Raw genomic sequence first — 69074 nt, forward strand, 5'->3', positions numbered from 1 at the left:
TGAAGAAGAGAGGAGGTCTGAAGAAGAGAGGAGGAGGGCTGAAGAAGAGAGGTGGAGGTCTGAAGAAGAGAGGAGGAGGAGGGCTGAAGAAGAGAGGAGGAGGTCTGAAGAAGAGAGGAGGAGGGCTGAAGAAGAGAGGTGGAGGTCTGAAGAAGAGAGGAGTAGGAGGTCTGAAGAAGAGAGGAGGAGGTCTGAAGAAGAGAGGAGGAGGGCTGAAGAAAGGTGGAGGAGGTCTGAAGAAGAGAGGAGGAGGGCTGAAGAAAGGTGGAGGAGGTCTGAAGAAGAGAGGTGGAGGGCTGAAGAAGAGAGGTGGAGGAGGGCTGAAGAAGAGAGGAGGAGGAGGGCTGAAGAAGAGAGGAGGAGGAGGGCTGAAGAAGAGAGGAGGAGGAGGGCTGAAGAAGAGAGGAGGAGGGCTGAAGAAGACAGGAGGAGGAGGGCTGAAGAAGAGAGGAGGGCTGAAGAAGAGAGGAGGAGGAGGTCTGAAGAAGAGAGGAGGAGGAGGTCTGAAGAAGAGAGGTGGAGGAGGTCTGAAGAAGAGAGGAGGAGGGCTGAAGAAGACAGGAGGAGGAGGGCTGAAGAAGAGAGGAGGGCTGAAGAAGAGAGGAGGAGGAGGTCTGAAGAAGAGAGGAGGAGGAGGTCTGAAGAAGAGAGGAGGAGGGCTGAAGAAAGGTGGAGGAGGTCTGAAGAAGAGAGGAGGAGGTCTGAAGAAGAGAGGAGGAGGGCTGAAGAAAGGTGGAGGAGGTCTGAAGAAGAGAGGTGGAGGGCTGAAGAAGAGAGGTGGAGGAGGTCTGAAGAAGAGAGGAGGAGGAGGGCTGAAGAAGAGAGGAGGAGGAGGGCTGAAGAAGAGAGGAGGAGGAGGGCTGAAGAAGGGAGGTGGAGGAGGTCTGAAGAAGAGAGGAGGAGGGCTGAAGAAGACAGGAGGAGGAGGGCTGAAGAAGAGAGGAGGGCTGAAGAAGAGAGGAGGAGGAGGTCTGAAGAAGAGAGGAGGAGGAGGTCTGAAGAAGAGAGGAGGAGGAGGGCTGAAGAAGAGAGGTGGAGGGCTGAAGAAGAGAGGTGGAGGTCTGAAGAAGAGAGGAGGAGGGCTGAAGAAGAGAGGAGGAGGTCTGAAGAAGAGAGGAGGAGGAGGGCTGAAGAAGAGAGGAGGAGGGCTGAAGAAGAGAGGAGGAGGAGGGCTGAAGAAGAGAGGAGGAGGGCTGAAGAAGAGAGGAGGAGGTCTGAAGAAGAGAGGAGGAGGAGGGCTGAAGAAGAGAGGAGGAGGGCTGAAGAAGAGAGGAGGAGGAGGGCTGAAGAAGAGAGGAGGAGGAGGGCTGAAGAAGAGAGGAGGAGGGCTGAAGAAGAGAGGAGGAGGAGGTCTGAAGAAGATAGGAGGAGGTCTGAAGAAGAGAGGAGGAGGGCTGAAGAAGAGAGGTGGAGGTCTGAAGAAGAGAGGAGTAGGAGGTCTGAAGAAGAGAGGAGGAGGTCTGAAAAAGAGAGGAGGAGGGCTGAAGAAGAGAGGAGGAGGGCTGAAGAAGAGAGGTGGAGGAGGGCTGAAGAAGAGAGGAGGAGGGCTGAAGAAGAGAGGAGGAGGAGGGCTGAAGAAGAGAGGAGGAGGAGGGCTGAAGAAGAGAGGTGGAGGGCTGAAGAAGAGAGGAGGTGGAGGGCTGAAGAAGAGAGGTGGAGGTCTGAAGAAGAGAGGAGGAGGAGGGCTGAAGAAGAGAGGAGGAGGGCTGAAGAAGAGAGGTGGAGGTCTGAAGAAGAGAGGAGGAGGAGGTCTGAAGAAGAGAGGAGGAGGTCTGAAAAAGAGAGGAGGAGGGCTGAAGAAGAGAGGAGGAGGGCTGAAGAAGAGAGGTGGAGGAGGGCTGAAGAAGAGAGGAGGAGGGCTGAAGAAGAGAGGAGGAGGAGGGCTGAAGAAGAGAGGAGGAGGAGTGCTGAAGAAGAGAGGTGGAGGGCTGAAGAAGAGAGGAGGTGGAGGGCTGAAGAAGAGAGGTGGAGGTCTGAAGAAGAGAGGAGGAGGAGGGCTGAAGAAGAGAGGAGGAGGGCTGAAGAAGAGAGGTGGAGGTCTGAAGAAGAGAGGAGGAGGAGGTCTGAAGAAGAGAGGAGGAGGAGGTCTGAAGAAGAGAGGAGGAGGAGGGCTGAAGAAGAGAGGTGGAGGGCTGAAGAAGAGAGGAGGAGGTCTGAAGAAGAGAGGAGGAGGGCTGAAGAAGAGAGGAGGAGGTCTGAAGAAGAGAGGAGGAGGAGGGCTGAAGAAGAGAGGAGGAGGGCTGAAGAAGAGAGGAGGAGGAGGGCTGAAGAAGAGAGGAGGAGGGCTGAAGAAGAGAGGAGGAGGTCTGAAGAAGAGAGGAGGAGGAGGGCTGAAGAAGAGAGGAGGAGGGCTGAAGAAGAGAGGAGGAGGAGGGCTGAAGAAGAGAGGAGGAGGAGGGCTGAAGAAGAGAGGAGGAGGGCTGAAGAAGAGAGGAGGAGGAGGTCTGAAGAAGATAGGAGGAGGTCTGAAGAAGAGAGGAGGAGGGCTGAAGAAGAGAGGTGGAGGTCTGAAGAAGAGAGGAGTAGGAGGTCTGAAGAAGAGAGGAGGAGGTCTGAAAAAGAGAGGAGGAGGGCTGAAGAAGAGAGGAGGAGGAGGGCTGAAGAAGAGAGGAGGAGGAGGTCTGAAGAAGAGAGGAGGAGGAGGGCTGAAGAAGAGAGGAGGAGGAGGGCTGAAGAAGAGAGGTGGAGGAGGGCTGAAGAAGAGAGGAGGAGGGCTGAAGAAGAAAGGAGGGCTGAAGAAGAGAGGTGGAGGAGGGCTGAAGAAGAGAGGTGGAGGAGGTCTGAAGAAGAGAGGAGGAGGGCTGAAGAAGAGAGGAGGAGGAGGGCTGAAGAAGAGAGGTGGAGGAGGTCTGAAGAAGAGAGGAGGAGGGCTGAAGAAGACAGGAGGAGGAGGGCTGAAGAAGAGAGGAGGGCTGAAGAAGAGAGGAGGAGGACGGCTGAAGAAGAAAGGAGGGCTGAAGAAGAGAGGTGGAGGAGGGCTGAAGAAGAGAGGAGGAGGGCTGAAGAAGAGAGGAGGAGGGCTGAAGAAGAAAGGAGGGCTGAAGAAAGGTGGAGGAGGTCTGAAGAAGAGAGGTGGAGGAGGGCTGAAGAAGAGAGGAGGAGGGCTGAAGAAGAGAGGTGGAGGAGGGCTGAAGAAGAGAGGAGGAGGAGGGCTGAAGAAGAGAGGAGGAGGGCTGAAGAAGAGAGGTGGAGGTCTGAAGAAGAGAGGAGGAGGGCTGAAGAAGAGAGGAGGAGGGCTGAAGAAGAGAGGAGGAGGTCTGAAGAAGAGAGGAGGAGGAGGTCTGAAGAAGAGAGGAGGAGGAGGGCTGAAGAAGAGAGGAGGAGGGCTGAAGAAGAGAGGTGGAGGTCTGAAGAAGAGAGGAGGAGGGCTGAAGAAGAGAGGAGGAGGGCTGAAGAAGAGAGGAGGAGGTCTGAAGAAGAGAGGAGGAGGAGGGCTGAAGAAGAGAGGAGGAGGGCTGAAGAAGAGAGGAGGAGGAGGTCTGACGAAGAGAGGAGGAGGAGGGCTGAAGAAGAGAGGAGGAGGGCTGAAGAAGAGAGGTGGAGGTCTGAAGAAGAGAGGAGGAGGGCTGAAGAAGAGAGGAGGAGGTCTGAAGAAGAGAGGAGGAGGAGGGCTGAGAAGAGAGGAGGAGGAGGGCTGAAGAAGAGAGGAGGAGGAGGGCTGAAGAAGAGAGGAGGAGGAGGGCTGAAGAAGAGAGGAGGAGGAGGGCTGAAGAAGAGAGGAGGAGGAGGGCTGAAGAAGAGAGGTGGAAGAGGGCTGAAGAAGAGAGGAGGTCTGAAGAAGAGAGGAGGAGGGCTGAAGAAGAGAGGTGGAGGTCTGAAGAAGAGAGGAGGAGGAGGGCTGAAGAAGAGAGGAGGAGGTCTGAAGAAGAGAGGAGGAGGGCTGAAGAAGAGAGGTGGAGGTCTGAAGAAGAGAGGAGTAGGAGGTCTGAAGAAGAGAGGAGGAGGTCTGAAGAAGAGAGGAGGAGGGCTGAAGAAAGGTGGAGGAGGTCTGAAGAAGAGAGGAGGAGGGCTGAAGAAAGGTGGAGGAGGTCTGAAGAAGAGAGGTGGAGGGCTGAAGAAGAGAGGTGGAGGAGGGCTGAAGAAGAGAGGAGGAGGAGGGCTGAAGAAGAGAGGAGGAGGAGGGCTGAAGAAGAGAGGAGGAGGAGGGCTGAAGAAGAGAGGAGGAGGGCTGAAGAAGACAGGAGGAGGAGGGCTGAAGAAGAGAGGAGGGCTGAAGAAGAGAGGAGGAGGAGGTCTGAAGAAGAGAGGAGGAGGAGGTCTGAAGAAGAGAGGTGGAGGAGGTCTGAAGAAGAGAGGAGGAGGGCTGAAGAAGACAGGAGGAGGAGGGCTGAAGAAGAGAGGAGGGCTGAAGAAGAGAGGAGGAGGAGGTCTGAAGAAGAGAGGAGGAGGAGGTCTGAAGAAGAGAGGAGGAGGGCTGAAGAAAGGTGGAGGAGGTCTGAAGAAGAGAGGAGGAGGTCTGAAGAAGAGAGGAGGAGGGCTGAAGAAAGGTGGAGGAGGTCTGAAGAAGAGAGGTGGAGGGCTGAAGAAGAGAGGTGGAGGAGGTCTGAAGAAGAGAGGAGGAGGAGGGCTGAAGAAGAGAGGAGGAGGAGGGCTGAAGAAGAGAGGAGGAGGAGGGCTGAAGAAGGGAGGTGGAGGAGGTCTGAAGAAGAGAGGAGGAGGGCTGAAGAAGACAGGAGGAGGAGGGCTGAAGAAGAGAGGAGGGCTGAAGAAGAGAGGAGGAGGAGGTCTGAAGAAGAGAGGAGGAGGAGGTCTGAAGAAGAGAGGAGGAGGAGGGCTGAAGAAGAGAGGTGGAGGGCTGAAGAAGAGAGGTGGAGGTCTGAAGAAGAGAGGAGGAGGGCTGAAGAAGAGAGGAGGAGGTCTGAAGAAGAGAGGAGGAGGAGGGCTGAAGAAGAGAGGAGGAGGGCTGAAGAAGAGAGGAGGAGGAGGGCTGAAGAAGAGAGGAGGAGGGCTGAAGAAGAGAGGAGGAGGTCTGAAGAAGAGAGGAGGAGGAGGGCTGAAGAAGAGAGGAGGAGGGCTGAAGAAGAGAGGAGGAGGAGGGCTGAAGAAGAGAGGAGGAGGAGGGCTGAAGAAGAGAGGAGGAGGGCTGAAGAAGAGAGGAGGAGGAGGTCTGAAGAAGATAGGAGGAGGTCTGAAGAAGAGAGGAGGAGGGCTGAAGAAGAGAGGTGGAGGTCTGAAGAAGAGAGGAGTAGGAGGTCTGAAGAAGAGAGGAGGAGGTCTGAAAAAGAGAGGAGGAGGGCTGAAGAAGAGAGGAGGAGGGCTGAAGAAGAGAGGTGGAGGAGGGCTGAAGAAGAGAGGAGGAGGGCTGAAGAAGAGAGGAGGAGGAGGGCTGAAGAAGAGAGGAGGAGGAGGGCTGAAGAAGAGAGGTGGAGGGCTGAAGAAGAGAGGAGGTGGAGGGCTGAAGAAGAGAGGTGGAGGTCTGAAGAAGAGAGGAGGAGGAGGGCTGAAGAAGAGAGGAGGAGGGCTGAAGAAGAGAGGTGGAGGTCTGAAGAAGAGAGGAGGAGGAGGTCTGAAGAAGAGAGGAGGAGGTCTGAAAAAGAGAGGAGGAGGGCTGAAGAAGAGAGGAGGAGGGCTGAAGAAGAGAGGTGGAGGAGGGCTGAAGAAGAGAGGAGGAGGGCTGAAGAAGAGAGGAGGAGGAGGGCTGAAGAAGAGAGGAGGAGGAGTGCTGAAGAAGAGAGGTGGAGGGCTGAAGAAGAGAGGAGGTGGAGGGCTGAAGAAGAGAGGTGGAGGTCTGAAGAAGAGAGGAGGAGGAGGGCTGAAGAAGAGAGGAGGAGGGCTGAAGAAGAGAGGTGGAGGTCTGAAGAAGAGAGGAGGAGGAGGTCTGAAGAAGAGAGGAGGAGGAGGTCTGAAGAAGAGAGGAGGAGGAGGGCTGAAGAAGAGAGGTGGAGGGCTGAAGAAGAGAGGAGGAGGTCTGAAGAAGAGAGGAGGAGGAGGGCTGAAGAAGAGAGGAGGAGGGCTGAAGAAGAGAGGAGGAGGTCTGAAGAAGAGAGGAGGAGGAGGGCTGAAGAAGAGAGGAGGAGGGCTGAAGAAGAGAGGAGGAGGAGGGCTGAAGAAGAGAGGAGGAGGGCTGAAGAAGAGAGGAGGAGGGCTGAAGAAGAGAGGAGGAAGAGGGCTGAAGAAGAGAGGAGGTCTGAAGAAGAGAGGAGGAGGTCTGAAGAAGAGAGGAGGAGGGCTGAAGAAGAGAGGAGGAGGGCTGAAGAAAGGTGGAGGAGGTCTGAAGAAGAGAGGAGGAGGGCTGAAGAAAGGTGGAGGAGGTCTGAAGAAGAGAGGAGGAGGGCTGAAGAAGAGAGGAGGAGGAGGGCTGAAGAAGAGAGGAGGAGGAGGTCTGAAGAAGAGAGGTGGAGGGCTGAAGAAAGGTGGAGGAGGTCTGAAGAAGAGAGGTGGAGGGCTGAAGAAGAGAGGTGGAGGAGGGCTGAAGAAGAGAGGAGGAGGGCTGAAGAAGAGAGGAGGAGGAGGGCTGAAGAAGAGAGGAGGAGGAGGTCTGAAGAAGAGAGGAGGAGGTCTGAAAAAGAGAGGAGGAGGGCTGAAGAAGAGAGGAGGAGGGCTGAAGAAGAGAGGTGGAGGAGGGCTGAAGAAGAGAGGAGGAGGGCTGAAGAAGAGAGGAGGAGGAGGGCTGAAGAAGAGAGGAGGAGGAGTGCTGAAGAAGAGAGGTGGAGGGCTGAAGAAGAGAGGAGGTGGAGGGCTGAAGAAGAGAGGTGGAGGTCTGAAGAAGAGAGGAGGAGGAGGGCTGAAGAAGAGAGGAGGAGGGCTGAAGAAGAGAGGTGGAGGTCTGAAGAAGAGAGGAGGAGGAGGTCTGAAGAAGAGAGGAGGAGGAGGTCTGAAGAAGAGAGGAGGAGGAGGGCTGAAGAAGAGAGGTGGAGGGCTGAAGAAGAGAGGAGGAGGTCTGAAGAAGAGAGGAGGAGGAGGGCTGAAGAAGAGAGGAGGAGGGCTGAAGAAGAGAGGAGGAGGTCTGAAGAAGAGAGGAGGAGGAGGGCTGAAGAAGAGAGGAGGAGGGCTGAAGAAGAGAGGAGGAGGAGGGCTGAAGAAGAGAGGAGGAGGGCTGAAGAAGAGAGGAGGAGGAGGGCTGAAGAAGAGAGGTGGAGGGCTGAAGAAGAGAGGAGGTGGAGGGCTGAAGAAGAGAGGTGGAGGTCTGAAGAAGAGAGGAGGAGGAGGGCTGAAGAAGAGAGGAGGAGGGCTGAAGAAGAGAGGTGGAGGTCTGAAGAAGAGAGGAGGAGGAGGTCTGAAGAAGAGAGGAGGAGGTCTGAAAAAGAGAGGAGGAGGGCTGAAGAAGAGAGGAGGAGGGCTGAAGAAGAGAGGTGGAGGAGGGCTGAAGAAGAGAGGAGGAGGGCTGAAGAAGAGAGGAGGAGGAGGGCTGAAGAAGAGAGGAGGAGGAGTGCTGAAGAAGAGAGGTGGAGGGCTGAAGAAGAGAGGAGGTGGAGGGCTGAAGAAGAGAGGTGGAGGTCTGAAGAAGAGAGGAGGAGGAGGGCTGAAGAAGAGAGGAGGAGGGCTGAAGAAGAGAGGTGGAGGTCTGAAGAAGAGAGGAGGAGGAGGTCTGAAGAAGAGAGGAGGAGGAGGTCTGAAGAAGAGAGGAGGAGGAGGGCTGAAGAAGAGAGGTGGAGGGCTGAAGAAGAGAGGAGGAGGTCTGAAGAAGAGAGGAGGAGGAGGGCTGAAGAAGAGAGGAGGAGGGCTGAAGAAGAGAGGAGGAGGTCTGAAGAAGAGAGGAGGAGGAGGGCTGAAGAAGAGAGGAGGAGGGCTGAAGAAGAGAGGAGGAGGAGGGCTGAAGAAGAGAGGAGGAGGGCTGAAGAAGAGAGGAGGAGGGCTGAAGAAGAGAGGAGGAAGAGGGCTGAAGAAGAGAGGAGGTCTGAAGAAGAGAGGAGGAGGTCTGAAGAAGAGAGGAGGAGGGCTGAAGAAGAGAGGAGGAGGAGGGCTGAAGAAGAGAGGTGGAAGAGGGCTGAAGAAGAGAGGAGGTCTGAAGAAGAGAGGAGGAGGGCTGAAGAAGAGAGGTGGAGGTCTGAAGAAGAGAGGAGGAGGAGGGCTGAAGAAGAGAGGAGGAGGTCTGAAGAAGAGAGGAGGAGGGCTGAAGAAGAGAGGTGGAGGTCTGAAGAAGAGAGGAGTAGGAGGTCTGAAGAAGAGAGGAGGAGGTCTGAAGAAGAGAGGAGGAGGGCTGAAGAAAGGTGGAGGAGGTCTGAAGAAGAGAGGAGGAGGGCTGAAGAAAGGTGGAGGAGGTCTGAAGAAGAGAGGTGGAGGGCTGAAGAAGAGAGGTGGAGGAGGGCTGAAGAAGAGAGGAGGAGGAGGGCTGAAGAAGAGAGGAGGAGGAGGGCTGAAGAAGAGAGGAGGAGGAGGGCTGAAGAAGAGAGGAGGAGGGCTGAAGAAGACAGGAGGAGGAGGGCTGAAGAAGAGAGGAGGGCTGAAGAAGAGAGGAGGAGGAGGTCTGAAGAAGAGAGGAGGAGGAGGTCTGAAGAAGAGAGGTGGAGGAGGTCTGAAGAAGAGAGGAGGAGGGCTGAAGAAGACAGGAGGAGGAGGGCTGAAGAAGAGAGGAGGGCTGAAGAAGAGAGGAGGAGGAGGGCTGAAGAAGAGAGGAGGAGGTCTGAAGAAGAGAGGAGGAGGAGGTCTGAAGAAGAGAGGAGGAGGAGGGCTGAAGAAGAGAGGAGGAGGGCTGAAGAAGAGAGGTGGAGGTCTGAAGAAGAGAGGAGGAGGGCTGAAGAAGAGAGGAGGAGGGCTGAAGAAGAGAGGAGGAGGTCTGAAGAAGAGAGGAGGAGGAGGGCTGAAGAAGAGAGGAGGAGGGCTGAAGAAGAGAGGAGGAGGAGGTCTGACGAAGAGAGGAGGAGGAGGGCTGAAGAAGAGAGGAGGAGGGCTGAAGAAGAGAGGTGGAGGTCTGAAGAAGAGAGGAGGAGGGCTGAAGAAGAGAGGAGGAGGTCTGAAGAAGAGAGGAGGAGGAGGGCTGAGAAGAGAGGAGGAGGAGGGCTGAAGAAGAGAGGAGGAGGAGGGCTGAAGAAGAGAGGAGGAGGAGGGCTGAAGAAGAGAGGAGGAGGAGGGCTGAAGAAGAGAGGAGGAGGAGGGCTGAAGAAGAGAGGTGGAAGAGGGCTGAAGAAGAGAGGAGGTCTGAAGAAGAGAGGAGGAGGGCTGAAGAAGAGAGGTGGAGGTCTGAAGAAGAGAGGAGGAGGAGGGCTGAAGAAGAGAGGAGGAGGTCTGAAGAAGAGAGGAGGAGGGCTGAAGAAGAGAGGTGGAGGTCTGAAGAAGAGAGGAGTAGGAGGTCTGAAGAAGAGAGGAGGAGGTCTGAAGAAGAGAGGAGGAGGGCTGAAGAAAGGTGGAGGAGGTCTGAAGAAGAGAGGAGGAGGGCTGAAGAAAGGTGGAGGAGGTCTGAAGAAGAGAGGTGGAGGGCTGAAGAAGAGAGGTGGAGGAGGGCTGAAGAAGAGAGGAGGAGGAGGGCTGAAGAAGAGAGGAGGAGGAGGGCTGAAGAAGAGAGGAGGAGGAGGGCTGAAGAAGAGAGGAGGAGGGCTGAAGAAGACAGGAGGAGGAGGGCTGAAGAAGAGAGGAGGGCTGAAGAAGAGAGGAGGAGGAGGTCTGAAGAAGAGAGGAGGAGGAGGTCTGAAGAAGAGAGGTGGAGGAGGTCTGAAGAAGAGAGGAGGAGGGCTGAAGAAGACAGGAGGAGGAGGGCTGAAGAAGAGAGGAGGGCTGAAGAAGAGAGGAGGAGGAGGTCTGAAGAAGAGAGGAGGAGGAGGTCTGAAGAAGAGAGGAGGAGGGCTGAAGAAAGGTGGAGGAGGTCTGAAGAAGAGAGGAGGAGGTCTGAAGAAGAGAGGAGGAGGGCTGAAGAAAGGTGGAGGAGGTCTGAAGAAGAGAGGTGGAGGGCTGAAGAAGAGAGGTGGAGGAGGTCTGAAGAAGAGAGGAGGAGGAGGGCTGAAGAAGAGAGGAGGAGGAGGGCTGAAGAAGAGAGGAGGAGGAGGGCTGAAGAAGGGAGGTGGAGGAGGTCTGAAGAAGAGAGGAGGAGGGCTGAAGAAGACAGGAGGAGGAGGGCTGAAGAAGAGAGGAGGGCTGAAGAAGAGAGGAGGAGGAGGTCTGAAGAAGAGAGGAGGAGGAGGTCTGAAGAAGAGAGGAGGAGGAGGGCTGAAGAAGAGAGGTGGAGGGCTGAAGAAGAGAGGTGGAGGTCTGAAGAAGAGAGGAGGAGGGCTGAAGAAGAGAGGAGGAGGTCTGAAGAAGAGAGGAGGAGGAGGGCTGAAGAAGAGAGGAGGAGGGCTGAAGAAGAGAGGAGGAGGAGGGCTGAAGAAGAGAGGAGGAGGGCTGAAGAAGAGAGGAGGAGGTCTGAAGAAGAGAGGAGGAGGAGGGCTGAAGAAGAGAGGAGGAGGGCTGAAGAAGAGAGGAGGAGGAGGGCTGAAGAAGAGAGGAGGAGGAGGGCTGAAGAAGAGAGGAGGAGGGCTGAAGAAGAGAGGAGGAGGAGGTCTGAAGAAGATAGGAGGAGGTCTGAAGAAGAGAGGAGGAGGGCTGAAGAAGAGAGGTGGAGGTCTGAAGAAGAGAGGAGTAGGAGGTCTGAAGAAGAGAGGAGGAGGTCTGAAAAAGAGAGGAGGAGGGCTGAAGAAGAGAGGAGGAGGGCTGAAGAAGAGAGGTGGAGGAGGGCTGAAGAAGAGAGGAGGAGGGCTGAAGAAGAGAGGAGGAGGAGGGCTGAAGAAGAGAGGAGGAGGAGGGCTGAAGAAGAGAGGAGGAGGGCTGAAGAAGAGAGGAGGAGGAGGTCTGAAGAAGAGAGGAGGAGGTCTGAAGAAGAGAGGAGGAGGGCTGAAGAAGAGAGGTGGAGGGCTGAAGAAGAGAGGAGGAGGAGGGCTGAAGAAGAGAGGAGGAGGAGGGCTGAAGAAGAGAGGTGGAGGAGGTCTGAAGAAGAGAGGAGGAGGGCTGAAGAAGACAGGAGGAGGAGGGCTGAAGAAGAGAGGAGGAGGAGGGCTGAAGAAGAGAGGTGGAGGAGGTCTGAAGAAGAGAGGAGGAGGGCTGAAGAAGAGAGGAGGAGGAGGGCTGAAGAAGAGAGGAGGAGGAGGGCTGAAGAAGAGAGGAGGAGGGCTGAAGAAGAGAGGAGGAGGAGGGCTGAAGAAGAGAGGAGGAGGAGGTCTGAAAAAGAGAGGAGGAGGAGGGCTGAAGAAGAGAGGAGGAGGGCTGAAGAAGAGAGGAGGAGGAGGGCTGAAGAAGAGAGGAGGAGGGCTGAAGAAGAGAGGAGGAGGAGGGCTGAAGAAGAGAGGTGGAGGTCTGAAGAAGAGAGGAGGAGGGCTGAAGAAGAGAGGAGGAGGAGGTCTGAAGAAGAGAGGAGGAGGAGGGCTGAAGAAGAGAGGTGGAGGTCTGAAGAAGAGAGGAGGAGGAGGGCTGAAGAAGAGAGGTGGAGGTCTGAAGAAGAGAGGAGGAGGGCTGAAGAAGAGAGGAGGAGGGCTGAAGAAGAGAGGAGGAGGGCTGAAGAAGAGAGGTGGAGGTCTGAAGAAGAGAGGAGGAGGGCTGAAGAAGAGAGGAGGAGGAGGTCTGAAGAAGAGAGGTGGAGGGCTGAAGAAGAGAGGTGGAGGTCTGAAGAAGAGAGGAGGAGGGCTGAAGAAGAGAGGAGGAGGAGGTCTGAAGAAGAGAGGAGGTCTGAAGAAGAGAGGAGGAGGACGGCTGAAGAAGAGAGGAGGAGGTCTGAAGAAGAGAGGAGGAGGGCTGAAGAAGAGAGGTGGAGGTCTGAAGAAGAGAGGAGGAGGAGGAGGGCTGAAGAAGAGAGGAGGAGGTCTGAAGAAGAGAGGAGGAGGAGGACGGCTGAAGAAGAGAGGAGGAGGAGGTCTGAAGAAGAGAGGAGGAGGAGGGCTGAAGAAGAGAGGTGGAGGGCTGAAGAAGAGAGGAGGAGGGCTGAAGAAGAGAGGAGGAGGGCTGAAGAAGAGAGGAGGAGGAGGGCTGAAGAAGAGAGGAGGAGGAGGGCTGAAGAAGAGAGGAGGAGGGCTGAAGAAGAGAGGAGGAGGAGGTCTGAAGAAGAGAGGAGGAGGAGGTCTGAAGAAGAGAGGAGGAGGAGGGCTGAAGAAGAGAGGAGGTCTGAAGAAGAGAGGAGGAGGACGGCTGAAGAAGAAAGGAGGGCTGAAGAAGAGAGGTGGAGGGCTGAAGAAGAGAGGTGGAGGTCTGAAGAAGAGAGGAGGAGGAGGGCTGAAGAAGAGAGGAGGAGGAGGACTGAAGAAGAGAGGAGGAGGGCTGAAGAAGAGAGGAGGAGGAGGGCTGAAGAAGAGAGGAGGAGGAGGACTGAAGAAGAGAGGAGGAGGGCTGAAGAAGAGAGGAGGAGGAGTTCTGAAGAAGAGAGGAGGAGGTCTGAAGAAGAGAGGAGGTCTGAAGAAGAGAGGAGGAGGACGGCTGAAGAAGAGAGGAGGGCTGAAGAAGAGAGGAGGAGGAGGGCTGAAGAAGAGAGGAGGAGGTCTGAAGAAGAGAGGAGGAGGGCTGAAGAAGAGAGGAGGAGGAGGTCTGAAGAAGAGAGGAGGAGGAGGGCGGAAGAAGAGAGGTGGAGGTCTGAAGAAGAGAGGAGGAGGAGGGCTGAAGAAGAGAGGAGGGCTGAAGAAGAGAGGAGGAGGACGGCTGAAGAAGAAAGGAGGGCTGAAGAAGAGAGGTGGAGGGCTGAAGAAGAGAGGAGGAGGAGGTCTGAAGAAGAAAGGAGGGCTCAAGAAGAGAGGAGGAGGAGGGCTGAAGAAGAGAGGTGGAGGTCTGAAGAAGAGAGGAGGAGGAGGTCTGAAGAAGAGAGGAGGTCTGAAGAAGAGAGGTGGAGGACGGCTGAAGAAGAGAGGAGGGCTGAAGAAGAGAGGTGGAGGTCTGAAGAAGAGAGGAGGAGGTCTGAAGAAGAGAGGAGGAGGGCTGAAGAAGAGAGGTGGAGGTCTGAAGAAGAGAGGAGTAGGAGGTCTGAAGAAGAGAGGAGGAGGAGGTCTGAAGAAGAGAGGAGGAGGAGGGCTGAAGAAGAGAGGAGGAGGGCTGAAGAAGAGAGGAGGAGGAGGGCTGAAGAAGAGAGGAGGAGGAGGGCTGAAGAAGAGAGGAGGAGGGCTGAAGAAGAGAGGAGGAGGAGGGCTGAAGAAGAGAGGAGGAGGAGGTCTGAAGAAGAGAGGAGGAGGGCTGAAGAAGAGAGGAGGAGGGCTGAAGAAGACAGGAGGAGGAGGGCTGAAGAAGAGAGGAGGTCTGAAGAAGAGAGGAGGAGGGCTGAAGAAGAGAGGTGGAGGTCTGAAGAAGAGAGGAGGAGGTCTGAAGAAGAGAGGAGGAGGGCTGAAGAAGAGAGGAGGAGGAGGGCTGAAGAAGAGAGGAGGAGGAGGGCTGAAGAAGAGAGGTGGAGGTCTGAAGAAGAGAGGAGGAGGGCTGAAGAAGAGAGGAGGAGGAGGGCTGAAGAAGAGAGGAGGAGGGCTGAAGAAGAGAGGAGGAGGAGGGCTGAAGAAGAGAGGTGGAGGAGGTCTGAAGAAGAGAGGAGGAGGGCTGAAGAAGAGAGGAGGAGGAGGGCTGAAGAAGAGAGGAGGAGGGCTGAAGAAGAGAGGAGGAGGAGGGCTGAAGAAGAGAGGAGGAGGGCTGAAGAAGAGAGGAGGAGGAGGTCTGAAGAAGAGAGGAGGAGGGCTGAAGAAGAGAGGAGGGGGGCTGAAGAAGAGAGGAGGAGGTCTGAAGAAGAGAGGAGGGCTGAAGAAGAGAGGTGGAGGAGGTCTGAAGAAGAGAGGAGGAGGTCTGAAGAAGAGAGGAGGAGGTCTGAAGAAGAGAGGAGGAGGGCTGAAGAAGAGAGGAGGAGGGCTGAAGAAGAGAGGAGGAGGGCTGAAGAAGAGAGGAGGAGGAGGGCTTAAGAAGAGAGGAGGAGGGCTGAAGAAGAGAGGAGGAGGAGGTCTGAAGAAGAGAGGAGGAGGGCTGAAGAAGAGAGGAGGAGGGCTGAAGAAGAGAGGAGGAGGAGGGCTGAAGAAGAGAGGAGGAGGAGGGCTGAAGAAGAGAGGAGGAGGAGGTCTGAAGAAGAGAGGAGGAGGAGGGCTGAAGAAGAGAGGAGGAGGGCTGAAGAAGAGAGGTGGAGGTCTGAAGAAGAGAGGAGGAGGAGGGCTGAAGAAGAGAGGAGGAGGAGGTCTGAAGAAGAGAGGAGGAGGGCTGAAGAAGAGAGGAGGAGGAGGGCTGAAGAAGAGAGGAGGAGGAGGGCTGAAGAAGAGAGGAGGAGGAGGGCTGAAGAAGAGAAGAGGAGGGCTGAAGAAGAGAGGAGGAGGGCTGAAGAAGAGAGGAGGAGGAGGTCTGAAGAAGAGAGGAGGAGGAGGGCTGAAGAAGAGAGGAGGAGGAGGTCTGAAGAAGAGAGGAGGAGGGCTGAAGAAGAGAGGAGAGGAGGAGGGCTGAAGAAGAGAGGAGGAGGGCTGAAGAAGAGAGGAGGAGGAGGGCTGAAGAAGAGAGGAGGAGGAGGTCTGAAGAAGAGAGGAGGAGGGCTGAAGAAGAGAGGAGGAGGAGGGCTGAAGAAGAGAGGAGGAGGAGGGCTGAAGAATCGAGGAGGAGGTCTGAAGAAGAGAGGAGGAGGGCTGAAGAAGAGAGGAGGAGGAGGGCTGAAGAAGAGAGGAGGAGGGCTGAAGAAGAGAGGTGGAGGTCTGAAGAAGAGAGGAGGAGGGCTGAAGAAGAGAGGAGGAGGAGGGCTGAAGAAGAGAGGAGGAGGAGGGCTGAAGAATCGAGGAGGAGGAGGGCTGAAGAAGAGAGGAGGAGGAGGTCTGAAGAAGAGAGGAGGAGGAGGGCTGAAGAAGAGAGGAGGAGGGCTGAAGAAGAGAGGAGGAGGAGGGCTGAAGAAGAGAGGAGGAGGAGGTCTGAAAAAGAGAGGAGGAGGGCTGAAGAAGAGAGGAGGAGGAGGGCTGAAGAAGAGAGGAGGAGGGCTGAAGAAGAGAGGAGGAGGGCTGAAGAAGAGAGGAGGAGGGCTGAAGAAGAGAGGAGGAGGGCTGAAGAAGAGAGGAGGAGGTCTGAAGAAGAGAGGAGGAGGAGGGCTGAAGAAGAGAGGAGGAGGAGGGCTGAAGAATCGAGAAGGAGGAGGGCTGAAGAAGAGAGGAGAGGAGGGCTGAAGAAGAGAGGAGGAGGGCTGAAGAAGAGAGGTGGAGGTCTGAAGAAGAGAGGAGGAGGAGGGCTGAAGAAGAGAGGAGGAGGAGGGCTGAAGAAGAGAGGAGGAGGTCTGAAGAAGAGAGGAGGAGGAGGGCTGAAGAAGAGAGGAGGAGGGCTGAAGAAGAGAGGAGGAGGAGGTCTGAAGAAGAGAGGAGGAGGAGGGCTGAAGAAGAGAGGAGGAGGAGGTCTGAAGAAGAGAGGAGGAGGGCTGAAGAAGAGAGGAGGAGGAGGGCTGAAGAAGAGAGGAGGAGGGCTGAAGAAGAGAGGAGGAGGAGGGCTGAAGAAGAGAGGAGGAGGAGGTCTGAAGAAGAGAGGAGGAGGGCTGAAGAAGAGAGGAGGAGGGCTGAAGAAGACAGGAGGAGGAGGGCTGAAGAAGAGAGGAGGTCTGAAGAAGAGAGGAGGAGGACGGCTGAAGAAGAAAGGAGGGCTGAAGAAGAGAGGTGGAGGGCTGAAGAAGAGAGGTGGAGGTCTGAAGAAGAGAGGAGGAGGAGGGCTGAAGAAGAGAGGAGGAGGAGTTCTGAAGAAGAGAGGACGTCTGAAGAAGAGAGGAGGAGGACTGCTGAAGAAGAGAGGAGGGCTGAAGAAGAGAGGTGGAGGTCTGAAGAAGAGAGGAGGAGGTCTGAAGAAGAGAGGAGGAGGGCTGAAGAAGAGAGGTGGAGGTCTGAAGAAGAGAGGAGGAGGGCTGAAGAAGAGAGGAGGAGGAGGTCTGAAGAAGAGAGGAGGAGGAGGGCTGAAGAAGAGAGGTGGAGGTCTGAAGAAGAGAGATGGAGGTCTGAAGAAGAGAGGAGGAGGAGGGCTGAAGAAGAGAGGTGGAGGAGATCTGAAGAAGAGAGGAGGAGGAGGGCTGAAGAAGAGAGGAGGAGGACGGCTGAAGAAGAGAGGTGGAGGAGATCTGAAGAAGAGAGGAGGAGGAGGGCTGAAGAAGAGAGGAGGAGGAGGGCTGAAGAAGAGAGGAGGAGGAGGGCTGAAGAAGAGAGGAGGAGGAGGGCTGAAGAAGAGAGGAGGAGGAGGGCTGAAGAAGAGAGGAGGAGGAGGTCTGAAAAAGAGAGGAGGAGGGCTGAAGAAGAGAGGAGGAGGAGGGCTGAAGAAGAGAGGAGGAGGGCTGAAGAAGAGAGGAGGAGGGCTGAAGAAGAGAGGAGGAGGGCTGAAGAAGAGAGGAGGAGGGCTGAAGAAGAGAGGAGGAGGACGGCTGAAGAAGAGAGGTGGAGGAGGGCTGAAGAAGAGAGGAGGAGGAGGGCTGAAGAAGAGAGGAGGAGGTCTGAAGAAGAGAGGAGGAGGAGGGCTGAAGAAGAGAGGAGGAGGAGGTCTGAAGAAGAGAGGAGGAGGGCTGAAGAAGAGAGGAGGAGGAGGGCTGAAGAATCGAGAAGGAGGAGGGCTGAAGAAGAGAGGAGAGGAGGGCTGAAGAAGAGAGGAGGAGGGCTGAAGAAGAGAGGTGGAGGTCTGAAGAAGAGAGGAGGAGGAGGGCTGAAGAAGAGAGGAGGAGGAGGTCTGAAGAAGAGAGGAGGAGGAGGGCTGAAGAAGAGAGGAGGAGGAGGTCTGAAGAAGAGAGGAGGAGGGCTGAAGAAGAGAGGAGGAGGAGGGCTGAAGAAGAGAGGAGGAGGAGGGCTGAAGAATCGAGGAGGAGGTCTGAAGAAGAGAGGAGGAGGGCTGAAGAAGAGAGGAGGAGGGCTGAAGAAGAGAGGAGGAGGAGGGCTGAAGAAGAGAGGAGGAGGGCTGAAGAAGAGAGGTGGAGGAGGGCTGAAGAAGAGAGGAGGAGGGCTGAAGAAGAGAGGAGGAGGAGGGCTGAAGAATCGAGGAGGAGGAGGGCTGAAGAAGAGAGGAGGAGGGCTGAAGAAGAGAGGAGGAGGGCTGAAGAAGAGAGGAGGAGGAGGGCTGAAGAAGAGAGGAGGAGGTCTGGCTGTGTATGTAAACACGAGCTGGTGTAAGCCTGAACACTGCACAGTGAAGCAGCAGCTGTGTAACAAAGACATTGTACTATTGGCATGAGGCCATATTATCTGCCGCGGGAGTTCTCACATGTGATTGTGATCTTATCTATGTGGCCCCGTCTGCCAATGCTGAATATGCTTGTATGCTTGCAGCACCCACAGGTCACAGACACAGCACCCACAGGTCACAGACACAGCACCCACAGGTCACAGACACGGCACCCACAGGTCACAGACACGGCACCCACAGGTCACAGACACGGCACCCACAGGTCACAGACACAGCACCCACAGGTCACAGACACAGCACCCACAGGTCACAGACACAGCACCCACAGGTCACAGACACGGCACCCACAGGTCACAGACACGGCACCCACAGGTCACAGACACAGCACCCACAGGTCACAGACACGGCACCCACAGGTCACAGACACAGCACCCACAGGTCACAGACACGGCACCCACAGGTCACAGACACAGCACCCACAGGTCACAGACACGGCACCCACAGGTCACAGACACGGCACCCACAGGTCACAGACACAGCACCCACAGGTCACAGACACAGCACCCACAGGTCATCGACACAGCACCCACAGGTGCTCTTCCTCGTCTCTGGTGACTTTAACCTCGCTTCTCCCTCTTCTGTCCTGACACACCAGTATGTCTCCTGTCCCACCAGAGACAATAGAACATTGGACTTGTTTTTTGCCAACACCAGGAGGCTCCTCCCCCTCCCTCCCCTGGGACCACACCCTTGTACACCTGAGGCCTGTGGTGCCCCGTGTGGTGAGGAGGTGCTCTGCTGAGAGCGAGGAGGGTCTGAGGGACTGTTTCAGCACCATCACAGAGCATCAGGACATCAGCACCATCACAGAGCGGACATCAACACCATCACAGAGCATCAGGACATCAGCACCATCACAGAGCATCAGGACATCAGCACCATCACAGAGCATCAGGACATCAGCACCATCACAGAGCATCAGGACATCAACACCATCACAGAGCATCAGGACATCAGCACCATCACAGAGCATCAGGACATCAGCACCATCACAGAGCATCAGGACATCAGCACCATCACAGAGCATCAGGACATCAACACCATCACAGAGCATCAGGACATCAGCACCATCACAGAGCATCAGGACATCAGCACCATCTGTTGTGAAAACACTGTTCCCTCCGGACGGTGTTTTCCAAACAACAAGCCGTGGATGAACCGTGACCTGAAGGCTCTGCTGAAGGAGAAGAAGAGCCTTCAGATCAGAACAAGGAGGAGCTGAGGACTGTGAGGAGGAGGAGGAGGAGGAAGATCAGGAGGAGGAGGCTACAAGAGGAGGAGCAGCTGCAGCAGGAGAACATTAAGGGAGTGGGAGGAGCCTGAAAACCATCTCAGGCTTCAAAGTCGCCCCTGCCCAGACAGAGGGGGATCTACAGTGGGTGAATGAACTAAATTCTTACTTCCTGAGATTTGATCAATCACAAACTGGAGACGGCTGGTGTGGAGTACGACCTGAAGAGTGGGGGACCTGCAGTGTGGGTGCCCTGCAGTGTGGGGGCCCTGCAGTGTGGGTGCCCTGCAGTGTGGGGGCCCTGCAGTGTGGGGGCCCTGCAGTGTGGGGGCCCTGCAGTGTGAGGGACCTGCAGTGTGAGGGACCTGCAGTGTGGGGGACCTGCAGTGTGGGTGCCCTGCAGTGTGGGGGACCTGCAGTGTGGGTGCCTTGCAGTGTGAGGGACCTGCAGTGTGGGGGACCTGCAGTGTGGGTGCCCTGCAGTGTGGGGGACCTGCAGTGTGGGTGCCCTGCAGTGTGGGGGCCCTGCAGTGTGGGGGCCCTGCAGTGTGGGTGCCCTGCAGTGTGGGGGACCTGCAGTGTGGGGGCCCTGCAGTGTGGGGGCCCTGCAGTGTGAGGGACCTGCAGTGTGAGGGACCTGCAGTGTGGGGGACCTGCAGAGTGGGGGACCTGCAGTGTGGGGGACCTGCAGTGTGGGGGACCTGCAGTGTGGGGGACCAGCAGTGCGGAGGCCCCAGGGCACTGTCCTCGCGCCCTGTCTCTCCACCCTCTACACTGCAGACCTCAGACATGGACACTGTGTCCTGCAGAAGTTCTCTGACCACTCTGCCATCATGGGACTCATCACAGACGATGATGTGGAGGACAGAGGACAGAGGACTGGAGCAGGACTTTGTGGAACCTCCTCCTCATCAACGCAGAAGACCAAGGAGAGGCCACGCCCCCCTCACCAGTGAACATCTAGGGAGGGGACAGGCCACGCCCCCCTCACCAGTGAACATCCAGGGAGGGGACAGGCCACGCCCCCCTCACCAGTGAACATTCAGGGAGGGGACAGGCCACGCCCCCCTCACCAGTGAACATCCAGGGACGGGACAGGCCACGCCCACCTCACCAGTGAACATCCAGGGACGGGACAGGCCACGCCCCCCTCACCAGTGAAGATCCAGGGACGGGACAGGCCACGCCCCCCCTCACCAGTGAACATCCAGGGACGGGACAGGCCACGCCCCCCTCACCAGTGAACATCCAGGGACGGGACAAGCCACGCCCCCCTCACCAGTGAACATCCAGGGACGGGACGGGCCACGCCCCCCCTCACCAGTGAACATCCAGGGACGGGACATTGAGAGAGTGACTCATACAAGGACCTGGTGTTTCATCTGAACCACAAACTGGACTCATAACAGACTGAACAGGAAGAGCCAGAGTGAGCTCCACCTCCTGAGGAGACTCAGGTCTTTTGGAGTGACAGGGCCGCTCCTGACAGGGCCGCTCCTGACAGGGCCGCTCCTGACAGGGCCGTTCCTGACAGGGCCGCTCCTGAAGACCTTCTCCGACTCTGTGGTGCATCAGCTCCTGTAGGTGTGGTCATCACAGAGGGAGAGGAAGAAGCTGGACAAACCCATGTGCAATACTGTCATAACAATGTGCAATACTGTCATACCATGTGCAATACTGTCATACCATGTGCAATACTGTCATACCATGTGCAATACTGTCATACCCATGTGCAACACTGACATACCCATGGGCAATATTGTCATACTCATGTGCAATACTGTCATACCCATGTGTAATACTGTCATACCCATGTGCAATACTGACATACCCTTGTGCAATACTGTCATACCCATGTGCAATACTGTTATACCATGTGCAATACTGTCATACCCATGTACAATACTGTCATACCATGTGCAATACTGTCATACCCATGTGCAATACTGACATACCCATGTGCAATACTGTCATAACAATGTGCAATACTGTCATACCATGTGCAATACTGTCATACCATGTGCAATACTGTCATACTCATGTGCAATACTGTCATGCCCATGTGCAACACTGACATACCCATGGGCAATACTGTCATACTCATGTGCAATACTGACATACCCATGTGCAATACTGTCATAACAATGTGCAATACTGTCATACCATGTGCAATACTGTCATACCATGTGCAATACTGTCATACTCATGTGCAATACTGTCATACCCATGTGCAACACTGACATACCCATGGGCAATACTGTCATACTCATGTGCAATACTGTCATACCCATGTGTAATACTGTCATACCCATGTGCAATACTGACATACCCATGTGCAATACTCTCATACCCATGAGCAATACTGTTATACCCATGTGCAATACTGTCATACCCATGTACAATACTGTCATACCATGTGCAATACTGTCATACCCATGTGCAATACTGACATACCCATGTGCAATACTGTCATACCCATGTGCAATACTGTCATACCATGTGCAATACTGTCATACTCATGTGCAATACTGTCAAACTCATGTGCAATACTGTCATACCCATGTGCAATACTGACATACCCATGTGCAATACTGTCATACCCATGTGCAATACTGTCATACCATGTGCAATACTGTCATACCATGTGCAATACTGTCATACCCATGTGCAATACTGACATACCCATGTGCAATACTGTCATACCCATGTGCAATACTGTCATACTCATGTGCAATACTGTCATACCATGTGCAATACTGACATACACATATGCAATACTGACATACCCATGTGCAATACCGTCATACCATGTGCAATACTGTCATACTCATGTGCAATACTGTCATACCCATGTGCAACACTGGCATACCCATGTGCAATACTGTCATACTCATGTGCAATACTGTCATACCCATGTGCAATACTGTCATAACAATGTGCAATAGGCAAGGCAAGGCAAGTTTATTTGTAGAGCACATTTCATACACAAGGCAATTCAAAGTGCTTCACACAGCAGGAAAAATGCATTCAAATCACAAAGAAATTACAGAAATACAATAAAATTAACTAAATTAAAAATTATCAATCCAACTGATTTTCTAAACTAATAAAATCACAAACAAAAGAGAAGAGTGCAAAGAAAAAATCCTTTCAGTTATATGCGCAGCTAAACAAAACAGTTTTTAGCTTAGATTTGAACATTGTCAGAGTAGAAGCCTGTCTCACATCTTCAGGAAGACTGTTCCAGATTTTAGCTGCATAAAACTGAAACGCAGATTCCCCATGTTTTGTCCTGACTCTGGCACCAGCAGGAGGCCGGTCCCTGAGGTCCTCAGAGTCCGAGATGGTTCATATGGCACTAACATATCCAAGATGTACTTTGGTGCTAGGCCATGGAGAGACTTGTACACAAGCAGAGCTGCTTTAAAGTCTATTCTCTGAGCCACAGGGGGCAGTGCAGAGACCTGAGAACAGGACTAATGTGATCATACTTCCTGGTTCTAGTCAGGACCCGAGCAGCAGCGTTCTGGATGTACTGCAGCTGTTTTACAGCTCGTTTGGAGAGGCCAGTGAGCAGGCCGTTACAGTAGTCTAATCTACTGGAGACAAACGCATGGATAAGTCTCTCTAAATCTGGTTTTGACACTATATTTTTGATTTTGGCAATGTTTTTTAGATGGTAAAAAGCTGCTGATGTTATTGATTTGACGTGGCTGTTAAAGTTCAAGTCTGAGTCCATTATTACCCCCAGATTTCTAATTTGGTTTGTAGGTTTTAGAGCGAGACTCTGGAGGTGACCGCTAACACTTTCTCTTTGTTTCTGTGGGCCAAAAACGATTATTTCAGTCTTGTCTGAGTTCAGCTGGAGAAAGTTGTTTTGCATCCACAAACTGATCTGTTGGATGCAGTGACAGAGTGAATCTACTGGTCCATAGTCACCTGCCGATAGTGAAACATAGATCTGAGTGTCGTCTGCATAATTGTGATAGGACACATTTTCACTGCGTATCAACTGACCCAACGGCAGCATGTAGAGGTTGAACAGAAGGGGACCCAGGACTGACCCTTGGGGCACTCCACAGGTCAGGGTCATGTGGTCTGAGACACAGCTACCAATTTCAACAAAGTACTTCCTGTCTTCCAGATAGGACCTTAACCAGTTTAGGGCAGTGCCAGTGATTCCCACCCAGTCCTCTAGTCTCTGTAAGAGGATCCCATGATCGACAGTGTCAAAAGCAGCATCAGATCTAACAGAATTAAGACTGAGGCTTTGCCCGTGTCAGTGTTCAGGCGGATGTCATTTGTCACCTTGACAAGAGCAGTCTCAGTGCTGTGATGAGGTCTAAAACCTGACTGAAAAACATCAAATGAGTTGTTTATTAAGAGGAAATCTGTGAGCTGTTGGTAAACAACCTTTTCAAGGACTTTGCCCCAAAATGGTAGATTAGAGATGGGCCGGTAATGACTCAGTACTGCGGCATCAAGACTGCTCTTCTTTAGGAGAGGCTTTATGACCGCAGTTTTCAAAGACATTGGGAATGTTCCAGATTGAAGCGGCATGTTAACTATGTGAGTGAATGGTGCTAACAAACTGTTCAGCACAGACTTTAGAAATTTGGTGGGTAACACATCAAGGCAGCATGTAGATGAACTCAGACTGGTGATGATCTCATGGACAGTTTTGTCAGTTACTGGTGCAAAGTGAGTTAGCTCTAAGTGTCTTGGTGGTTTTAGGGTAATTTTTTGCATTGTGGGATTTATAGCATTTTTAATGCCCTGAACTTTGTCATTAAAGAATAATGCAAACTCATTACACTTGGATGTGGAAATGAGTTCTAACGGCAGCTGAGCCGGAGGGTTTGTTAATCTGTTTACTGTGGCAAACAGGACACGCGAGTTGTTACTGCAGCTTCCAATTATTTCAGAAAAATATCTTTCCCTAGTTCTACATAAGATTAGGTTGTACATGTTCAGCTTTTCTTTGTAAATCTTTTTTTGAACCTGGAGCTTTGACTTGCGCCATTTCCGTTGGGCCCTGCGGCACTCCCTTTTCTGTGCCCTGACCGAATCATCATTTCTCCACGGCGCCTTCTGCTTATTTTTAACCATTTTAGCCTTTATAGGGGCGATGGTGTCCAGAACATTCAAAACACTAGATGTAACAGAGTTCAACAAATCATTCACATTAGAACATGAGACATTTTCAAAGTTTATCATTTCCATAAACAGTGCACCTGTGCCATCATTTATGTGTCTCCTCTGAACAACTGCAGGACCAACCGGAGGTTTGGGAGAAACAGACAGGTCAAAGAAGACACAGAAATGATCAGACAGTGCAACATCGATCACATTAACATTTGAAATATTTACCCCCTTTGTAATTATGAGATCTAGAGTGTGTCCTTTGCTGTGGGTGGGGCCTCTCACATGCTGAGTAAGACTGAAGGTTTCAAGGACAGCATCAAGCTCTTTAGCGTTTCTGTCACAAATATTATCAACATGCACATTGAAATCACCTGTAATGACCAAACCATCAAAGTCATACCCATGTGCAACACTGACATACCCATGTGCAATACTGTCTTACAATGTGCAATACTGTCATACCATGTGCAATACTGTCATACTCATATGCAATACTGTCATACCCATGTGCAACACTGACATACCCATGTGCAATACTGTCATACTCATGTGCAATACTGTCATACCCATGTGCAACACTGGCATACCCATGTTGAATACTGTCATACTCATGTGCAATACTGTCATACCATGTGCAATACTTTCATACTCATGTGCAATACTGTCATACCATGTGCAATACTGTCATACCCATGTGCAATACTGTCATACCCATGTGCAATACTCTCATACCCATGTGCAATACTCTCATACCCATGTGCAATACTGTTATACCATGTGCAATACTGTCATACCCATTTGCAATACTGTCATGCGCATGTGCAATACTGTCATACCATGTGCAATACTGTCATACCATGTGCAATACTGTCATACTCATGTGCAATACTGTCATACCCATGTGCAACACTGAAATACCCATGTGCGATACTGTCATACCCATGTGCAATACTGTCATACCTATGTTTAACCCTGACATACCCATGTGCAATACTGTCATACCCATGTGCAATACTGTCATACCCATGTGTAATACTGTCATACTCATGTGCAATACTGTCATACCATGTGCAATACTGACATACACATATACAATACTGACATACCCATGTGCAATACCGTCATACCATGTGCAATACTGTCATACTCATGTGCAATACTGTCATACCCATGTGCAACACTGTCATACTCATGTGCAATACTGTCATACCATGTGCAATACTGTCATACTCATGTGCAATACTGTCATACCCATGTGCAATACTGTCATACCTATGTTTAACCCTGACATACCCATGTGCAATACTGTCATACCCATGTGCAATACTGTCATACCCATGTGCAATACTGTCATCCTCATGTGCAATACTGTCATACCATGTGCAATACTGACATACACATATGCAATACTGACATACCCATGTGCAATACCGTCATACCATGTGCAATACTGTCATACTCATGTGCAATACTGTCATACCATATGCAATACTGACATACCCATGTGCAATACTGACAAACCCATGTGCAATACTGTCATACCCATGTGCAATACTGTCATACTCATATGCAATTCTGTTATACCCATGTGCAATACTGACATACCCATGTGCAATACTGTCATACCCATGTGCAATACTGTCATACTCATGTGCAATACTGTCATACTCATGTGCAATACTGTCATACCATGTGCAATACTGACATACTCATTATGCAATACTGTCATACCCATGTGCAATACTGACATACCCATGTGCAATACTGTCATACCCATGTGCAATACTGTCATACCCATGTGCAATACTGTCATACCCATGTGCAATACTTTCATACCCATGTGCAATACTGACATACTCATGTGCAATACTGACATACCCATGTGCAATACTGTCATACCCATGTGCAATACTGTCATACCCATGTGCAATACTGTCATACCCATGTGCAATACTGTCATACTCATGTGCAATACTGTCATACCCACGTGCAATACTGTCATACCCATGTGCAATACTGTCATATTCACGTGCAATACTGTCATACCCATGTGCATTACTGTCATGCCCATGTGCAATACTGTCATACACATGTGCAATACTGTCATACCCATGTGCAATACTGTGATAAAATGTGAATATATGATTATATTTCTGTGATGTATTTTATCTGCATAATAGTGATATTTTATCTGCATCATTAGTCTAAGAGAAAAACGGGTGTGTGACAAACTGCATTAGTGAAGGGGTCGTAAAGATGGGCCAAAGAATGTTGCCCCAGGGGGGGAGTTGCACCCCCCCTTGCAGGCTTTATCTCTACGGAAAAATACCAAGTGCCTTGATGTGAAGCTGACCAATGAGAAATGTGACCCGCCTATTCCAGAATATCTAATAAAACCAACCAGCATGGGAAAAAACGGTGTGAGACACAGGAGGGTCACCAGGCTGCTTACAACAGCCTGCGTGATCAGTCCCGGCGTTTTCTCCCAAGCTTGCCATACAAATGTCTGATATTTCTGTGTCGTTTCATATTCTAAGTTGAATTGTGTTATCGATGTGTTACGGAATAGCATCGGTGTATGTCTGATTCCATGACAAATACTGTCATACCATGTGCAATACTGTCATACCATGTGCAATACTGTCATACCATGTGCAATACTGTCATACCCATGTGCATAAAACTGATGTAAATAGAATGTTTATTTGACCGTTATTATTTTATTTTGTTTTTCACTGTTCCAGTGATTTATATCATTATTTTTTCCTCAGTAAGAAATGAGAGGTTCTGTCTATAGGAGGTTTTGTTTATAAGAGTTATTCTATTAAGAGTGTTTCTTAAACTTCCTATAAGTGATCTGTCCTTTTCCTCTGTATCTACTGCGTTGCAACAATGAAATTTCCCCATGTGTGGACAATAAAGGATTATCTTATCTTAGAACATGAGACATTTTCAAAGTTTATCATTTCCATAAACTGTGCACATGTGCCATCATTTATGTGTCTCCTCTGAGCAGCTGCAGGACCAGCCTCTGAACAGCTGCAGGACCAGCCTCTGAACAGCTGCAGGACCAGCCTCTGAACAGCTGCAGGACCAGCCGGTGATTTGGCTAAAACAGACAAGTCGGAAGACACAGAAATGATCAGAGCAACATCGACATTTGAAATATTTACCCCTTTTGTAATGATGAGATCTAGAGTGTGCCCTCTGCTGTGGGTGTGGCCTCTCTGCTGTGGGAGGGCCTCTCTGCTGTGGGTTTGGCCTCTCTGCTGTGGGAGGGCCTCTCTGCTGTGGGTGGGACCACTCTGCTGTGGGTGTGGCCTCTCTGCTGTGGGTGTGGCCACTCTGCTTTGGGTGTGGCCTCTCTGCTGTGGGTGGGGCCACTCTGCTGTGGGTGTGGCCTCTCTGCTGTGGGTGTGGCCTCTCTGCTGTGGGTGGGGCCACTCTGCTGTGGGTGGGGCCTCTCTGCTGTGGGTGTGGCCTCTCTGCTGTGGGTGGGGCCTCTCTGCTGTGGATGGGGCCTCTCTGCTGTGGGTGGGGCCTCTCTGCTGTGGATGGGGCCTCTCTGCTGTGGATGGGGCCTCTCTGCTGTGGGTGGGGCCTCTCTGCTGTGGGTGTGGCCTCTCTGCTGTGGGTGGGGCCACTCTGCTGTGGGTGTGGCCACTCTGCTGTGGGTGTGGCCTCTCTGCTGTGGGTGGGGCCACTCTGCTGTGGGTGTGGCCACTCTGCTGTGGGTGGGACCACTCTGCTGTGGGTGGGGCCTCTCTGCTGTGGGTGGGGCCACTCACATGCTGAGTAAGACTGAAGGTTTCAAGGACAACATCAGGCTCTTTCTGTCACAAATATGATCCACATGAACATTGAAATCACCTGTAATGACCAAACCATCAGAGTCTGTGCGACTGAAACGTCTCAGTCAAATCATCACTAAAACGTCAGCGGCGGCTGGTGAATTTTTGTTTAGGTGGGGCAATTTAAAATGTTGAATTTGGTCGATGTGATTTCCTGCTTTCTGCTGCATTTTAGACAAACTTCACGACCTCTTCATCCTCCAGGGGGCGATAACGCGCAGTAAAGCGGGAGATTAACCCCAGAGCGGGAGGGTTCAATTTCTCTCAGAATTAAGAGAAATTAACAAGTAAAGACGAACGAAAATACCAGAAGTCGTGCAGCAGGACTTGAGGACGCAAATCCGTCCCACTTTTCACTCAACGGTTTGTTTCTGTACTTCACAGACCGTGGGACCGGTCTGAGACGCCACGATCTTTCATGTCATTCACTCTCATGGTGCGGATGTCATTGTTCATTGTGGATTATGTTCACTCTCGTGGTGCGGATGTCATTGTTCATTGTAGGTTATGTTCACTCTCGTGGTGCGGATGTCATTGTTCATTGTGGGTTATGTTCACTCTCGTGGTGCGGATGTCATTGTTCATTGCCTGCAGCAGCTGCATGACGACGCCTGCAGCAGCTGCATGACGACGCCTGCAGCAGCTGAATGAAGACGCCTGCAGCAGCTGCATGACGACGCCTGCAGCAGCTGCATGACGACGCCTGCAGCAGCTGCATGACGACGCCTGCAGCAGCTGCATGAAGACGCCTGCAGCAGCTGCATGACGACGCCTGCAGCAGCTGCATGACGACGCCTGCAGCAGCTGCATGACGACGCCTGCAGCAGCTGAATGAAGACGCCTGCAGCAGCTGAATGAAGACGCCTGCAGCAGCTGAATGAAGACGCCTGCAGCAGCTGAATGAAGACGCCTGCAGCAGCTGAATGAAGACGCCTGCAGCCGCTGAATGAAGACGCCTGCAGCAGCTGAATGAAGACGCCTGCAGCAGCTGAATGAAGACGCCTGCAGCAGCTGCATGAAGACGCCTGCAGCAGCTGAATGAAGACGCCTGCAGCAGCTGCATGAAGACGCCTGCAGCAGCTGCATGACGACGCCTGCAGCAGCTGCATGACGACGCCTGCAGCAGCTGAATGAAGACGCCTGCAGCAGCTGCATGACGACGCCTGCAGCAGCTGCATGACGACGCCTGCAGCAGCTGCATGAAGACGCCTGCAGCAGCTGAATGAAGACGCCTGCAGCAGCTGCATGACGACGCCTGCAGCAGCTGCATGACGACGCCTGCAGCAGCTGAATGAAGACGCCTGCAGCAGCTGAATGAAGACGCCTGCAGCAGCTGAATGAAGACGCCTGCAGCAGCTGAATGAAGACGCCTGCAGCAGCTGAATGAAGACGCCTGCAGCCGCTGAATGAAGACGCCTGCAGCAGCTGAATGAAGACGCCTGCAGCAGCTGAATGAAGACGCCTGCAGCAGCTGCATGAAGACGCCTGCAGCAGCTGAATGAAGACGCCTGCAGCAGCTGCATGAAGACGCCTGCAGCAGCTGCATGAAGACGCCTGCAGCAGCTGCATGAAGACGCCTGCAGCAGCTGAATGAAGACGCCTGCAGCAGCTGCATGAAGACGCCTGCAGCCGCTGCATGAAGACGCCTGCAGCCGCTGCATGAAGACGCCTGCAGCAGCTGAATGAAGACGCCTGCAGCAGCTGAATGAAGACGCCTGCAGCAGCTGAATGAAGACGCCTGCAGCAGCTGAATGAAGACGCCTGCAGCAGCTGAATGAAGACGCCTGCAGCAGCTGAATGAAGACGCCTGCAGCCGCTGAATGAAGACGCCTGCAGCAGCTGAATGAAGACGCCTGCAGCAGCTGAATGAAGACGCCTGCAGCAGCTGAATGAAGACGCCTGCAGCAGCTGAATGAAGACGCCTGCAGCCGCTGAATGAAGACGCCTGCAGCAGCTGAATGAAGACGCCTGCAGCAGCTGAATGAAGACGCCTGCAGCAGCTGAATGAAGACGCCTGCAGCAGCTGAATGAAGACGCCTGCAGCAGCTGAATGAAGACGCCTGCAGCAGCTGAATGAAGACGCCTGCAGCAGCTGAATGAAGACGCCTGCAGCAGCTGAATGAAGACGCCTGCAGCAGCTGAATGAAGACGCCTGCAGCAGCTGAAAGAAGACGCCTGCAGCAGCTGAATGAAGACGCCTGCAGCAGCTGAATGAAGACGCCTGCAGCCGCTGCATGACGACGCCTGCAGCCGCTGAATGAAGACGCCTGCAGCAGCTGAATGAAGACGCCTGCAGCAGCTGAATGAAGACGCCTGCAGCAGCTGAATGAAGACGCCTGCAGCCGCTGCATGACGACGCCTGCAGCCGCTGAATGAAGACGCCTGCAGCAGCTGAATGAAGACGCCTGCAGCAGCTGAATGAAGACGCCTGCAGCAGCTGAATGAAGACGCCTGCTGCAGCTGAATGAAGACGCCTGCAGCAGCTGAATGAAGACGCCTGCAGCAGCTGAATGAAGACGCCTGCAGCAGCTGAATGAAGACGCCTGCAGCAGCTGAATGAAGACGCCTGCAGCAGCTGAATGAAGACGCCTGCAGCAGCTGAATGAAGACGCCTGCAGCAGCTGAATGAAGACGCCTGCAGCAGCTGAATGAAGACGCCTGCAGCAGCTGAATGAAGACGCCTGCAGCAGCTGAATGAAGACGCCTGCAGCAGCTGAATGAAGACGCCTGCAGCAGCTGAATCTAGACGCCTGCAGCAGCTGAATCAAGACGCCTGCAGCAGCTGAATCAAGACGCCTGCAGCAGCTGAGTGAAGACGCCTGCAGCAGCTGAATGAAGACGCCTGCAGCAGCTGAATGAAGACGCCTGCAGCAGCTGCATGAAGACGCCTGCAGCAGCTGAATGAAGACGCCTGCAGCAGCTGAATGAAGACGCCTGCAGCAGCTGAATGAAGACGCCTGCAGCAGCTGAATGAAGACGCCTGCAGCAGCTGAATGAAGACGCCTGCAGCAGCTGAATGAAGACGCCTGCAGCAGCTGAATGAAGACGCCTGCAGCAGCTGAATGAAGACGCCTGCAGCAGCTGAATGAAGACGCCTGCAGCAGCTGAATCTAGACGCCTGCAGCAGCTGAATCAAGACGCCTGCAGCAGCTGAATCAAGACGCCTGCAGCAGCTGAGTGAAGACGCCTGCAGCAGCTGAATGAAGACGCCTGCAGCAGCTGAATGAAGACGCCTGCAGCAGCTGCATGAAGACGCCTGCAGCAGCTGAATGAAGAATGAAGACGCCTGCAGCAGCTGAATGAAGAATGAAGACGCCTGCAGCAGCTGAATGAAGACGCCTGCAGCAGCTGAATGAAGACGCCTGCAGCAGCTGAATGAAGACGCCTGCAGCAGCTGAATGAAGACGCCTGCAGCAGCTGAATGAAGACGCCTGCAGCAGCTGCATGAAGACGCCTGCAGCCGCTGAATGACGACGCCTGCAGCAGCTGAATGAAGACGGCTGCAGCAGCTGAATGAAGACGGCTGCAGCAGCTGAGTGAAGACGCCTGCAGCAGCTGAGTGAAGACGCCTGCAGCAGCTGAGTGAAGACGCCTGCAGCAGCTGAGTGAAGACGCCTGCAGCAGCTGAGTGAAGACGCCTGCAGCAGCTGAATGAAGACGCCTGCAGCAGCTGAATGAAGACGCCTGCAGCAGCTGAATGAAGACGCCTGCAGCAGCTGAATGAAGACGCCTGCATCAGCTGAATGAAGACGCCTGCATCAGCTGAATGAAGACGCCTGCAGCAGCTGAGTGAAGACGCCTGCAGCAGCTGAATGAAGACGCCTGCAGCAGCTGAATGAAGACGCCTGCAGCAGCTGAATGAAGACGCCTGCAGCAGCTGAATGAAGACTCCTGCAGCAGCTGAATGAAGACGCCTGCAGCAGCTGAATGAAGACGCCTGCAGCAGCTGAATGAAGACGCCTGCAGCAGCTGAATGAAGACGCCTGCAGCAGCTGAGTGAAGACATCTGCAGCAGCTGAATGAAGACGCCTGCAGCAGCTGAATGAAGACGCCTGCAGCAGCTGAATGAAGACGCCTGCAGCAGCTGAATGAAGACGCCTGCAGCAGCTGAATGAAGACGCCTGCAGCAGCTGCATGAAGACGCCTGCAGCAGCTGAATGAAGAATGAAGACGCCTGCAGCAGCTGAATGAAGACGCCTGCAGCAGCTGAATGAAGACGCCTGCAGCAGCTGCATGAAGACGCCTGCAGCAGCTGAATGAAGACGCCTGCAGCAGCTGAATGAAGACGCCTGCATCAGCTGAATGAAGACGCCTGCAGCAGCTGAATGAAGACGCCTGCAGCAGCTGCATGAAGACGCCTGCAGCAGCTGCATGAAGACGCCTGCAGCAGCTGCATGAAGACGCCTGCAGCAGCTGCATGAAGACGCCTGCAGCAGCTGCATGAAGACGCCTGCAGCAGCTGAATGAAGATGCCTGCAGCAGCTGAATGAAGATGCCTGCAGCAGCTGCAGTGGTGCATCTTGGTACTTTGGGGCGCTAATCTTCAGCGCCCCAAATTCCTCGACGATGATTGGCGGATGTGTTTTCTCTTTTCCCATTGGCTTGAACACAGCCCAATGAGGCTGAACAGGGACCCCGGCACGAGCCCATTGGCTCCTGCAGCAATGATGAAACACACGTTTTAAACGTGGAACTTGAAAATGTAAATATAATTCTGGAGAGTTCTAAACCATAAAACAAAATCATCAATAGCATCGAATTAACACAGGTTATTTTTTCAAAATGAGAGATTTTTTAAAAATAAAATAAAAACAGGTCAGGGGGGCGCCCCCAGACTCACATGATGAAAACACCTCAAAAGAACAACCTGCGGGTCATTATTTCATCTGTAAAGACAGCACAGACTCCGCCCCCTTTTTGTTTTCTCGTGTTTCAGATTCAAACGTTTCTAAACCATTCTAAAGTTGGTGGAGCAGATTCTGTCAGAACTATATTTCCTCTGTTTTTGTCAAGTCACGTTTCAGTTAAAAACATCAAATCAAGAAATAAAATGATTAAGAGTGATTTGTTCGATAAGGATGTGACATTCAGCACATAAGTGTCAGTGGAACTGGACCTTATCTTTTCACAGAATATGAATCACATTTCTCAGATTGAGCCTGACTCACATTTTGTTTTCCCATCTGTGTGATGTGACACAGAAACAACACTAGAGGGGGGAGGCGAGATACCAGGTGAAGGGCGAGGGGAGATACCAGGTGAAGGGCGAGGGGAGATACCAGGTGAAGGGCGAGGGGAGATGGGAGATACCAGGTGAAGGGCGAGGGGGGATGGGTCTCGCTTTATTGGGCGTGAGTGGAGCGTCTTCAGGCCTGATTTGATTGGCTGGGAAGGCCCCTGGGTGAGGGTGGAGATGAGGAGAGTGAGGAAGTGGGAGTAGATGTTGCAGGGGGGACGCAGGGCTGCTCTGAGGGCAGGGGCGATGACAGGGGCGATGACAGGGATGCTGTCGGGTCCAAGGCTGTTGATGAGGACCCTATGGGGAATCATTTTAAGCCTTTCACAGTGTTATTTGTGTGTACTGCGTGTACTGCGTGTAGTGCTCAGGTTGATGTGTTTTGCTTGTTCTGCTTCATCTTTGGGACAAACGAGTCAGAAATAAAAGATGATTTCCCAGAATATGAAAGTTCAAAAGTTTATTGTGACTTTTGTACAAACGTTTCATTCTCTTCTAAACTTTGGTGTTTCTGCACAAAAGTAACTTCTGACCTCAAATGGAAGAGAAAGTGTAGCTGAGGCCTCCATGTTTGTTTTACCCTCTGGTGCTCATTTACCAGAAAGTGTTTACAACGCATCGAAGGCACGGATCAGTTGAAGTAGAAAAATGGAACATAAATGAGCATAAGTTGTCATAGCAACACTGAACTGAAAAGGGTCCAAACCACGCCCCCCATGCCTCAGACTCCGCCCCTTGCCCTCAAGTCCAGCGGCTCTTCGTTCACATACATGATGGCTTCTGCTGCCTTCTGCGACTCCAGTGCGTCTGCCCCGCCCCCCGCTCTCACTGCCCCGCCCCCCGCTCCCTCTGCCCCGCCCCCCACGTGCCCCACCCTGGACACGTGCCTGTGCATCCCGCCCTCGCTCAGGAAGACTTTGCTGCAGAAGGGGCAGCGGTGATCCCCGGCTCCGTGCACCACCCTCATGTGCTCGTTCAGAGTCTGCTGTGTTTTGAAGGTTTTGGTGCAGCTGGAGCAGGAGAACAGCCGCTCTTTGCAGTGGACTCTGCTGTGGTGACGCAGGCGGAACTTCTTGGAGAACCTGGCGCCGCAGACGTGGCAGGCGTACGGCTTCACTCCCGAGTGCATCAGCAGGTGCTGATCCAGAGACGATTTCACACGGAAGGATTTGTTACAGACTGAGCAGCTGAAAGGTTTCTCGCCCGTATGCAGCATCATGTGGACGGATAAATTAATTTTACACGAGAATTTCAAATTACACTGAGAACAGCTGAAAGGTCTGTCTGAGTGGACACGCATGTGAACTTCCAGGTTCTGCTTCTGGAAGAAGGACTTCCCACACTCCGTGCACAGATACGTCGCTCCCAAGTATTTGACAAACATGTCGCGTCGTTCAGAGCTTTGACCCGACGCTTCTTTGTCCTTTTTGTGATTCTCCAAATGTTCCTCTGCCTGTTCCATGGACTCGAACAGCTGCAGGCACACTGAGCACCTGTAAGGTCTGTCCTGTGCGTGTATCTTTGAGTGGCATTGGAGCTTTGACTTCGTGGCAAACTTTCGTCCACATTCGTCGCACTCGAAGGTTTTGCCCGTGTGCCGCGCCTCCACGTGCGCCGTCAAGGACCCGCTCTTCCAGAACCTCTTAGAGCAGAATGAACAGCTGAAAGGTTTGACTGTGGTGTGAATCTTCATGTGCGTGCCGAGCAGGGTCTTGGTGCGGTATCGTTTCTGACACACGGAGCATTGGTGCGGGCGCTCGCCCGTGTGAAGCATCATGTGCTCGTCCAGCCTCAGCTGTGTCGCCAAAGGCTTCTCACAGACGCTGCAGAGGAAGCGCTTGAGTTTACGCACCTTCGGAACGGCATCTGGAAAGAGCAGATCAAACCATTTATTTAATCCTAATTCAGACATTCAGTGACAGTGTGAATGGACCAGCTGAACTCTGAGGTGGAACTCTGAGGTGGAACTCTGAGGTGGAACTCTGAGGTGGAACTCTGAGGTGGAACTCTGAGGTGGAACTCTGAGGTGGAACTCTGAGGTGGAACTCTGAGGTGGAACTCTGAGGTTGGGGTTCATGACAGACTTCTTGACAGGCTTGAACAATTATCGGTTTGAAATAGTTGGTGACTTTAATGTACATTAAAGCTTAAACCAGGTCAAACATCTGTGTTGTTAAAAGTGATGTTAAATATCCATCCATTAGACTTCTTTAACTCCTGCTCACAGCAGGTCCTAAAAGCTCCATAAAAAGCTTTAACTGGTTCAAAATGCAGCAGCAAGATTACAACAGGAACTAAAAGAAGAGAGCACATTACGCTGGTGCTGGAGTCTCTTCACATTTAAACTCCTCCTCCTGATTTACAAAGCCATAAATGACATGGCCCCTCCCACCTCAAAGATGCTCTAGAACCATCTCATCCAATCAGATGAGAAGAACTGGTCGAAAAGGAGGGTCTAAGGACACGGGACCATGGGACATGCGTCTAAGGACACAGGACCATGGGACATGCGTCTAAGGACACGGGACCATGGGACATGCGTCTAAGGACACAGGACCATGGGACATGCGTCTAAGGACACAGGACCATGGGACATGCGTCTAAGGACACAGGACCATGGGACATTTGTCTAAGGACACGGGACCATGGGACATTTGTCTGATGGTTGAGGACTCTTGTAGAACTCACCTCTTTTGTCCTCGGTGAGTTTGTCCTTCTCTGGTTTTCGTTTGTCCCGGTGTCGGAGCCGGTGCGTCTCCAGTGACGTCTCTTTTCTGAACGCCATCCCGCAGACGTTGCACTCAAACCTCTGCTCCGTGTGCACCTTCATGTGCTCCGTCAGCGACTTCTTCACCCTGTAACTCCTGTCACAGACTGAACAGCTGAAAGGTTTCTCCCCAGTGTGGATCCTCATGTGAGTCTCCAAGTCGCACTTCCCCAACAGCTTTTTGTCACAGACTTTGCAGCGAAATCGGGCGTCCACGTGTTTTTTTACGTGGGTCAAAAAGCTGTCGATGGTCAGATACATGCTGGCACACACCGGGCAGTGGATGGCCTTGACCTTTCTCTCTGTCCCTTTGTTCGTCTCAGAGTTGGCGTCAGTCGATGCAGTTTTCTCTTGAGAATCGTTGGTGTCCTGACCCGGTTTGGGTCCAGATCCGGGAGTCTGACCCGGTTTGGGTCCAGATCCGGGAGTCTGACCCGGTTTTCCCGTCGGTGGCGCTTCCGTTTCGTCTTCGCTCGATGATTCGCTCGATGATTCGCTGGAGTCAAAAGCATATTCCGGATCTTGAGAGTAACTGTGGTCCAAATGAACAGCTGCAAGGCATACAAGAAAAAGCACGTTCTTACATATTTGAGCAAAATCTCAGAGGGTTTGAACAGATGAAGTGAACATTTTAAAGTCGCTGCACCTGATTTTTGTCATTATCAAGTCAAATGAGTTTTGCTACAGTTCTTAAGTCAAAATGAGACCCCTGTGCGCTGTCTGCTTCCAATTATAAAAAAGGCTTTTGATTAGGGCCGTTTAAATGAAAGCGTTAACAGCCCTACTGGGCGGAGCTCCGAGCGACTGGAGGTCGTACTTTCAAAGGGGACGGTCTCTGGAGGCGGGAACACCAGGAGAATCACCATCTGGACCACGTTTGCTCCGGACGCCGCTGGAACAAGAAACAGGAGAATCACATTTATTCATATTTGGACCATGTTTAATCCGTTTTTCGCCCTCAGAGCGACTGTGGCTGTGATTTTGGGCGTTATAAAAAACACTCGAAGACCAAAGAAAATTCAAATAAATTAATTTTTGTAAGTGTTTGAAAATGTTTGATACGTGAAATAAAAAAATAAAAATATGGTGGTCCTGATCAAGGCCAGCTCAAGATCTGCTCCACCCCCTGCACCCGCTCCGCCCCCCTGCACCCTGCAGGTGCTCCGCCCCCCTGCACCCTGCAGGTGCTCCGCCCCCTGCACCCTGCAGGTGCTCCGCCCCCTGCACCCTGCAGGTGCTCCGCCCCCTGCACCCTGCAGGTGCTCCGCCCCCTGCACTGTGACCACTGCTCCACAGATTGAAGGATGGGTCAAATGCAGAGGACGATAAAGGCTAATTTCATGTAATCAAGCATCAATATTGAATCACAACCAATAAAGCTGGAATGTACCGTTTATGAGATGGTTCATTTCTAAAGCCTCGTCCACACCGCGGCGGCCAAAGCCACTTCACGTTCAAAGTCTATGTAAACGCGCGTCGAGCGCGTCCTGCGTTTCCCGCCGTGCGATTTCTTTGTTGTAGCGCCGCGATTCGTGCGTTTTCGTACGCTCTTGGCGCTTTGAGCGCGTACGAGGCGACCGGCGCGACATGTTCAGATTTGTTCAGCTGCAGCAGATGCGCAGCAGCAGCCAATCAGAGACGACCCGGAAAAAGACCCAAAACAAACCCGCAAGATAAAAAAAATCCTTAAAACACAGCTCTTGGAGCAAATAATGATATTGACTAAACTCTGCTCAGCTCTGAAGTATCTGCGGGTCCCAGACGGGCCCCGGGGCCCATCGCCTCCACTTTTGGACTGTGTAAAGTTAATAAACCAAAGCCATGATCCAACATTAAACTCCATTTACACCACGAGAAAAGCAACACAGGACAACTCCTCCACTGAGCACGTGCAGGACGACTCCACTGAGCACGTGCAGGACGACTCCACTGAGCACGTGCAGGACGACTCCACTGAGCATGTGCAGGACGACTCCACTGAGCATGTGCAGGACGACTCCACTGAGCATGTGCAGGACGACTCCACTGAGCATGTGCAGGACGACTCCACTGAGCATGTGCAGGACGACTCCACTGAGCATGTGCAGGACGACTCCACTGAGCATGTGCAGGACGACTCCACTGAGCATGTGCAGGACGACTCCACTGAGCATGTGCAGGACGACTCCACTGAGCATGTGCAGGACGACTCCACTGAGCATGTGCAGGACGACTCCACTGAGCATGTGCAGGACGACTCCACTGAGCATGTGCAGGATGACTCCACTGAGCATGTGCAGGACGACTCCACTGAGCATGTGCAGGATGACTCCACTGAGCATGTGCAGGATGACTCCACTGAGCATGTGCAGACGCCTCAGACGGGGCGTTTGTCTTCAAATGCACAGGAGTCTAACTTCTGCGTCGGGCGCGATTTGGCCGCCGCAGTGTGAACGTAGCTTAAGAGTTATGGGACGGCTTTGAGAGTGTCTGAGGAAATATCACACCAGGTTTGAATGAATACTTACACTGTTTAGCTCCCTGCAGGTGTCCAGCTCCCTGCAGGTGTCCAGCTCCCTGCAGGTGTCCAGCTCCCTGCAGGTGTCCAGCTCCCTGCAGGTGTCCAGCTCCCTGTGGCAGTGCAGGGCCTGGCAGCACAACACTGCCCAGGTCGAGTACGGTGCTCTGCTGGAGTGCAGCTCCCGGCAGAACTCTGGCGACTCGTGGGACTAAAGTCTCTGGAAGTTTTACATTTCCCCTGCAGGTGTCCAGCAACACTACGGAACCTTGGATGTGCCCAGCTCCCTGCAGGTGTCCAGCTCCCTGAGAGTGTATGGGGCCTTGTGTTGGTACCGTGGTCTGTGTGAGAATGGAGCCCTGCGTCAAAACAGGACCATGCAGTTGTCCAGTGTTCAGCAGAAATCCAGAGCCAAGGGTTTGTCCAGCACCCTGCAGGTGTCCAGCCCCCGCCCTCACCTGCGAGAGTCCGGCCTGCGAGAGTCCGGCCTGCGAGAGTCCGGCCTGCGAGAGTCCGGCCTGCGAGAGTCCGGCCTGCGAGAGTCCGGCCTGCGAGAGTCCGGCCTGCGAGAGTCCGGCCTGCGAGAGTCCGGCCTGCGAGAGTCCGGCCTGCGAGAGTCCGGCCTGCGAGAGTCCGGCCTGCGAGAGTCCGGCCTGCGAGAGTCCGGCCTGCGAGAGTCCGGTCTGCGAGAGTCCGGTCTGCGAGAGTCCGGTCTGCGAGAGTCCGGTCTGCGAGAGTCCGGTCTGCGAGAGTCCGGCCTGCGAGAGTCCGGCCTGTGAGAGTCCGGCCTGCGAGAGTCCGGCCTGCGAGAGTCCGGTCTTTGAGAGTTCGGCCTGCGAGAGTATGACCTGCGAGAGTATGGCCTGCAGGGGCCCGTTCACCAGGGGTTTGGTTCCCACAAAAGGCACAGACTCCGGTGGAATCTTTTCTGAAAGAGAAAAGCATGTTAGAGATGCTCCGACAGAGTCTCAACAGAGGAAAGTTCCTTTTTGAAGAATGAAACATGTTAAAATTGCGGATACAAGCGGTCGAAATGAGTTTCCTCCGCCGTGTGGCTGGGCGCTCCCTTAGAGATAAGGTGAGGAGCTCGGAGTAGAGCCGCTGCTCCTTCACGTCGAGAGGAGCCAGCTGAGGTGGCTCGGGCATCTGTTCCGGATGCCTCCTGGGCCCCTCCCTCGGGAGGTGTTTCAGGCATGTCCCACCGGGAAGAGGCCCCGGGGAAGACCCAGGACACGCTGGAGAGACTATGTCTCTCGGCTGGCCTGGGAAAGCCTCGGGATCCCCCCGGAGGAGTTAGAGAAAGTGTCTGGGGAGAAGGAAGTCTGGGAGTCCCTGCTCAGACTGCTGCCCCCGCGACCCGGCCCCGGATAAAGCGGCAGAAAATGGATGGATGGATGAAACATGTTAAAATTGACTTTGGAGCCGAGGACGGCAGTGGAACACGACTCACTGAGGGATGTGAAAGGAAAGAGACTCAAACCAGACCAGTTGACAGACATCGACCTCAGATAGCATTAGCAACATTAGCATTAGCTTGCCCAGGCCCAGGAGCACGCAGACAGGGGAACGAGAGAGCAGGACCTGCCGGGGCGACGGTCCAGCCCGGCCAAAGGACAGCCAACTGGACCAACCATCTTGATTTCATTGAGGGTGAACTCAAGGCGGTGATGCTACATTCCTGACCTCACCTATGGTCATGAGATCGCGGATACTAACCCGAACATGTCAACAAGGTAAAAACATCTTCCATCGATTGACTTAGAAAAGAGCCTGTGGGTAAATATTAAGACGACAAATGAATCTTTTGGAGGGATTCTCAGGTGTCATGGTGCCCACTCTTCACAGGCCCAACCCTTCAACTGTGCTCCCGCTCCCGCTCCTGCTCCTGCTCCCTTCTGCTGAGATTAACAAAGCACCTGTGGCCTCAAAACTCCTGCCATGGACACAACAAATGGATACTTTTGGAACATGTTTTTAGCAGCATGAAAAAGGCCATCACAAAGAATGTATACAATTATTATCCATCCATCTTCTTCCACTTATCGGCAGCAGTCTAAGCAGGGAGGAGGAAGCTCATCTCCACCACTTGTATCCTCGATCTTGTCCTTTGGGTCATTACCCAAAGCTCATGACCATAGGTGAGGTCAGAACGTAGATTGACCGGTAAATCGAGAGCTTTGTCTTTAGACTCAGCTCATTCTTCACCACAACAGTCCAACTCACTCATCACTCATCACACGCTCCATCAAGACCCCGAGATACTTGAACTCCTCCACCTGGAGAGGACAAGGACCCCCCACCCACCTGGAGAGGACAAGGACCCCCCACCCACCTGGAGAGGACAAGGACCCCCCACCCACCTGGAGAGGACAAGGACCCCCACCCACTTGGAGAGGACAAGGACCCCCCACCCACCTGGAGAGGACAAGGACCCCCCACCCACCTGGGGAGGACAAGGACCCCCCCACCCACTTGGAGAGGGTGGGGGGGCCCAGGTCTGGGTTTGATGGCGCCATCAGAACAACATCGTCTGCAAACAGCCGGAGGGTGTCCGGTCCCCAAACCGGACACCCTCCGACCCCTGACCACACCCTCCGACCCCTGACCACACCCTCCGGCCCCTGACCACACCCTCCGGCCCCTGACCACACCCTCCGGCCCCTGACCACACCCTCCGGCCCCTGACCACACCCTCCGGCCCCTGACCACACCCTCCGGCCCCTGACAGCACATAGAAATTCTGTCCATAAAAACCATGAACAGAAGCGGTGACAAAGCGCAGCCCTGAGGAGTCCCTCATGGGAACAGGTCTGACTCACTGCAGTGACCACAGCTCCTGCTCCTGTCAGACAGGGATCGGACAGCAGGGACATACAGGGACCTGAGCAAGGGGCCCCGGACCCCGTACTCCCTGCACCCCCCAAAGGACACGGTCCAAATCCTTCTCCAGATCCACAAAGCACATGTGACTGTGCAAACTCCCATGAACCCTGGCGCCCCCTGGTGGAGAGTCTAGAGCTGTTCCAGTGTTGCACCACCAGGACCTAAACCTGCTCCTCCTGAATCTGAGGTTCTATGGGTCAGATTCTCCTCCAGGACCTGGAACAGACCTTATGGGAGTCTGAGGAGTGTGATCCCTCTGTAGGTGGGACACACCCTCTGGTCCTCCTTCTGGAACAGAGGGACCACCACCCCGGTCTGCCAGAGACACTGTCCCCGACCGCCACCCCTGTTACAGAGACGTGTCAGAGACAGTCCTACAACATCCAGAGACTTTAGGTCCTCAGGATCTCATCCAGGAGCCACTGAGGAGCCACCGAGGAGTTTGTCTCCTGAACAACCTTAGTGACTTCAGTCCCTCTGTGTCCTCAGTCTCTGCTTCCTCTTCAGAAGACATGACAGTGGGATTAATCAGGTCCTCAAAGTCCTTCCACCGTCTGACCACTTTCCCAGTGGAGGTCACAGGTCAGAGGTCAGAGGTCAGCAGGTCTCCACCATAAACGTGTTGGAGAAGCTGCTTCCTCCTCCATGGCTCCTCCTCCATGAGCTGCGCCCGCTTGGCCTGACACCTGTCGATGACCTCTGGAGACCTAAAGGTCAGAGAGGCCTGACCACATCCCTTACTTCCAGTCTCCACCACCGGGTTCGGAGGTTACCACGGCGACAGGCACCGGACCATGTGACCACAGCATGGTCCACTCGGACTCAATGTCCCCAGCGTCCCCCGGGACATGGGAGGAGTCTCCTGGAGATGTGAGGTGAAGACCCTCCTGACAGAGGCTCCACTAGATGTTCCCAACAGACTCCCACAATGCACTTGGGTCTGCCAAGTTGGTCCGGCTTCCTCCTCCACCAGAGGATCCAACTCACCACCAGGTGGTGCTCTATAGCTCCGCCCCTCTCTTCACCCGAGTGTCCAGGACACGCGGCCGGAGGTCAGAGGTCAGAGGACACGACAACAAAGTGGATTATTGACCTCCTGTGTCCTGGTGTCATGTGACCTGATGGACCTTGTGTTGAACATGGTGTTTGTTCTGGACAATAGTCCAATAACTGACCGCTCGGCTTCAGATCGGAGCTCCGCCCCTCTCCAGGAGTCACTGTCATCGTCCACGTGGGCGTTGAAGTCCCCCAGTAGAACAATGGAGTCCCCGGTTGGTGCACTGTCCAGTTCCCCTCCCAAGGACTCTGAGAAGGCCGTGTCCTCTGCTGTTCGGCCCGTAGGCCGCCACAACAGTGAGAGACATGTCCCCCACCCGAAGGCGAAGGGACACGACCCTCTCGTCCACCAGGGTGAACTCCAACAGCTGAGCTGAGGGGCCCACACCAGCCCCGCCCACACTAGCCCCGCCCACACTAGCCCCGCCCACACCAGCCCCGCGGGGAGCACCAGAGAAGTGGAGCGTCCGGCCTCTGGAGGAGATGGTTCCAGAGCCGTGAGTGGAGCTGAGGCCGACTATATCTAGATGGAACCTCTCAACCCTTCTATAAACCGAGCCAAGTCGTCTATATGTCTGTCTGTCCTACATTACTCTCCCCCCCACCCAAGGATTCACGTTCAGTTCTACAGGTTAGCCCGGTGGTCACATGACCCACCTCAATAGAAACATTTATAATTTTTTACAGGCAGGTTTCACAGGAAGACGGGCACATGGCGCAGGTTCAAGGAAAGAGACAGTTTCAGTTGATAATATTTGCATTAATCCAATTCGCATTCCTCACTGTTCTTTGAAAAACAATGCCCTAGTGTGAAACTGAAACTGGGCCTGGGACATCCTGTGCATCCAGGCTCTGAAGAGTCTAGAATGTCACAAAGCAAAAGGGCCAAATTATATTTTTTCATATATCGAGGCCCCTGCCATCGACTGCCGCCCAGATGGCTCTGCACCGGCTCCATACGCCTGCAGGTGGTGGGTCCACGGGAGGAAGGCCCACGTCATTCATTCTGTGCCCGGCTGGGCCCCGTGGGGAAAGGCCCCCTAGACGCCCGCCATCGAGCACCCACCCCATGTACCATTATTATTATTATTATATATTATCTTTTTTTTTTTACTTGAATAGTTGTGTTGTTCCGCTCGTCCAGCTCCCTGCAGGTGTCCAGCTCCCTGCAGGTCTTCAGTTGGGTCACAGGTCACAGGTTTGGGAGCAGACAGAGGGTGAAATGGACGCCCTGGAACTTCCCCACGTTTCCCAAGGCGATTGAACCTTCACAAGAAAAACACATAGTGAAGCCCCTGACCCCCCCGAGCCCCTGACCCCCCCGAGCCCCTGACCCCCCCGAGCCCCTGACCCCCCTGACCCCGAGCCCCTGACCCCCTGACCCGGCTCACCTCTGGACACTCTGTGCGATGCGAGAATGCTCTTGGTTCTTGTTGAAGGGGAAGATGGAGGGAACATGGTCCGGATGCCTCGGGTCCAAAGAAAAGTTTCCTGTAAACACCAACATAAAATCTCTTCATATTCATAGTAAAGGAGCCGATTCTGCACCCGGCCTCAGGTTGTTGCGTTTCCCTGTGTTGCTTGTTCTCTTGGTGCCATGGCAGAACAGGAGGAGAAAGTGCCTTTGGTTTATTAACTTTACAAAGTCCAAATGGAGGCGATGGGCCCCGGGGCCGTCTGGGGCCAGATACTTCAGAACTGAGCAGAGTTTAGTCAATATCATTATTCAGTGTTCTCGCCCAAAAGATGCCGCCAGGTATTAAGATAAACATGCTCACGCTGTCCCCAAAAGATATGGAAAGCCAATATGTAAATTACGGCACGCAACATTAAAAGCGCTGCTTTATTTTGAAAAAGCGCCGAAAAATACGCCGCTCCTAAGTGGCGGGCGGAGTGTGATCATATTGGCTTTACATAGAGTACTTTTTGCAAGCGCCGCCTGACGCCCCCAGCCCAGACAGAACACTGTTATTTGCTGCAAGAGCTGCGTCTGGAGGACTTTTTTTTTTTTAATTGTTGTGGGGTTTGTTTTGGGGTCTTCTTCCGGGTCGCAGCACGTCACTGGAGCGTGAGCTCTGATTGGCTGCTGCCCCGCGTCCGACGCAGAAAAGTTGAACGTCGGACTATTTGGTGAAGAGGACCAATCCCGGGGTCAATCCTCCCGTCCAATCAGAGGGCAGAACGTGATCACACGGAGGCTAGACAAACTGGAATCATGCTTTTATATTTACATTATAAAGATATTTACACACGGCTCGCAACGGATTCTAATGGATGTTTAAGATTGTACAGTTCAGGTTCTTCAGCTCTAACAGAGGCGCACGGTGATGACGTCACAACAAAAACATGGCGGATTTCAACTTTTACAGTTCTAAACATGATCTAATATAATAACATTCTAAACATGATATTATATTATATCATGTTTAACATTCTAAACATGATATAATATAATAACATTCTAAACATGATATAATATAATAACATTCTACATCAGTCATGAGATCATTATTATAATCATTGTAAACTTATGACTCTTATCACCCGTTTAACGTGACATGTCTGAGTGAACTAGCGGAGGACATGGGGGGGGGGGCACGGGGACACACCGGGACGCACGGGGACACACCGGGACGCACGGGGACACACCGGGACGCACGGGGACACGCGGGAGGGACGGGGACACACCGGGACGCACGGGGACACACCGGGACGCACGGGGACACACCGGGACGCACGGGGACACGCGGGAGGGACGGGGACACACCGGGACGCACGGGGACACACCGGGACGCACGGGGACACGCGGGAGGGACGGGGACACACCGGGACGCACGGGGACACGCGGGAGGGACGGGGACACACCGGGACGCACGGGGACACGCGGGAGGGACGGGGACACACCGGGACGCACGGGGACACGCGGGAGGGACGCACCGGTGATGAAGTGCGCGTTGCAGATCCTCCGGTTGGGCCCCGGCTCGTTGGTCTTGAGCAGGTCCCAGCGCCGCGTCGCTTTGATCCACAGCCTGCGGAGCTTCGGTTCCGTCGGGAAACGGAAGAACCGGAGGTGGTGGACGCCGATGCCCGTCACCGCGTTGCGCCGGTCACTCCGGTTATTGCACAGTTTCACGCAGCACGACATGTTTCCAAAAGTCTTTCGTGACACTTTTCGGTTGGCATTAGATCAGACCCCAGCTGGCTCACGGAAGTCACAATTCCAACATAGCGGCGAAACGGAAGTTACTGGCCCCAACGTGGCGGCGACCGCAACCGGCGTCCAAATCCGCTCTCTTAGCCAGCGTCTGAAGCGTGCTCTGCTCATGGATGTATTATATGATCTGGATAGGCCACGCCCCCTCTGCCTCTGGCTCCAAATTGAGTAGTGGCCACTTCGCAGAATGCAGCCTTTTGGTCGGACCATTTCAGGAGTTCGGCCTCTAAAATTACCAAACATGCTAAATTGTTTTTAGTCTAAAAATAAAATAGAAGGAATTTCACTCTTCAACTGTTTCTAAAATACTTAAAAAATACATTTTTAACCTTCCGGTGACCGGTGTACGCGCACCGAGCGCGCACGTCACCCTCATGAACGAGCCTCAGGGGAACACGTGACGGAAACTAAACACAAGCAGAAGAACATGTGACGAGACGAGACACGTAAGTTGTGTTTGTTTGTCATTCCTCACGTTTCACACATCGATCCATATGAAGTGTAAAACAACAATTACACAGTTAACACGAGTTAACACAAGTTAACACGAGCTACCACGAGCTAACACAAGCTAACACGAGCTAACGTAAGCTAAAGTTTAGCTACACAAAGATGCAACAACACGTCATGATGGCTCGTGCTTCTGCATTAAACAACTAATTATTTCTCTTACTAAATGTTCTAAGAGACAAAAGGTTAAGCACAGATCAAGGAAAACTAGAGAAAGTAGGAAATAAAGTGATGTTTGTATCATGTGCTATAAAAAACAACCAATAATTCTACCTGCGTTGCACCAATGAAATTTCCCCATGTGGGACAATAAAGGAATATCTTATCTTATCTTATCTTATAACCTGCTGAAATGGGTCATATCTTACACATATAAATGTAAAGGTGTTTAAAAGTGACAGTGCTGTACTTACAGGGGCTGAGACCACATTTAAGGTTTTATTACATATTTCATAATGAAGTGTTTAAACAACAAAGCACACGCTTGTTTTCTATAGGAATGTCATGGATTTACTTCCATGGAACATGTAGAGATTTATCAAACATGTCAGTTATGTTCTAACTTCTAAGGTTTAAACTTATGCATAAATAAATGACTTTTGGTTCTAGCTTTAAAAATTAATGTGAAAAGAGGAACTTTTGTGTTACAGAGCGAAATGTAAATCTGTCAATAACATATTCCATTTAACTCCGTTAATTATGCAGAATATATCAATGTTCTAAAGGTCACTACAGGTCACTGCAGGTCACTACAGGTCACTACAGGTCACTACAGGTCACTGCAGGTCACTGCAGGTCACTACAGGTCACTACAGGTCACTACAGGTCACTGCAGGTCACTGCAGGTCACTACAGGTCACTGCAGGTCACTACAGGTCACTGCAGGTCACTACAGGTCACTGCAGGTCACTACAGGTCACTACAGGTCACTGCAGGTCACTACAGGTCACTACAGGTCACTGCAGGTCACTGCAGGTCACTACAGGTCACTACAGGTCACTGCAGGTCACTACAGGTCACTGCAGGTCACTACAGGTCACTACAGGTCACTGCAGGTCACTGCAGGTCACTGCAGACACAGAGTCATCTCAAGTAAACTCCTGACGACTCCAAAGCAAAAGGTATTTTAATAATAACTTTTGCCTCGACTAAAAGTAAACAGTAGAATCAGTATTTTGAATTTATAAAATGTCTGTTTTGTTATGACCAAAAAAACTAAATGATAATTATTCTTCAAAAGAGACACTGCTGTGTCACATGTGAAGTGTATGTTATATGACTTTTATAATCTAAACATGTGAAGTGTACGTCATAAGGCGCTGGTACAGCTGGCAGCCCGGTGTAAACGCTCTCTCTTCTTTCTCACACTTATTGTGCTTTATCTCCTATATTTTGTAAATATAGTTAGTATATTTGTTCTATTTTACTGTACGATAGGGACACGCGCTGGAATAGTTTTTTAATTCAACTGTTTTTGACTTTTTTCGGCTGGATTTGAGCGTTTTTCGTTGCGTTCGTTGTGTTGTTGTGACGTGAGCTAGCTCCGAGCGAGCAATTCCTGTGAAATTCATGTGCAATCTATGTGCTGTCGTGACACATATTCATGTGCAATTACTGTCGTGATCACATGCAATGGTATTTATTTATTTATTTATTTGTCTATGGGAGTTTTTATTTATTTATAGGAGATCTTCTACTGAAAGTGTTTTTCAGACTTCCTATAAGTGATCTGTTCTTCTGGATCTACCTCTGGATCTACCTGCGTTGCACCAATGAAATTTCCCCATGTGGGACAATAAAGGAATATCTTATCTTATCTTATCTTATGTTCTATGACTTGTATAATCTAAACATGTGAAGTGTATGTTATATGACTTGTATAATCTAAACATGTGAAGTGTATGTTATATGACTTGTATAATCTAAACATGTGAAGTGTATGTTATATGACTTGTATAATCTAAACATGTGAAGTGTATGTTATATGACTTGTATAATCTAAAGCTGTGACATGTTCTGTTTGTCTCAGTCATACGATGGAGCTGAACGGTGCAGTTACTGAACTACAGAAGACTGCGTAGCCATGGAAACAAAGTCTTGTTAAATACTGAGATATTCAGTATTTAACACAATAATGTCACATTCATGTGCATATAACTGATGTAAAAAGAGTGTTTATTTTACCATTATTATTAGTATTATTTTGTCTTACGCTGTTTTTATTTTATCTTTATTTTCCCTCCATTCCTTATTAATGTATGAGAGGTTCTGTCTAGAGGAGTTTTTGTTTATAAGAGTTCTTCTATTAAGAGTGTTTTTTAAACTTCCTATAAGTTTTCTGTTCTTTTCCTCTGTATCTACTGTGTTGCAACAACGAAATTTCCTCATGTGTGGACAATAAAAGAATATCTTATTTTATTCAGTTTGTTCTATTTGACTTATACAGGTTGTTTTATCATTGTTAATATTTTTATGTTGCACTGAATCACCAAAGCAAGTTCCACTGTTTGTGAAATTTTGACAATGGCAATACATTTTCTGATTCTATTAATGATGATAATAATAATGAACATTACACAGACTCCAAAACCCCTTAATAAGGGACTCCCACATTGTAGCTTTAAAACTCAACTAAAACTGGCTAAAATCAATTTATCATTTGTAGTTATAATCAGATTTGCATTTATTGAACAAGTTCATTCATGTTCATTATTCTTATTAATTACATTAATAATCAAATGTGTTTTGTATTTATTAAAGATTGACATGATACAAAAACGACACAAAAGTAAACTGAATATAATTAAATACTGCTTAACTCAATTATGTAACAGAATCGATGATTATATTTTATATTTCTTTCATCTGATTAAAAAAAATGCATATTGGCCAAACTATATTATGTAAATTAATAACTGAAAAGTTAATAACAAAATAAATACCCAAACCAAAAACTACAGAAAATGATGAGGACGTTATTAAACCTCTAAATGTAATTCATTGTCATTAAACCAGACTTTTTATCTTAACACTTCTTTATAATTCTCTTAAATATCAGAGCTTTACAACATGATACATGTATATTTATAGATGGATATAACAATTCATCATTATACGTTACGTAAACAGAATATTTCAAGCCGAATTATTCCAAAAGTCCGTGTTGACTCTTCTCAGTCTGTCGCGCTGCTGTGACGTGCGCGCTCCCGACGCCAAAGCCTCACGGCGATGACGTCACAAAAGTGGGAGGAGATATACCAGTATACAGGAAGTAATGCGGAACTAAAACACTTTTGGAACCATGCGCCAATGAGCAGCTCCATAGGTTTCAATGGCGGCCATCTTGGCTTCCGGGGGCTTGGGTCTGAAGCGTATCGAGGGCCGCCATATTGGAGTAAATTCTGACTTCCGTGAGTTCGCGGGGGGTTGATCTAATACTGACCATGCCACAATCCGCCATCACTGGAGAGATTGCGCATGCGCCTTGGCCCCGGCGTTGCCAGATTTGGGAGAGAACAAAATGGATTCATCTTTTCTATCAAATAAAAACGAAAATTGAGTCACACCAGCTCCACAAAAATAAAGTAAAACTTGTGTCTCTTCTGAACAAGATTATTTGACATTAGAAAAATAATGATAAATAATGATATAACCTGATATTTTATTTAGGGTTTGGTCTATGAGATAAAATCGGTCACTTTTGGTCCTTTTTTCAATTCTGGCTTTACAGTTTTAATCATTTTTTGGGGCTAACGCTGAGCTTAGTGCAGCTTCGGTCAGCTTGTTTACGCTGCCATTTTGATCTATTCGCATTTGCTTCCGGTGTCACTTCCTGTTCGCCAGAGTCAAATCAATTCGGAAAATCCACCTTTCTGTGTGTGTTTCCTTTGATACAAACACATAAAACACATTCTAGAAAACGATTTCTCGCGGTAATGAGTTAAAAACGCGTCAAAGTGTGTCACAGATGGTGTTTTTTAGCGTGAGTTAGCTGCAGAGCTAATAGCTTCGAGGCGCAGCATTGCCCCCTTCTGGTTTTCCTGCACATTACACGTTGAAAACTGCTTTAACTTCAACTTTACGTGATCAATATTCAACAGCAACAATATGTCATTTGGCTGTGTGATGCAACTTAAAACAGAATAATATCAGTTAAATAACATCGTGATTACAGATTCTTCTTCTTGTTTTCCCAGATCGTTTCTTCAGGATTTAAAGGCCAAGAAATCAGATATTAATCCGATTTTGGTGTAAATTTAAACATAGCCATTATTGCCAATGTGTGTGTTGCCATCGGAACGGTTCTGGATTCTGAACCCCGTGGTTGATAAATTGTCCATCTCAATAATCATTGTGATTATTTTTCTAATTTATTATTTTTATTTTCATATTATATTATTGAATGTGTATTTTTGCTACCCCTCCTAATTTTAAAATTATACATTTTTACGTATTTATTTTTTCCCCCCGTGTGCCCGCCTCCGGACGTGACGCAGCACTTGTGTTGACAGCGGAATGTAAACAGCCCGGAGCCGCGTACGGATCACGGAGCTTCACGGAGCCTCTGCCGGTGAGCCGCGGGGCTCAGTCTGACCGGGGAGGAATGAGCCTTTTGTCCGTCACTGTGGCGTTAACGTACCGCTGTTTGTCTCGGGTTTAAAGGGCTAAAGCTAATGCTAATGCTAACTGTGTGAAGAAGCCGCTTACAGCCAAACAGCGTCTGGTGTAGTGAGTAAAGGGCTGAGGCCAAAGGGCTAGAAAAGAGTATTTTTCCATCTGTTTAATAGAAAAGCAAACATGTGACATGTTTACCAGGGCGACTCAGTCCTTAGTCATGGTTGAAATCATTTTATCATAATATAATGATATATTCACGATCATTGACTGAAAACAAAAGTGTAATCCTTTATTTTCATTCAAACGCATTATCGTTCCTTTATAAATAACTCTCTGAATGCAAATTATCACTCACTAAACGCACTTTTCTGAAGCACAAATTGTATTAAATTTAGCTTCTAACAAAGAATAATTACGTTTAATGTGACAGCACAGTTTCAGTTGTGAGGCAGGAGCTCATCATTTCATCGTTAAACGTTTGTATTTCCTGTGCTTTCAGATTTCCCCTTTAACGTTCTCTGTCCCTCGTCTTTCTCAACTAAAAACACATCACACACATCACATCACACACATCACCGCAGCAGGGGGCGGAGCTATCTGCTGCCGTCCAATCATGGCGAGCCCTCAGGTGTCGGCGGACCGTCCTCATGGCGACGTGGACGCGCCATTTCCTGTCCCGGTGAAAGAGGAGGAGCCTGCAGCAGAGAGAGTGGAGACAGGTGAGTGTGTTTTGTGTTTTAAAGTACCGAAGTGAGAGAGAACGAGCATCTGAAGTTCTTGTTCTGTGTTGAAGCAGAGGTGCAGCTGTGTGTGGAGGAGAGCTCCGCCATGACGCCTTCAGAAGAACTGCACTCCTCTGACTCCGCCTCCTTCCCCAGCCTCACCGACGACGACATCACAGATGACATCACAGCAAATGACGTCACTACAAACGACATCACTACAAACGACGTCACTACAAACGACGTCACTACAAACGACGTCACTACAAACGACGTCACTACAAACGACGTCACTACAAACGACGTCACTACAAACGACGTCACTACAAACGACGTCACTACAAACGACGTCACCACAGATGACATCACCACAGACGACATCACCACAGTGGGCGGGGTTATGCCAGAGCCGACGTTGAGAGCCAACGAGACGACAGGTCAGAGTCTGAAACCTGCTAAGAAACGCTAACCCCGAGGCTAACGCGAACCCCGAGGCTAATGCTAACTATCATTCAGAAGGTCTAATACAGGGCTGTTCAACATGAGGATCGTGGGCCAAATCAGGCCCTAAATCTTATTTACGATGTCCTTTCTGGGTTAGCACTAGTTTAGACCCGGTTTAGCCTCTGGATGGGCGGTTTTGCAAAGCATTGTGTGTGTGTTATTTTTTGTATTCACTAAATTTAGTGAAGTGAGTGTTGTGGATTTTGTTGGACCCAAAATGTTGTTCCAGTGGCGTGTTGTGCACCTCTGGCCCTCGGGAAGTTGAAAGATAAAAGATGGATAAATGTAAGATAAGATAAGATATCCTCTGGTCTAATATTTCATTTTGAATATTTTGTTGCCATGGCAGCAGTGCTGAAACTCGTAATACATTGATCAAATTCACAGTGAAATTAACCATTGACCTGAACCTCTCGTTTCAGATTTCACAGGAAGGGCAGCTGTGGCTCCGCCCTCCTCATTAATTGCCACGCCTCCTTTAACATCAGACACGCTCACATCTTTTGAAGCTCCACCCACATCTGCTGAAACGGCTCCTACATCAACAGAAACCCCTCCCCCTGTGCCGCTAACGACACCCCCTTCTATTACCCCGCCCCCTGCACTTGTATCCACGCCCCTCGCAGCTGTAGCCCCACCCTCTGCAGACTTGGCTCCTCCCACCTCATCCACAGTCACGCCTGTCTCGTCCTCAGCCCCTTCCACCTCTGCCCCGCCTCCACAGCAGGGGGCGGGGCCTCAGGAGGTGTATTTAGTGAAATGGATTACGTGGAAAGAGAAACGGACTCCGATCATCACTCAGAGTCAGAATGGACCCTGCCCCCTGCTGGCCATCATGAACACACTGTTCCTGCGCTGGAAGGTAAATCCCTTGACCTCTGACCCTTTGACCTCTGACCCACTGCTCTTCTGTTATTCTGAATGCTAAAGTAAAGTTAATCATCGTTAAATCGTATGTTTTTTCTCACAATGATCAAACCATCGGCCCACGAAAGACCTGCTGAAATAAGGGTTCCTCTGACCTTCCTCTGACCTTCCTCTGACCTTCCTCTGACCTTCTCCTGTGTTTCAGGCCAAGTTGCCAGCTCAGACTGAGGTTGTGACCACTGAGGACCTGATGACTCACCTGGGTAAGCCTCAGCCAATCACAGCCCACCCTCAGACCCTTGTTTATACCATCGTCCAATCACAGATCTGTCTGTGCTCAGGTGAATGTGTTCTGTCGGTCACGCCCCGTGAGAAGAGTAAAGGTGTGGAGCTGAACTTCCAGCAGGTACGTGATGTCCTGACCCCTGCAGCTCCTCAGCTCATGTCCTGACCTCTGCAGCTCCTCAGCTCATGTCGTGACCTCTGCAGCTCATGTCCTGACCCCTGCAGCTCCTCAGCTCATGTCCTGACCTCTGCAGCTCCTCAGCTCATGTCGTGACCTCTGCAGCTCATGTCGTGACCTCTGCAGCTCCTCAGCTCATGTCGTGACCTCTGCAGCTCATGTCGTGACCTCTGCAGCTCCTCAGCTCATGTCGTGACCTCTGCAGCTCATGTCGTGACCTCTGCAGCTCCTCAGCTCATGTCCTGACCTCTGCAGCTCCTCCTCAGCTCATGTCCTGACCTCTGCAGCTCCTCAGCTCATGTCCTGACCTCTGCAGGTCCTGAGCTCATGTCCTGACCTCTGCAGCTCCTCCTCAGCTCATGTCCTGACCTCTGCAGCTCCTCCTCAGCTCATGTCGTGACCTCTGCAGCTCATGTCGTGACCTCTGCAGCTCCTCAGCTCATGTCCTGACCTCTGCAGCTCATGTCGTGACCTCTGCAGCTCCTCAGCTCATGTCGTGACCTCTGCAGCTCCTCAGCTCATGTCCTGACCTCTGCAGCTCCTCCTCAGCTCATGTCCTGACCTCTGCAGCTCCTCCTCAGCTCATGTCCTGACCTCTGCAGCTCCTCCTCAGCTCATGTCCTGACCTCTGCAGCTCCTCAGCTCATGTCCTGACCTCTGCAGCTCATGTCGTGACCTCTGCAGCTCCTCAGCTCATGTCGTGACCTCTGCAGCTCATGTCCTGACCTCTGCAGCTCCTCCTCAGCTCAAGTCCTGACCTCTGCAGCTCCTCCTCAGCTCATGTCCTGACCTCTGCAGCTCCTCCTCAGCTCATGTCGTGACCTCTGCAGCTCATGTCCTGACCTCTGCAGCTCCTCAGCTCATGTCCTGACCTCTGCAGCTCATGTCCTGACCTCTGCAGCTCCTCAGCTCATGTCCTGACCTCTGCAGCTCCTCCTCAGCTCATGTCCTGACCTCTGCAGCTCCTCCTCAGCTCATGTCGTGACCTCTGCAGCTCATGTCCTGACCTCTGCAGCTCCTCAGCTCATGTCCTGACCTCTGCAGCTCCTCAGCTCATGTCCTGACCTCTGCAGCTCCTCAGCTCATGTCGTGACCTCTGCAGCTCCTCCTCAGCTCATGTCCTGACCTCTGCAGCTCCTCCTCAGCTCATGTCCTGACCTCTGCAGCTCCTCAGCTCATGTCGTGACCTCTGCAGCTCATGTCGTGACCTCTGCAGCTCCTCAGCTCATGTCGTGACCTCTGCAGCTCCTCCTCAGCTCATGTCCTGACCTCTGCAGCTCCTCCTCAGCTCATGTCCTGACCTCTGCAGCTCCTCCTCAGCTCATGTCCTGACCTCTGCAGCTCATGTCGTGACCTCTGCAGCTCATGTCCTGACCTCTGCAGCTCCTCCTCAGCTCATGTCCTGACCTCTGCAGCTCCTCCTCAGCTCATGTCGTGACCTCTGCAGCTCATGTCCTGACCTCTGCAGCTCATGTCCTGACCTCTGCAGCTCCTCCTCAGCTCATGTCGTGACCTCTGCAGCTCATGTCCTGACCTCTGCAGCTCCTCAGCTCATGTCCTGACCTCTGCAGCTCCTCCGCTCATGTCCTGACCTCTGCAGCTCATGTCCTGACCTCTGCAGCTCCTCCTCAGCTCATGTCCTGACCTCTGCAGCTCATGTCCTGACCTCTGCAGCTCCTCCTCAGCTCATGTCGTGACCTCTGCAGCTCATGTCCTGACCTCTGCAGCTCCTCAGCTCATGTCCTGACCTCTGCAGCTCCTCCTCAGCTCATGTCCTGACCTCTGCAGCTCCTCAGCTCATGTCCTGACCTCTGCAGCTCCTCCTCAGCTCATGTCGTGACCTCTGCAGCTCATGTCCTGACCTCTGCAGCTCCTCAGCTCATGTCCTGACCTCTGCAGCTCATGTCGTGACCTCTGCAGCTCCTCAGCTCATGTCCTGACCTCTGCAGCTCCTCAGCTCATGTCCTGACCTCTGCAGCTCCTCCTCAGCTCATGTCCTGACCTCTGCAGCTCCTCAGCTCATGTCCTGACCTCTGCAGCTCCTCCTCAGCTCATGTCGTGACCTCTGCAGCTCATGTCCTGACCTCTGCAGCTCCTCAGCTCATGTCCTGACCTCTGCAGCTCATGTCGTGACCTCTGCAGCTCTTCAGCTCATGTCCTGACCTCTGCAGCTCCTCAGCTCATGTCCTGACCTCTGCAGCTCATGTCGTGACCTCTGCAGCTCCTCAGCTCATGTCGTGACCTCTGCAGCTCCTCAGCTCATGTCCTGACCTCTGCAGCTCCTCCTCAGCTCATGTCGTGACCTCTGCAGCTCCTCGTGTGTTTCTCGTTGCAGAACATGAGCGATGCGATGGCCGTTCTACCCAAACTCTGCACGGGTTTAGACGTGAACGTTCGCTTCACCGGCGTCTCAGATTTCGAGTACACGCCTGAATGCATCGTGTTCGACCTCCTGGACATTCCTCTGTACCACGGCTGGCTGCTCGACCCACAGGTACTGGACCTGGACTAAACCAGGACTGGACCTGGACTAAACCAGGACTGGACCTGGACTAAACCAGGTCTAAACCAGGTCTAAACCAGGTCTAAACCAGGACTAAACCAGGTCTAATCCAGGACTAAACCAGTCTGTCTCCTCAGAGTCCAGAGACGGTGGCGGCCGTGGGGAAGCTCACGTATAATCAGCTGGTGGAGAAGATAATCGACTGTAAACACTCAGCTGAAAGCAGCAAAGTCTCAGAAGGTCACAACATTCTACTAATGTCACTTTTACAAATATTGTTTCATCGACTGTGAGGAATCCACTCCCTGTTTCCACACGACATGAGGCGGTGTTTGAACTCTTGAGTTTATTGTTAGCTCATGAGGAGTCGGGGGCGTGGCCTGTTGTAGGGGGCGCGGCCTTGGACAGATCAGAGCAGCGAGACATCAAGGAACTGATTAAATGTGTTTGACTCTCAGGGGCCAGATCTTGTGTTAGATAATGCAAATATATTCAAGGTAACCACTAGAATGAAAGTATTCAGGTTTCTCTGGTTATGGTCAGGGCTTTGGGACAATGGAACAAATGCCGCCACTTAGGCCGAGGTTATTTTATGACTTGGTTTACGAATTTTTAAATGAGATACATTGCACAGGCGGACGGAATATAAATATAATTTCAATTTTAAAAGATGTTTTCTTCTGGGTTTGCCCAAAACGCACCACGAGAGGAGAGAGAGGGGGGACGCGGCGCGCAGGAGCGTGCCACAGTAGATTTAGCGTGTTTTAGACCGACAGAACTGACGCTTAAGTGTGCAGCCTCCCCCCTGGCCTCTGACCTCTGACCTCTGACCCTCAGGTCTGGTGGCAGAGCAGTTCCTGGAGTCCACGGCGTCTCAGCTCTCGTACCACGGTCTGTGTGAGCTCACGTCCAGAGTCCGAGAAGGAGAAGTGTCCGTGTTCTTCAGGAACAACCACTTCAGCACCGTCACCAAGAACCAGGTACAGAAGGGACTAAAGCAGGACTAAAGCGGGACTAAAGCGGGACTAAGCGGGACTAAAGCGGGACTAAAGCGGGTCTAAAGCGGGACTAAAGCGGGATTAAAGCGGGACTAAGCGGGACTAAAGCGGGACTAAAGCGGGTCTAAAGCGGGTCTAAAGCGGGACTAAAGCGGGACTAAAGCGGGACTAAAGCGGGACTAAAGCGGGACTAAAGCGGGTCTAAAGCGGGTCTAAAGCGGGACTAAAGCGGGTCTAAAGCGGGACTAAAGCGGGACTAAAGCGGGACTAAAGCGGGACTAAAGCGGGACTAAAGCGGGACTAAAGCGGGTCTAAAGCGGGTCTAAAGCGGGTCTAAAGCGGGTCTAAAGCGGGACTAAAGCGGGACTAAAGCGGGACTAAAGCGGGTCTAAAGCGGGTCTAAAGCGGGTCTAAAGCGGGACTAAAGCGGGTCTAAAGCGGGACTAAAGCGGGACTAAAGCGGGACTAAAGCGGGACTAAAGCGGGTCTACAGCGGGTCTAAAGCGGGACTAAAGCGGGACTAAAGCGGGACTAAAGCGGGTCTAAAGCGGGTCTAAAGCGGGTCTAAAGCGGGTCTAAAGCGGGACTAAAGCGGGACTAAAGCGGGACTAAAGCGGGACTAAAGCGGGACTAAAGCGGGACTAAAGCGGGTCTAAAGCGGGACTAAAGCGGGACTAAAGCGGGACTAAAGCGGGTCTAAAGCGGGTCTAAAGCGGGTCTAAAGCGGGTCTAAAGCGGGACTAAAGCGGGTCTAAAGCGGGACTAAAGCGGGTCTAAAGCGGGACTAAAGCGGGTCTAAAGCGGGTCTAAAGCGGGTCTAAAGCGGGTCTAAAGCGGGACTAAAGCGGGTCTAAAGCGGGACTAAAGCGGGTCTAAAGCGGGACTAAAGCGGGACTAAAGCGGGACTAAAGCGGGTCTAAAGCGGGTCTAAAGCGGGACTAAAGCGGGACTAAAGCGGGACTAAAGCGGGTCTAAAGCGGGTCTAAAGCGGGTCTAAAGCGGGACTAAAGCGGGACTAAAGCGGGACTAAAGCGGGACTAAAGCGGGACTAAAGCGGGTCTAAAGCGGGTCTAAAGCGGGTCTAAAGCGGGTCTAAAGCGGGTCTAAAGCGGGTCTAAAGCGGGACTAAAGCGGGTCTAAAGCGGGACTAAAGCGGGTCTAAAGCGGGACTAAAGCGGGACTAAAGCGGGACTAAAGCGGGTCTAAAGCGGGTCTAAAGCGGGACTAAAGCGGGACTAAAGCGGGACTAAAGCGGGACTAAAGCGGGTCTAAAGCGGGTCTAAAGCGGGTCTAAAGCGGGTCTAAAGCGGGACTAAAGCGGGACTAAAGCGGGACTAAAGCGGGACTAAAGCGGGTCTAAAGCGGGTCTAAAGCGGGTCTAAAGCGGGTCTAAAGCGGGTCTAAAGCGGGTCTAAAGCGGGACTAAAGCGGGTCTAAAGCGGGTCTAAAGCGGGTCTAAAGCGGGACTAAAGCGGGTCTAAAGCGGGACTAAAGCGGGACTAAAGCTGGACTAAAGCGGGACTAAAGCGGGACTAAAGCGGGTCTAAAGCGGGTCTAAAGCGGGTCTAAAGCGGGACTAAAGCGGGACTAAAGCTGGACTAAAGCGGGTCTAAAGCTGGACTAAAGCTGGACTAAAGCGGGTCTAAAGCGGGTCTAAAGCGGGACTAAAGCGGGACTAAAGCTGGACTAAAGCGGGTCTAAAGCGGGACTAAAGCGGGACTAAAGCTGGACTAAAGCGGGTCTAAAGCGGGACTAAAGCTGGACTAAAGCGGGACTAAAGCGGGTCTAAAGCGGGACTAAAGCGGGACTAAAGCGGGACTAAAGCGGGACTAAAGCTGGACTAAAGCGGGACTAAAGCGGGACTAAAGCGGGACTAAAGCGGGACTAAAGCGGGACTAAAGTTGGTCTAAAGCGGGACTAAAGCGGGACTAAAGCGGGACTAAAGCGGGACTAAAGCTGGACTAAAGCTGGACTAAAGCGGGACTAACGCGGGACTAACGCGGAATAGACTGAATTAAAGGCTAAATTAAAATTAAATTTTATCATTAATATTTCAAGCTCATTTGCTTAAAAGCGCGACCCTCCAGAGACCTGACTTGTAACTTTTCTGTTGGAAGATCAGTCTCCTACTCTGACCTTTGACCCCAGGCGACCCTGTACCTGCTCTTGACATCTGACCTTTGACCCCAGGCGACCCTGTACCTGCTGGTCACAGATCAGGGCTTCCAGTCGGAAGAGCGTCTGGTTTGGGAGTCTCTGCACAACGTGGAAGGAGACGGAAACTTCTGTGACTCCGACTTCAGGCTGTTCCAGAAGAGCCAGGACTATAACCAGACTACAGCCGCCCAGATAGACCAGGTGAGACCGGGACTATAACCAGACTACAGCCGCCCAGATAGACCAGGTGAGACCGGGACTATAACCAGACTACAGCCGCCCAGATAGACCAGGTGAGACAGGGACTATAACCAGACTACAGCCGCCCAGATAGACCAGGTGAGACCGGGACTATAACCAGACTACAGCCGCCCAGATAGACCAGGTGAGACCGGGACTATAACCAGACTTCTGTGTCCTTCAGGACTTCCTGGTGGCCGTGTCCCTGCAGCAGAGCGGAGGAGACCCCGTGTCTCTCAGTGACGCTGAACTCGCACAACAACTTCAACAAGAAGAATATCAACAACAACAACAACAACAGCAACAACAGCCGAGTGCAGCCCCGAGCAGCACACAGCCGGTACTGCTGATGCTAATGCTAATGCTAACAACATTGCCAATGCTACTGCCACTGCTAATGCTACTGCTGATGCTACTGCTGATGCTAATGCTAATAACACTGCCAATGCTACTGCTAATAACTCTGCTAATGCTAATGCCACTGCTAATAACTCTGCTAATGCTACTGCCACTGCTAATGCTACTACTACTACTACTGCAGTATAAACGATAGTCCACGTTCAGAATAGAGATGGGTCTATATGAGGCACAGTCCAGTCGCTGCTTCCTTTCTTTAGACAAGGCAAGTTCATTTGTAAAGCACAATTCAAAAATACAATACAAAAAAGTCCTTCACAACATGAAAAACACATAAAAATCAAAGAGGTGACACAAATCACAAAACCGTCATTTCTATAACAGTTTCCAACATATTAATTAAAAAAGATTTCATCCACACGTTTGGTAAAGAGCATTTTCTGAACTATTTCCTGTGAAGTCAGATCATTCATTTCTTTAAAATTGTTCCATTTTAGGACACTTCTTACATATTTAGCTTTGTCTTTCCGTTTCGGAGGCTATGTCTATAATGTGTCCTCTCAAGACTGCTTTGGAAGCGTCCCAAAGGAGGCGGAGTCTCATGTTCCTCCAGAGAAGTCTTTGTTTAAACAAAGGCTCATTAATCAGCTGGAATTGAACCTCCAACTGTGTTTTCACTACCTCCCCAGACCGCCGCTCTCCACCTTCTCCACCTTCTCCACCTTCTCCACGTAAAGTCTGATACCAAAAACAAAACGACTCTGTTACAATCATCGCTCTCTTCAAAACAACAGAAGTCTCGTCTTATGTGACCTTTGAACTCTTGGTGGTTCCATCTCAGTTCTGTTTTTCCTTTTTTTGAGTGGCACTTCTGCTTCTGGCGGTGTTTTTATTCTTTTGTGTTTTGTGTTTCAGGCTCGAGGTCAAAGTTCACAGAGCGGCCGCAGGAGAGACAAAGACTCAGACTGTGTTGTGTTGTAGCCCCAACTCGCATGCAAGAAAGTCTGCGCTATGTCGAGTCGGAACACGCTAACGAAGCGCTAACGACATGCTAACGACATGCTAACGACATGCTAACGACATGCTAACGACATGCTAACGACGTGCTAACGACGTGCTAACGACGCGCTGACGACGCACCAGGGGACATGCTAACGACATGCTAACGACATGCTAACGACATGCTAACGACATGCTAACGACATGCTAACGACATGCTAACGACATGCTAACGACACGCTGACGACGCGCCAGGGGACACGCTGACGACATGCTAACGACACGCCAGGGGACACGCTAACGACATGCTAACGACATTCTGACAACGCGCCAGGGGACATGCTAACGACGCGCCAGGGGACACGCTGACGACATGCTAACGACACGCCAGGGGACACGCTAACGACATGCTAACGACATTCTGACAACGCGCCAGGGTACACGCTAATGACCTGTTGACGACACGTTAACTATCTGCTGATGACGCGCTGACGACATGCTAGCGACACGCTAACGACACGCTAACGATGTCATGTTCTCAGGCCTGATCTGCTCAACAATATTTCACACTAAATAATTTATAATAAAGAGGATCTAAAACTTGACGTTTCACGGCTCTTTTCACACTTCAGTCAGAGCGAGCTTATTGTCCACAGATCTGAAGAGTAACGAGCCGTCTCCATGGAGAGTTTGATGCGACACATTTGAGATGTGTCCAAACTGTTACATAGATAAATGTAGCTTTAGGTCAATTTAACCTCCAGATTAAAACATGACCTTTTGACCTAAATGTTGATCATTTCTGGACATGACTTAAGAATGTGCTTTAAATGTATAAATTCATGTCAATAAAACCTCTGAGACTTTAAGGTATTTTATTTTGAGAAATAAAAACACTTTTAAGATGTTTAATGTCACACTGTGGAACATTCTGGGCAAAGTAAAAGTATCTCATGGATCAAGCGGGAACTAGAAAAGATGCAAACTAAGCAGACGTATGAAACATTATCTTTGTGGGCCTGGGGGTTGGCAGCCTCTGCCAACCCCCAGGACGAGCTCTCCCAGCTCAACGTGCCGACTCCGCCCGCAGGGGAGCGCCGACTGGAGCGCCGACTCCGCCCGCGGGGAGCGCCGACTCCACCCGCGGGGGAGCGCCGGGCGGAGTGCTGACTCCGCCCGCGGGGGAGCGCCGACTTCCTGATGGAGGCAGTGTGTGCAGCTGGAGAAGAAAGTCTCAGACACTGGGACCATCAGCACAGGAGCTCCACAGGGCTGTGTACTTTCCCCCCTGCTCTTCACCCTGTGACAAACTGCTGCACCTCCAGCTGTGACGACACCGCCCTCATCACCATGACGACACTGCCCTCATCACCATGACGACACCACCCTCATCACCATGACGACACCGCCCTCATCACCATGACGACACCACCCTCATCACCATGACGACACCACCCTCATCACCATGACGACACCACCAGCCATGACGACGTCACCCGCCATGACGACACCACCCTCATCACCATGACGACACACCCTCATCGCCATGACGACGCCACCCGCCATGACGACGCCACCCTCATCGCCATGACGACACCACCCTCATCGCCATGACGCCACACCCTCATCGCCATGACGACGCCACCCGCCATGACGACACCACCCTCATCACCATGACGACACCACCCTCATCGCCATGACGACGCCACACCCTCATCGCCATGACGACACACCCTCATCGCCATGACGACACCACCCTCATCGCCATGACGACGCCACACCCTCATCGCCATGACGACGCCACACCCTCATCGCCATGACGACGCCACCCGCCATGACGACACCACCCTCATCGCCATGACGACACCACCCTCATCGCCATGACGACGCCACACCCTCATCGCCATGACGACACCGCCCTCATCACCATGACGACACCACCCTCATCACCATGACGACACCGCCCTCATCACCATGACGACACCACCCTCATCGCCATGACGACACCACCCTCATCGCCATGACGACGCCACACCCTCATCGCCATGACGACACCGCCCTCATCACCATGACGACACCGCCCTCATCACCATGACGACACCACCCTCATCACCATGACGACACCGCCCTCATCACCATGACGACACCACCCTCATCACCATGACGACACCACCCTCATCACCATGACGACACCACCAGCCATGACGACGTCACCCGCCATGACGACACCACCCTCATCACCATGACGACACACCCTCATCGCCATGACGACGCCACCCGCCATGACGACACCACCCTCATCACCATGACGACACACCCTCATCGCCATGACGACGCCACCCGCCATGACGACGCCACCCTCATCGCCATGACGACACCACCCTCATCGCCATGACGCCACACCCTCATCGCCATGACGACGCCACCCGCCATGACGACACCACCCTCATCACCATGACGACACCACCCTCATCGCCATGACGACGCCACACCCTCATCGCCATGACGACACACCCTCATCGCCATGACGACGCCACCCGCCATGACGACACCACCCTCATCGCCATGACGACACCACCCTCATCGCCATGACGACGCCACCCTCATCGCCATGACGACGCCACACCCTCATCGCCATGACGACGCCACCCGCCATGACGACACCACCCTCATCGCCATGACGACACCACCCTCATCGCCATGACGACACCACCCTCATCGCCATGACGACACCACCCTCATCGCCATGACGACGCCACACCCTCATCGCCATGACGACGCCACACCCTCATCGCCATGACGACGCCACACCCTCATCGCCATGACGACGCCACCCGCCATGACGACACACCCTCATCGCCATGACGACACACCCTCATCGCCATGACGACACACCCTCATCGCCATGACGACACACCCTCATCGCCATGACGACACACCCTCATCGCCATGACGACACACCCTCATCGCCTCGCCTCTGTAAAACTGAGAAGGTGATTGGCTGCAGACCGTCTCTGCAGGACCTGTACGTCTGCAGGACTCTGGGACGAGCAGGTCAGATCACAGCTGACCCTTCTCACCCTGGACACGGACTATTTGAGCCACTCCCCTCAGGCCGGAGGCCCCTCCCCTCAGACGCTGTCACTTTAACTATACTTTAGTCACTTACGTCGGTGTAATCCCTCATTCGTCCAGGCGTGTTCCATAGTATAAAAAGCTTCAGTTGTTTCATCTGGACTCAGTTTGAAAAAGTAGACGTTTCGACTCTCATCCAAGAGTCATTGTCAAGCCCCTTGTATCTACCGAGCTACCTCGGTAGATACAAGGGGGGAGTTTCTGTTGAAACAAACAACTCTTTCTACTTCAGGAGGCTCCGCCCAATGGGCGGGTCTTACCACAGAACAGTATTAATATCGGAGTTCTCGACCTAAATTCTTTTATTGACAATGACTCTTGGATGAAGTCGAAACGTCTACTTTTTCAAACTGAGTCCAGATGAAACAACTGAAGCTTTTTCTACTTTAGTCACTTACCACAATGTTTACTTTTTGCACTACATATGTAAATATTTCTATTCTTATTTTTTTATCCTATATTTAAATTGTTTCTCTTTTGACTTTGTTCATTGTTTTCTCTTTTGACTTTGTTCATTGTTTTATGTTGCACCAGGACCAGTTCAAAATCCTGTCCAGCAGAGGGCGCCTCCCGCTCCGTCCAGCAGAGGGCGCCTCCCGCTCTGTCCGGCAGAGGGCGCCTCCCGCTCTGTCCGGCAGAGGGCGCTCAGTGTTAGACATGAACCATAACATCCAAAATGGCGCCGGGCACTTCCGCCCACACTTCCGCCCAGCGCAGGCTCCGAATAAACTGAACAAACGCGTCTTTTCTGAACAATTACCGCGGTTTTAGGATAAAACCTGGAGAAAATCGGCCAAAACCTGAAAAATTTCAGAGTTTAGAAGCTCCGCAGTGGATCCGGAGGTTTAGATCTGCGGCCCGGAGCTTCTACCGCGGCGCGAAGCGACTTTAGCCCCGGATCTGATGCTCGAGAGTCCGGCTGAGGAGAGCCGCGACCCCCGGGACTAAGGCTGGACTATACCGGGAGTGAAACGGGAGTGAAACGGGACCAAACCGGGTCTAAACCAGGTCTAAACCAGGACTAAACCAGGACTAAACCAGGACTAAACCAGGACTAAAGCAGGACTAAACCAGGAATAAACCAGGACTAAACCAGGACTAAACCAGGTCTAAACCAGGTCTAAACCAGGACTAAACCAGGACTAAACCAGGACTAAACCAGGTCTAAACCAGGACTAAACCAGGACTAAACCAGGACTAAACCAGGTCTAAACCAGGACTAAACCAGGACTAAACCAGGACTAAACCAGGTCTAAACCAGGTCTAAACCAGGACTGAACCCGGACTGAACCCGGACTGAACCCGGACTAAACCAGGACTAAACCCGGACTAAACCCGGACTAAACCCGGACTAAACCAGGTCTAAACCAGGTCTAAACCAGGACTAAACCAGGGCTAAACCAGGGCTAAACCAGGGCTAAACCAGGGCTAAACCAGGACTAAACCAGGACTAAACCAGGACTAAACCAGGACTAAACCAGGACTAAACCAGGTCTAAACCAGGACTAAACCAGGGCTAAACCAGGGCTAAACCAGGACTAAACCAGGGCTAAACCAGGACTAAACCAGGTCTGTCCTCGGTGTAAAATGTGTCGAGTCCCGGTGCAGCTGAGAGAGTCGGTGAAGCAGCGACTGGCTGCGGCTGCAGAGGAGATCTTTGAGCTTCTGGAGAGAACCATAGCAGAATATGAAGAGGAGCTTGTGTTTAAGTATGAGCAGCAGCGACGACAGGGGGCGCTCTACACTCAGGGTCAGTGTCCATTATAAAGGAGAATCATAGTTGTATTTTATCACTGTTGATGCACATGAAAAATTATTTTCATCATTATACACTTAAAGTATTGAAAATGTAATGAAACACGTCTGCGCTGAACGTATGTATCTGACCACGCCTCTCTGGGCGACGCCTCCTCCTTATGGGTGGAGCTTTGTGGACCCTCGTCTGCCCCGCCCTAGATTTAGCTTTGGCTAAACTAATTGTCCCAGACAAAACTCGACCAAAGCTTTTAGTGTTAACCTGGCTCTTGACCAGTGGGTCTGTGGCTCTTGACCAGTGGGTCTGTGGCTCTTGACCAGTGGGTCTGTGGCTCTTGACCAGTGGGTCTGTGGCTCTTGACCAGTGGGTCTGTGGCTCTTGACCAGTGGGTCGGTGTCAGGCTCTTTATCCAAATCGTTAACGGTCAAATAAATCCTGTAACAAGATGAAACACATGACGACAAGGCGGGATTATATCATTTAGATGAAGGATCTGAGGAGGGGGAGGGGCCTCTTGGGGGAGGGACCTCTTGGGGGAGGTCTTTAAGTGTTTTAGTCTAGTTTTTGGCCTTTATTTATTTATCTCACTGATAAAAACAAACCTTTCAGCTGTTCCTGTACAAATTGTTCACTTTGTGCCCTGCAGGCTGCGCCGCGCCACTGGAGGCAGCAGAGAGCAATCTGTGGGAGCCCCCCCAACTGAAACGGCACCCTGAGGCCCCTCCTCACCTCAAACAGCACCCTGAGGCCCCTCCTCACTTCAAACAGCACCCCGAGGCCCCTCCTCATTTCAAACAGCACCCTGAGGCCCCTCCTCACTTCAAACAGCACCCTGAGGTCCCTCCTCACTTCAAACAGCACCCCGAGGCCCCTCCTCACTTCAAACAGCACCCCGAGGCCCCTCCTCACTTCAAACAGCACCCTGAGGCCCCTCCTCACTTCAAACAGCACCCTGAGGCCCCTCCTCACTTCAAACAGCACCCCGAGGCCCCTCCTCACTTCAAACAGCACCCTGAGGCCCCTCCTCACTTCAAACAGCACCCTGAGGCCCCTCCTCACCTCAAAAAGCATCCTGAGGCCCCTCCTCACCTCAAAAAGCACCCTGAGGCCCCTCATCACCCCAAACAGCACCCTGAGGCCCCTCATCACCCCAAACAGCACCCTGAGGCCCCTCATCACCCCAAACAGCACCCTGAGGCCCCTCATCACCCCAAACAGCACCACGAGGCCCCGCCTCACCTCAAACAGCACCCTGAGGCCCCTCATCACCCCAAACAGCACCCCGAGGCCCCGCCTCACCTCAAACAGGAGCAGGAGGCGCTGGACGTCACAGCTCGTGTTTGTGAGGAGGTGAAGATGGAGGAGCAGCTCTCAGGTGATCACACAGGGGCGTGGCTGAAGCTAGTGTATGTGAGGGGCGTGGCTAAAGCTTGTGTGAGGGGCGTGGCTGAAGCTAGTGTGTGTGTGAGGGGCGTGGCTAAAGCTAGCGTGTGTTAGGGGTGTGGCTGAAGCTAGTGTGTGTGAGGGGCGTGGCTAAAGCTAGTGTGTGTGAGGGGCGTGGCTAAAGCTAGTGTGTGAGGGGTGTGGCTAAAGCTAGCGCGTTTGAGGGGCGTGGCTAAAGCTAGTGTGTGTGAGGGGCGTGGCTGAAGCTAGCGCATGTGAGGGGTGTGGCTAAAGTTAGCGTGTCTGAGGGGTGTGGCTAAAGCTAGTGTGTGTGAGGGGCGTGGCTAAAGCTAGTGTGTGTGAGGGGCGTGGCTAAAGCTAGTGTGTGTGAGGGGTGTGGCTAAAGCTAGTGTGTGTGAGGGGTGTGGCTAAAGCTAGTGTGTGTGTGGGGGCGTGGCTAAAGCTAGTGTGTGTGAGGGGCGTGGCTGAAGCTAGCGTATGTGAGGGGTGTGGCTAAAGTTAGCCTGTCTGAGGGGTGTGGCTAAAGCTAGTGTGTGTGTGAGGGGCGTGGCTAAAGCTAGTGTGTGTGTGAGGGGCGTGGCTAAAGCTAGTGTGTGTGAGGGGTGTGGCTAAAGCTAGTGTGTGTGTGTGGGGTGTGGCTAAAGCTAGCGTGCGTGTAAGGGGTGTGGCTAAAGCTACCGTGTGTGTGTGAGGGGCGTGGCTGAAGCTAGCGTGTGTGAGGGGCGTGGCTAAAGCTAGCGCATGTGAGGGGGCGCGGCTAAAGCTAGTGTGTGTGTGAGGGGCGTGGCTAAAGCTAGTGTGTGTGAGAGGGGCGTGGCTAAAGCTAGCGTGTGTGTGAGGGGCGTGGCTAAAGCTAGCGTGTGTGTGAGGGGCGTGGCTAAAGCTAGCGTGTGTGTGAGGGGCGTGGCTAAAGCTAGCGTGTGTGTGAGGGGCGTGGCTAAAGCTAGTGTGTTTGTGTTCCAGACTTTGAGGCGGGCGGAGTCTTTCCTCTGCCTGACCAGCAGGAGGAGCTCTCACACGGCGCTTGGACAGGTGATGTCTCCACTTCCTGTTCCTCTAAACTAAACTCTGTGTTGTGGCCAAACGCTCAGGTTCAGTCACTGTAGGTCGTGATGTGGTGTAACGCCTCATTCGTCCAGCAGGGTCCACTGTAGAGCAAGGTTCAGTCGTTTCATCTGGACTCATCAGAGTCGGGGGACCTCCTGATGAGAAGGTGTTATTGGTTTCACCAGAAACTAAACCTCTTTGTTTCTCTCAGTCCTTTAATGGACCATCAGCCTCTTATTGTCCCTGACTCACTCTGTCTCCTCCTGTAACTGATGACATCAGAATACTGTGGGCGTAGACCTCTCCAGAGATTCAAGACACTGTTATAAACGACCTGCAGATTGAATTTTGACCCGGTCTTCTTTTCTCAGCACGTCAGACACTGGAGTTCAGGACCACAGAGCGTCCTCCAGGGGGCGTGTCAGTCACAGAACGTCCTCCAGGGGTCGTGTCAGTCACAGAGCGTCCTCCAGGGGGCGTGTCAGTCACAGAGCGTCCTCCAGGGGGCGTGTCAGTCACAGAACGTCCTCCAGGGGTCGTGTCAGTCACAGAGCGTCCTCCAGGGGGCGTGTCAGTCACAGAGCGTCCTCCAGGGGGCGTGTCAGTCACAGAGCGTCCTCCAGGGGGCGTGTCACAGAGCGTCCTCCAGGGGGCGTGTCACGGAGCGTCCTCCAGGGGGCGTGTCACAGAGCTCCTCCAGGGGGCGTGTCAGTCACAGAGCGCCCTCCAGGGGGCGTGTCACAGAGCGTCCTCCAGGGGGCGTGTCACAGAGCGTCCTCCAGGGGGCGTGTCAGTCACAGAGCGCCCTCCAGGGGGCGTGTCACAGAGCGTCCTCCAGGGGGCGTCCTCCAGGGGGCGTGTCACAGAGCGTCCTCCAGGGGGCGTGTCACAGAGCGTCCTCCGGGGGCGTGTCACAGAGCGTCCTCCAGGGGGCGTGTCACAGAGCGTCCTCCAGGGGGCGTGTCACAGAGCGTCCTCCAGGGGGCGTGTCACAGAGCGCCCTCCAGGGGGCGTGTCACAGAGCGTCCTCCAGGGGGCGTCCTCCAGGGGGCGTGTCACAGAGCGTCCTCCAGGGGGCGTGTCACAGAGCGCCCTCCAGGGGGCGTGTCACAGAGCGTCCTCCAGGGGGCGTGTCACAGAGCGTCCTCCAGGGGGCGTGTCACAGAGCGTCCTCCAGGGGGCGTGTCAGTCACACCTGTACAGGAACCCCCGGCACCACATGACTCTCAGTATAAGACCTGTACAGGAACCTCAGGCACCACATGACTCTCAGTATAAGACCTGTACAGGAACCTCAGGCACCACATGACTCTCAGTATAAGACCTGTACAGGAACCTCAGGCACCACATGACTCTCAGTATAAGACCTGTACAGGAACCTCAGGCACCACATGACTCAGTATAAGACCTGTACAGGAACCTCAGGCACCACATGACTCTCAGTATAAGACCTGTACAGGAACCTCAGGCACCACATGACTCTCAGTATAAGACCTGTACAGGAACCTCAGGCACCACATGACCCTCAGTATAAGACCTGTACAGGAACCTCAGGCACCACATGACTCAGTATAAGACCTGAACAGGAACCTCAGGCACCACATGACTCTCAGTATAAGACCTGAACAGGAACCTCAGGCACCACATGACTCTCAGTATAAGACCTGAACAGGAACCTCAGGCACCACATGACTCTCAGTATAAGACCTGAACAGGAACCTCAGGCACCACATGACTCTCAGTATAAGACCATTGAGCACAACACTCTGGATCACACCAGAAACGCTCTCATTTCACTTGAAATAAAGTGCTTTACACACAATCTAAATCCCGCCCCCTTTTACTTTAGATAAATGTAAAGTTTTAAATCAGACTTTCTTTCCACATAAATCT

General features: G+C 52.2%; 3 protein-coding genes across 3 annotated transcripts in view; 2 read left to right on the top strand and 1 right to left on the bottom strand.

Moving 5' to 3' along the window:
* Positions 1–33206: 33206 nt before the first annotated feature.
* Positions 33207–44984, bottom strand: LOC140361553 (uncharacterized). The gene is made up of 7 exons (XM_072447265.1): positions 44626–44984; positions 43080–43179; positions 42803–42954; positions 37760–38677; positions 36070–36144; positions 35174–35803; positions 33207–34351 (listed from the first exon to the last, which is right to left on the bottom strand). The coding sequence occupies exons 1-7, from the start codon at positions 44831–44833 to the stop codon at positions 33207–33209; spliced, it is 3228 nt and encodes a 1075-aa protein (XP_072303366.1). The 5' UTR covers positions 44834–44984.
* A 4944-nt stretch (positions 44985–49928) lies between these two features.
* On the top strand, positions 49929–60444 carry mindy1 (MINDY lysine 48 deubiquitinase 1). Its single transcript, XM_072448353.1, has 12 exons — positions 49929–49982; positions 50529–50748; positions 50826–51188; positions 51678–52117; positions 52328–52385; positions 52464–52528; positions 54921–55079; positions 55226–55328; positions 55926–56068; positions 58277–58444; positions 58668–58823; positions 59756–60444. The coding sequence occupies exons 2-12, from the start codon at positions 50643–50645 to the stop codon at positions 59819–59821; spliced, it is 1827 nt and encodes a 608-aa protein (XP_072304454.1). The 5' UTR covers positions 49929–49982; positions 50529–50642; the 3' UTR covers positions 59822–60444.
* Positions 60445–64228: 3784 nt separating this feature from the next.
* LOC140362254 (uncharacterized) overlaps positions 64229–69074 on the top strand; it is a 6054-nt gene continuing 1208 nt past the window's right edge. Inside the window, exons 1-3 of the mRNA XM_072448354.1 lie at positions 64229–64724; positions 65377–66105; positions 67098–67166. Coding sequence (XP_072304455.1) covers positions 64562–64724; positions 65377–66105; positions 67098–67166 — 961 coding nt within the window. The 5' untranslated portion in view covers positions 64229–64561. The remainder of the gene's footprint in view (positions 64725–65376; positions 66106–67097; positions 67167–69074) is intronic.

Source organism: Eucyclogobius newberryi, unplaced genomic scaffold, assembly GCF_026437365.1.
Source record: "Eucyclogobius newberryi isolate DKJ021-1_F unplaced genomic scaffold, fEucNew1.0.hap1 SCAF_16, whole genome shotgun sequence".
Taxonomy (NCBI): Eukaryota; Metazoa; Chordata; class Actinopteri; order Gobiiformes; family Gobiidae; genus Eucyclogobius; species Eucyclogobius newberryi.

What these genes read in the sequence shown, in the direction of transcription:
- LOC140361553 (XM_072447265.1), bottom strand. Translation starts at nt 44,833, where the DNA reads ATGTCGTGCTGCGTGAAACTGTGCAATAACCGGAGTGACCGGCGCAAC. An exon ending in GGAACAACACAACTATTCAA is followed by an intron (nt 38,678 to 42,802) that starts GTAAAAAAAAAA and finishes TTTCTCTTTCAG; the next exon opens with AAAAGATTCCACCGGAGTCT. An exon ending in ACTCACCGAGGACAAAAGAG is followed by an intron (nt 34,352 to 35,173) that starts GTGAGTTCTACA and finishes TGCTCTTTCCAG; the next exon opens with ATGCCGTTCCGAAGGTGCGT.
- mindy1 (XM_072448353.1), top strand. Translation starts at nt 50,643, where the DNA reads ATGGCGAGCCCTCAGGTGTCGGCGGACCGTCCTCATGGCGACGTGGAC. An exon ending in GGACCTGATGACTCACCTGG is followed by an intron (nt 52,386 to 52,463) that starts GTAAGCCTCAGC and finishes GTCTGTGCTCAG; the next exon opens with GTGAATGTGTTCTGTCGGTC. An exon ending in GCTGGCTGCTCGACCCACAG is followed by an intron (nt 55,080 to 55,225) that starts GTACTGGACCTG and finishes CTGTCTCCTCAG; the next exon opens with AGTCCAGAGACGGTGGCGGC.